This window comes from Pithys albifrons, chromosome 3 (assembly GCF_047495875.1).
Source record: "Pithys albifrons albifrons isolate INPA30051 chromosome 3, PitAlb_v1, whole genome shotgun sequence".
Lineage (NCBI taxonomy): Eukaryota > Metazoa > Chordata > Aves > Passeriformes > Thamnophilidae > Pithys > Pithys albifrons.
Genome location: NC_092460.1, coordinates 69,849,484 through 69,921,572, shown reverse-complemented (window position 1 = coordinate 69,921,572; position 72,089 = coordinate 69,849,484). Strand labels below are relative to the sequence as shown.

At 38.9% G+C, this 72,089-nt stretch overlaps 2 protein-coding genes across 3 annotated transcripts; both read right to left on the bottom strand.

The window, feature by feature from the left end:
- Nucleotides 1-13,406: 13,406 nt before the first annotated feature.
- Nucleotides 13,407-14,248, bottom strand: LOC139669585 (uncharacterized). Its single transcript, XM_071550087.1, has 2 exons — nucleotides 14,216-14,248; nucleotides 13,407-13,844 (listed from the first exon to the last, which is right to left on the bottom strand). Exons 1-2 carry the CDS (start codon nucleotides 14,246-14,248, stop codon nucleotides 13,407-13,409), a joined length of 471 nt encoding a protein of 156 aa, XP_071406188.1.
- A 7,864-nt stretch (nucleotides 14,249-22,112) lies between these two features.
- Nucleotides 22,113-62,963, bottom strand: LRIG3 (leucine rich repeats and immunoglobulin like domains 3). Of its 2 annotated transcripts, XM_071552333.1 has the most exons (19): nucleotides 62,504-62,953; nucleotides 55,814-55,885; nucleotides 55,471-55,545; nucleotides 41,681-41,815; nucleotides 40,905-41,048; nucleotides 38,653-38,796; nucleotides 38,197-38,340; nucleotides 37,637-37,780; nucleotides 36,231-36,311; nucleotides 35,508-35,579; nucleotides 35,096-35,167; nucleotides 32,397-32,560; nucleotides 29,214-29,534; nucleotides 28,398-28,679; nucleotides 27,496-27,948; nucleotides 27,141-27,299; nucleotides 25,880-26,023; nucleotides 25,524-25,799; nucleotides 22,113-23,063 (listed from the first exon to the last, which is right to left on the bottom strand). In XM_071552333.1, exons 1-19 carry the CDS (start codon nucleotides 62,686-62,688, stop codon nucleotides 22,819-22,821), a joined length of 3,312 nt encoding a protein of 1,103 aa, XP_071408434.1. In that variant the 5' UTR covers nucleotides 62,689-62,953; the 3' UTR covers nucleotides 22,113-22,818. The 2 variants fall into 2 exon arrangements, with proteins under 2 accessions (XP_071408434.1, XP_071408435.1); XM_071552334.1 differs by lacking the exon at nucleotides 35,508-35,579 and having other exon boundaries at nucleotides 62,504-62,963.
- Between the last annotated feature and the right edge of the window lie 9,126 nt (nucleotides 62,964-72,089).

Genomic DNA, 72,089 nt, shown 5'->3' with positions numbered 1-72,089 from the left:
ATCAAATTAAATCTGCTGGGTTTGATAGCAATATCTTACCAAAATTGTGTTTTCATCGATTTGTTTTGTTTTGTTTTCTATTGGAGAAGAAAGAAAGGAGAGGAAAAATACAAGGAAGATAAAGGTAATAATGCCATGACTGATTATGACCACTATAAATGATCGTGGTGAGAGAACAGAGACAAGAATCATGACTTACAGGAACCTGAAAGATAAGATTTTAAAGGGCACTAGAGGATGCTTAGGGTGAGAGGAAACCTTGAGAAATAATTAAAGTAGAAAAAAAACCCCATAGAGATAAAAAAAATAAGTCAAAATATAAAACCATATGAATGTTCTTTAGAAATTAGTTGGTGCCTATTATAAAGTCCAGGACTGAACAAGTAGTAGCAATGAACTTGTGAAGAAAGTGGAAAACAATGTGCTTAGACATTTTATGTGTGGTGAGTCAGAAGAATTTAGCAACAGTCAGAATGTGGGAATGCTTGACTCAATTACTGGCTTGAACAAACCTTGTACAATTGCTGGGGATTGCAGGATTGTACCCATAATCACAGGTTTCACCAACAGAATTACAGTCTATACACTGCTTCTCCAAATTAGTCCTCCATTTATGTGGTCATGTTTGTTTTGGCACTGCAATATGCAGACAGGGTGCTATATATTGCTTCCTTTAAGTCTTTATAACAAATACATTATTTGTGGCTTTTCTGAAACATTATTCTAATTGAGTTCAATTCTTTGTTAAACTGCACACATCTTTATTAGGAGCATATCCAGATCTGTGATTTATCCATGCTATAATTGTGGTGATGAGTTGCATATGAGAATTAAATCTCTTTGGTTTTATTTCTATTTTCATAGTTCATCCATTTCATATTGATATTCTGATATGGGTAAAAATGTAGCAGTTTAGAATTCTTACTCTTTCAAATTATATTTCTTGTTTTATTGTAACTTGCAATTAAAACCAAAAAGTATTCTACTTATAGCTAATGACAAAAAAAAATGCAAGTTAAAACTATAGGTTTAGTCCAAAACCTGGTGTTCATCTTTAGCCTAAGTTTAATCTGTAGTTAATAAATAATTGTATATGAGCTATTACAGAAGTAAAATATGTATGCAAAACTAGTTAGCATGTTCTTATTTTGTGGGTTGGGATTTTTTTTAACATCTAAACTACATATAACAGCTCATTCCCAAGTAGAATAGTTCTCATTTGTTCTGCTTTTCCATATCTTCACCTTTTCTCCTCCCTTCTTTGGAGACCCTTCTCCTTCCCTACGTTTGTTCATCACCTTGGAATCTTGTTCTGGTCAATGTTTTGCTCTGTGATTTAGCTGAATTGCCTGCAGTGAAACCAGGGGAAAAGCAAAAACAGCACATGGAACCAACTAATGAAATTCAACTAGAGAAAACTGGAGAAGGTGATAGTAACCATTTAGTCAAGGCGTAGCTAATTTTGCTTCAGCTGCAGTGTGAAACCATGGCCAGACTGCTTCCACCACCACCTTCTTCCTGGTTGCATAGTGAATATTCCTCATGATCTTCTGGGCCAATAATCAAATAGTTCAAAAACTGGGATATACATGGCCAAGGCACCATTTAGCCAGGGGCAATCTCATAAAACGTGGCTGGATTCAGACAGTGTTAACTCATGTATTTGGAATTACTTAGGTAAGCATTTACACTGAGAGACTGACAGCAGGGACTATAAATAATGCTAGAACCAGGAACTTAGGAGCCTTAGTTAGAAGTCTCCTCTTTTGTGCCATCCTAGCTAAATGTCTTAACCACAGATATATTTCTTTTTCAAATACGTCAGATATATTAAATAATAAAATATTATCAATGCCATCCAAATTAGTCATCTAGCAAATAGGTTTTGTCAAGCTAGCATGATTTCTTTTTCTGATGAGATTGCGAGTTGACAAATACAAAGTTAACACAGTGAACACTACATATATTATCCATTAACTAAGTGATGAATGTTAGAGAAATCATCAACCAACAGGTGTGCTTTTAATGTGATCCCATAGGTAATGTTGTCATAATATATTTTAATGAGTTTTTATCAAGGGCCTGGAAGATAACATAAGAATATCATTAACAAAGTTTGCAGATATAAGGAAGAATTAGAGACTGGCAAATAATAAAGAAGAAATGTTATTGGCAAAGGGCAATACGGATTGTTTGATAAGAAATAAGCTTGCAAACAGTATGTCTCCTGATTTGAAAAAGCAAAATCAGAGAGAAATACTGAAAGAATAAACAACATACATGATAGTAAGAGGAGAGGACATGCTAACACAGGAAAGAGTAATTCTGGGAAGATTCATGAGACTCTGTGATTTGAAAGGCAAACAACACCTTGAATTTAGTAAAAAGGTGGTACTGAGCAAGTGTAAAGAGTCAATAGCACTTATGTATTTCTCCCAGAGTAAACATTACTAGAATACTCAAGTGAATTCCTTTGCCTACAGTGCAAGAAGGATTGATATTTGGAAAGAGTTCAGAGAAGATTTGTGAGAATAGCTAGAATATAAGAAAACATGACTCATAGCAAAAAAATTTCCAGGAACTTTGTCTTCTGAAGTTATGAGCTGATTTTGGCCTACTTATACCGATGTGAGGAAAAAAAAACATTAAAAAGGGTTATTCCAAAGGTCATGGTCTATCTCCAGAAACATCTAAGTCAGGCTAGTCTGATGTCCTGTGTCACAGGTCAAGGTAGTTAACCACATTAGTCCATTTTTGAACATATAACCTATGACCCATACAATACTACTTATTTCAAGACAAGCAGAATTAAAAGTTGAATTTGAATAATTTGAAGTAAGGTTATATTTTTGAGACAGACTTCTGTAAGAGACCATATCTTAAAAGGTTTGCCTTGACTGGATAGGACCTATCTAAGAAGAATGAAAAACGTTTTGTTAGACTGTAAGAATAACAAGGCTTAGTTAGGGATGACATACCTCAAATATATAAAGAGCAAAGAACTAACTTCTTTTGGGGAAGCAGATTATCTGTGAAAAAGACAGTGTTGGGTTTTTTTTAAATTTTTAATCAAACTGACTTTTTTTCCAGTTCAGGTCCAATACTTAGTTCTTTGAGATAATTAGGAATGAGAAAAGGAGTTCAGTTAGAATATTAAATAAATCCTCTCTGTCCCAGATTCCATGGATGACCATGTGAAGAATAAGGTCAGGACAAAGGGTCACTTAGTCTAAAGAGAACAAGTAATTCATATTCTTAGCTTTCTTCTGAAAAAAAATGAAGTAAAAGTAGCAGTCACATCTGCTGTCTGAGCAACAAGTGCAGCTGCATGCAGATGCACATAGGCAGCTTCAGAGAGAAATGCAGTGCCATAACTGAAATAAGAGACAATTGGTTAGTCATATTATTCAACATGATGCAATTGTTAACCCAAAGAGGATACCTATTAATGTTCAAAATATTTCAGTGCACTAAAACGAGCACAGGAAGAAGGACAATATCACCATCAGTTATTGCTCAGTTATAGGACATTGATTGATAACTTGCTTGTCTTACCATGTTTTTCTTTATGGTTAGAAAATCAATTCTTTCAATTTTCTGACCTGTATGGGTGGAGAACCAATCAGAGATGTCTGCAGAAGGAAGTGACACATCCATGAAGAGTTGATGATTAGTCTGGGCTCCAGTTTAGGTGGGGAGAGGAAAAAGGAAGAAGTAACTGATAAACATTCAAACATTTGAATGTCTTATCCAAGCCTTACTGGTCTGGAAGCAAGACTGGAAATAACTCAAACAGAATTTCTTGAAGGATTTCCAGAAGCACTTGGTTTTGGCTGGGTTAGTAGTACAGCAAGAATAGAATTTCTGGGATATTTCAGTATTGCTGTTTCCCATCTCAGACACAAACAGAAAATCTGAGGATTTCTCCTCACCTCCCCTCTCATTCCTTTTCAGCCTTCTCTTTCCTCTCTCTCTTCCCACTTTTAAAATTTCCAAACCATTCAGGCTGTGGTTCAGCTAAAGGTTAGGACAAAATCTTTGCTTTGATTGAAACATGAGTAAGCAAATCATCTTCATGCTTTCCCAAGGAAGATTGATACATACCAAAGCCCAGGACTCTGCAGGGAAATAGGAATATTTGGAACAGAAAGGAAATGGGAAGCTAATTAATACTATCATTCAGGAAAATGTATTTCTCTTTCACCTTAAAACTATTGTATATACAGAATCACAAAAGTATACACAAAGAGCCAAATTCTATCCCCAGCTATGTGCACACTGTTCCCATTGAAACACAGAAGACACACATATTAATTTGAGGGCAAAATGGGGACCCAGCAGCTGGATATTTTAATGTAGATACATTAATTACAGAGCTCAATGACCACTGCATACAACTGAAACCCTGACCACACTGAGCAGATCAATCTTGTAGTGCCATTCTCAGCTCCTGGACAGCAGACAGTGATGCCTGAGGGAAGAGAAACAACACACTTTTGAAAATTCTCACCAGTTCATTTTCTCTGCTTGAACATTAGCATTGGTACCTATCCTTTCTTCACAAAGGGCTGATCATTACATACATGGCCACACACAAAGCTTGTCTGGCAGACAATAAGCCAAACACTGTAAGCCAAGCACTTTGCTGGCAGTCCTCAGTGCTATGGATGCAACTGGGATACTGGTGTTGCTGACTTGGAGAGAGTTTCTTTAGCTCCTTCTGTTAACATTTCAAGATTTGGCTGCCACAACCCTTCCCAGCTGCCTTCTTTCACTGGCTTGGTTCAAAGGCACAAGTGAATTGAGTGTATATAGACTGTTTTTACTTTGTTCTGGTATGTACATATACACACACAGCTGCACTTACTGGGTTGAAAGTGGTCTGCTATAGACAGTTGAGAAAATGAAAATAAATTTCAAACTTGTGATTAAAAAAATTAAAATTATAAAAATGTGATATTATTAAATATTGGGTAAAAAGGATTAAATTAAAAATCCATTACATAAAAATGAATAAATAGGAAGAACTCTCTATTTCTGTGTGTTGTACAAGACCTTAAGAAATGCTCACCTGTAAAAAATGGGATTCTAGCCTCATCTTTACTGCTTTTGATAAAAAAATATGCATTTTTGTCTGAAAGACTCATGGAATTGCAGCAGATTGAATTTTGCTCTTTGTGAGTCATTAACTTCTTGTTTACCTCTTCCTTTGTTTTAATGCAAAACAACAACAAAAAGGTTCATTCTTCAGAGGAATCTCTTTCTTAAACATAGAGGAAATGTGAATTTCTCTTTCCCAAGAACCTGCACAGCAGGAACAATACACAGTGCGATTAAAGTAACAAAAAAAAAAATAGAAGAATGGAGAATGATTATAAACCACTTGCAGCTGAGATATTTCCATTTGCTTGATGTAGACCTTGTATTCTAGACGCTCATTTAGTCCTCACCCTCAATCTGATCTTTTATGAGTGAGATTCATTCATTCATTTCGGGTTTGTTCTCTGTACTGTTAATGGAAGTGGCATCCTTTGAACTTGTATTTGTGTAACCAAGGTTCTGTATTTTCTTTTGCCCTCTTAATATAGCATTTAACCAGTGATGTGTACACTTAGATTTTTCATTTCTTCACACCACTCTAACTGCTCTTCAGACAGGGTATTTGAACTTATTGTTTTGAAAAGAGTATGAAAAGAAAAAAGAGAAAAAAAGGAACAGAATCTGCTGACCAAATGGATTTGTATATATTCATATATAAAAAACAGAGATTTGCTTAAATAATATTCCTTTTAAAGATACATTTTTTAAATGTTTTCTCAGGTATGTCACAGGATATATTCATCAAGTACACATTTCTCAAAATTATATTTTCGAAGATATGGGAACCTTTGTTATGAGGCTGTAATCTTGAGCATTAAACCCCCGATAATTAAGTAATGTTTGCTCCCTGACATAGGTCTGAAAAAAAAATCAGTTTCTGGCATTTTGGCAAAACATTTGTAAATAATTAAATGATAGCTTTTTAAAAGAAAATGGTATTTCTAAATAATAGACACAGATAAATTGAATGTACATAGAAATACTGAGAAAATTAATTTTAAAAAGAACATGATCAAGTTTTTTAATTTTGGCAAAGGAAGGCAGGTTAAAAATAGCCAAGTATTTAAATTCTTTTGCTTTTTCTTTTTTTTTTTTGCCTTAATTTTCTACATGGACTATGTTCCTGTTGCAGTGATTTCACATGTATGAAAACATCCTCTGCTGTGCTTGAGTAAATCTGCTGAAGACATGGCCATGTGTGAGGAGGGCAAAGCCATGTGGAAATACCCATGTTAACTTTAAATGAACTACCAAAGAGACTTGGGTCAAGAAAGTTTCTTTAGTCGGATTTAACACTGTGGGGAAAAAAATCTGCATCGCTGTCTTATAGTACACATTTTAGCTCATTTAGGACTGGTTCTTATAGCTTAGTTGTGCACTGCCTCCTCTGACTTTACATTTAGTGAGTTTACTGCTTCAATGGAGAACTCTTGAAGGATAATGTCCTATGGCTCAGTCCAAGTCTGCTCTGCTGAATTTCACTTCAGAATGTGTGAAGTTTGGACTGCATTAAATACTGATGCAGAAGACAGCACACATCACCTTTAACAGCACAAAAGGGAGGATATTGCCTGCCTTACAACCTGGTCGAGAAGCTGGAGAAGCAGATGGCAAAGAGATTTGCTGCGCTATCTGCTCTAATCTCACTCCCAAGCATTGATGGGCTCATATTATACTGCTTTATGATTTCACTACTTCTACCTCAACTTCTCCCTTTAACCAGAAATCCTGCAGCTAGACAGACGTTAGGAATTATCAGTTCAAGATTTTTAATATTGTTATTTAAAGTGAGTGATTTTTAATTCAGCCATTGAGATAGCAATAAGCAATGTAGCCAACTCCTTGATATTTTTGAGTAATTGCTAATGTTCTCACCACCTGATGAGTCACAGTTGCCAGTGTCTGTCTAAGATATATACACAAGCGTACATAGATACATTCACTAATAATTTTAAACTCAAAAAAAAGGTTTTTTTTCTTTTAAGCAATTTTTTGTGTACTGTGCTAACTTTATTCTTAATCATTATTGATCCACTTGCCTAATTATTTGATGACCATAGTCAAGCATATGATTAAATCTCATATGTATATTGAAGCATACTGGTCAATATTTGATTCTCATTCACTGTAGAATTGTCAAGGATCCTGAATACACAATATATAAACCACTTTCATCATGAGGTGTGCCATGTTTTGGAACAGAATTCTGTCTCAATATCAAAAAGTAGTTCAAGACTTCAAATTCTATGAAATTTTAAGTGGCATTCATCTCAGTGAATTTCTAAGCACTGATGGAGCAGCAGTACATCCGGATTACTCAGCCAGATTCTTTTTACTGTTGTTGGGGAGAAAATGGCACTACTAAATCTTACATTAATTATGACATTTTAAACCTGTTAATCAGGATGAGATGAGGTGCTTTCTAGGAATAGCTCTTTCTCAAAACAAACTACAAAAGGAGATTGGAATACCCTGTTTGCACAGATTTCTACAACACAGATACCTACACTAGAGACGCTGTGAAAGCTACCAGTGTTGTCTGGCTGTAAAAGCATCTGAAATACAGCCATTCAAGAAGAGCTATTCTGAGGTCTTTGTTTAGTTTAGTCACTGATTTACGCTGTGATTTCCTTCAATTTGCCAGGCCTACCTCTTGGTCATATTTTTTCCCTATGCATAACACAAATCATGTCCCTCTTTTCCTCTCCTCATGACCAAAAAAAACCCAAAACCCAAAACAAAACAAAACAAAAAAGCAACAGACAATGCAGCTGTATTTCTATATGCAAGAACTAAAGGAGGGAAAAGTAAATATAGTGAATTTTGCATAGCAGACATGCTCTATTAATATATGTAGGATAAATAGCAATATACACAGATGAATGAACATCTTGTATCCATTACCCTTCTCTGGTTGTAATATGTTGGTAATATAGCATGAACTTGTGATAAGAATGTCTTCTGGCCAACGTAAGACAGGACTTGAAAAAGAAAATAAATTAACATGATCTGTATTCTCAAAGCCAACTGCCAGCCTAAAATGTATTATGCCAATAGCCAATGGTATCTAAAATGACTCATGTTAATTCAACAGAAACTTAGTCCAAAGACCTTTGCCTGTATCTTTTCCAAGCTGCACTACTAAACCATTCAGAACAGAATAAATAGGAAAATAGATCATAAAGGAATTACAGTCCCAATGGTAGTTGACTGAGGCTCAGATGGTCTTGGCAGCACAACAAATTACGTGCATATGATCAGCAAAAGGCATGGAAAAGATGCAAAATATAATGACATATTTTGCCATTGTGTTTGTTTTTCTTCTATTTTGCTCATTATGTACAAAATTAGAGATAGAAGCCATAGCCAGAAAGCAACAGCTCAATGAAAAGTAAAACAGAAAGCCTATCCAAATAGCTGGCTTAAATAAACTGGAAAATATATGAGGAACAGCAACAACACAGAAGAGAGTTTGAGTCAGGAGAGAAAAAAAACAAACAGACCCAACAAAAACAGCAAATCAAAACAAAGAAAGCCCTCATCTTTACATCTTCTTAGTGATGAAAAGATTGAGAAAATAATAATAAACTAAAAATTAAATCATAGTTGTCGTTTAATTCTCTCATCCTCCCCAGGAGAAACTCCTATAAAAAATCTCTGTGAGAATACTGCAGCTTCCTTGGGGACCTTCACTTCTCTGCTTGGCCACCCTTGTTGTGTTGTCATTCTCATCACTACCTGCTGAACACAATGAAGCTGTCAGGGAAAAGGAATTTTCTTACTTAACCCAATATGTTTCCTACAAAATTCCTTTCTCTGTTTACAGGAAATGTATTTTTAAAAGTGGAAAAATATTAAAATGTCAGTGTTTCCGAGAAAAAATCTGATATTTGTTAAAAGATGTTCTACGCCAAATCAAATTTTAAATGAAAATATTCCACTATTTCCAGCTTATTATTTTCATGATCTTTTAGAATGATCTTTACAAGAACATTTTGCAGTCTTGAAATTCAACCCAACTTTTTCTGTGCTGTGCAGGAGAATTTAGTATGTACAGGATCTTCATGCAGATATGTTCATGTCAGTAAGCTTTTGTGTTTTGATTCCAAGGAGATATCTTGGTAGTTGTACTTGTGAGCAAGTGTCCCTGAAAACTGCCTTTTGCACAAATAAGCATTTAAAGTCAGCAGAAAAGGGTATCAGGTTAATGACCTCAGTTTAGCATCAGAGGCACCACAGATTAAAATTAAATATCTGGGGTTTTTTTGTTTGCAGCTTTTATAAACCCTTTGGGGTTTTACAGTCCCTTTGGGGCTTTCTGAAGTCAGCTGAACTGTTTATTTTTTTCTCATGCCTAGTGAGGAACAAATCTTGTTATAGCACAAGATTTACTGACCTACCCCTACCTAACCACAGGTTAGGCTTTAAATTAATCTGGTTGTCTGAGGTTGTCAGCAGAGGTGTGGGCAGCCTTGATCAGCAGTGCTGCTCTTCCTCAGATCAGCAGTGCTGATCTTCCATCAGCTAAAAGGAATCAGGAGGAAAGCAAGCCCTAACTACCACTTGTATCTACTTGCATGAGTTTAAAGCCCCCCCTGAAGTCACCAGACTGCAAAGTGTGGGCTTTTCATGGTGCCCCTGAAGATGTGTCTTTCAGGAGTGTGAGTTGAGTGATGCTAATACAAGACAGTGAAAGTATTTTTTGTAATGATCTCTGATAGAACAGACAGATTTAACTTAGTTCCAAATAGCTCAAAATGTGCAGAGCGTAACATCTTTGTGGCAGCAGGACAAATGTCCAACTTCCTCTGCTTCTTCCTCTCCACCCAACCTCCAGCCTACAGTGACAGCAGCAGGGAGGAGCCAGTCAGACCCTTTCAGCTAATTTGTTTGGACTTCCTTAGAGCTTTTATGTAGCTGATCATCCCTGTTCCTCCCAGTCCATGCATATCTATACGGTTAACTCCCTATATCCCTCCCATACATACTTCTTCCTAGTCACTCTCTCTCTCTCTTTCCCTGTATTTGTTTTCCCTAACCTCCCAAGAAAACCAACAAGCCACCCTACAATGTCACATTCATACGTTAGCCCTCGCCTTTTCTGTGAGACTTTGAGATCCAAGACAGGAGTCTCCCCACGTAGGATCTGGTCTTGTGTGGCTTCTCAGCACTGGCACAAAAAGAGGGACCAGGAACAGCAGCAGTAACAAGGAGCCACCAATTTACTGCTTAAGGGAAATTACACTATTTTTGATCACCTTTTGGATGATTTGGTTTTAAGTCATACAGGATCAAGCTTTTAGGTATACCATTTTGCAACATGTAGGGTAATAAAATTTTAAAACATAGGCAGATTTTGAAGTCTTTTGAGAATAGAATTATAAATTTTCCCTAAAATGAAATACTTTGATGGATGAGAGGACCTGGGTCTAAACATGCTCTTTTTGGGAAATGCTGGTATAAACATAAATGGGAAAAAATTAGAATACTTTTTGTTTAGTCCTTCAATTAATCTATCTGATTTATTTCACAAATTTTAAACTTTATTAATCTTTGTCTGTTGAAAATTCTGTTGCATTTAGTGCATTCTATCAGAAATATAAGAAGTGAAAAACCAATATACATACAGGAACAGATTTAGGAAATTGCTTGTTTCCAAGTAGCTAAAGACAGAAAGTACATGAAGACATTAAAAGGGCAAATACTCAGTTTTACTTTTAGAAACATCTGATTTTAAAGTCTGTAACTCTGAAAATAGACATTCTTTTAACACTAGTTTTGTGAGCAGCTTGTTAGTCACTGGACCTCCACTCTAAAAATATTATGTAGTGTAGGTTGGTATTAAAATTGTGTTTCTGTAGTGATGATGGAAAAAAAAGTTTAAGAAAGAGGTTTCTATGGTGAGCTTATTATTTGGTTGTTAAGCAGTTACACTTCTAAACACTCGTTGTAAGAAGTGGTGATATTTCTAAAGTCAGTGTTGTCGGATTTTCTTCCTGGTATTCCTCACAGGTAGTTCAGCAGAACCAACTCATTAAATTCTGATATTCCTCCAAATGTCTTGCCCTCAGCTACTGTGCAACAATTCATGAGTAGTCTTACACTCATGGATTCAAAGGCAACAGTCAGAAACTACTTATTTTTGGGGAAATGATGGTCTGACTCCTTGCCAGGCTCAGCATGTGTTCAGGCGAAAAGCTAGTTCCCACCAGGGAGGCAGCACAATTGGCACAGCCAGGCAGGCTGGATGGGGGCTATCTTGCTAGCATGGACAATTCGGAGGTATTCCTAAACATACACAAACATCTTGCCTCTCGGAATTGATCACACAAGGAAACAGAAAAGCAAAAGGTCACAGAATCAGAGAATCACAGAATATGCTGAGTTGGAAGAGATCCACAATGATCATTGAGTCCAACCCTTCACCCACCCCAAGAGTCACACCATGTGCCTGAGAATATCATCTGAATGCTTCTTGAACACTCAGACTTGGTGCAGAGACCACTCCCCTAGGGAGCCTGTTCCAGTGCCCAACCACCCTCTGCGGGAAGAACCTTTTTCTAATACCCAGCCTAAAGCTCCCCTGACACAACTTGAGGCCATCCACTTGTGTTCTGTCACTGTTTACCACAGAGAAGAGATCAGTGCCTGCCCTTCCACTTTCCCTCACAAGGAAGTTGTAACTGCAATGAGATCTTTCCTCAGTCTCTTCTTCTCCAGACTGAACAGACCAAGTGACCTCAGCTGTTCCCCATAGGGCTTCCTGTTGCCGACCACGCTCTAGTGAGATCGCACACACCAATATGATGTTCAAGCAAATCCTAAGTTTATTCAAAAACACAGGTATATATGACCTTAAGCTTGTGTTTGTGGGTCTTCATAAGCTCCTGATCCCATTAGCTGGTCTAAAGATGCTAATCTTAAGGGATGTCCAGTGTCTAATTGTATATTTTTTGCCTGTTCCTCCATTAGCTGCTCTTTCCATTTTTGTAGAAATAACATATAAGCAGTAGGAGGTACAATAAACTCCATTAAAGCCTTAGTGTCTGCTGGGATTAGGTTATTTTATTTTATAAAGGCTGTGATTTGGTTTTTTACCAAGGCATTGTCATAGCCGTATTGAAAGACTATACTGTGTATTTTTTGTGCAATTTTCCAATCAAGTGGCTCCCATTTTGAGCCTTGTGTAGTGTTAATCACAGGCGCAGAAACCAGGGGTTACAGGGAAGGTGAAGGTGTACCTACTTCAGCAGCTAAGGATACTAACTCTTTGTACCTTTGCTGGGTATTAAATGTGAGGTCGCGAGGTGGCGCTGCTGCATCGCGATTCCCAGCTTCCCCCACCCTGTTCCAAACAGAGGCTTCTTTGTCTTTCGGTGCCGTGACTTTAAACAGCTGTGATGTTGCTCTCCATTCTGGGATACAGCCGGTGGGTGTGGCTGTCGGTGATGAAGGCTGCAGGTACCAGGTTGCCGGTGCAAGGGAAGTCCCTACCGGCGCGGGGGGTTCCAGTGTCGGTGTTGGCAGCTGCGGGCAGCACGCGGCTATCGAGGAAGGAGTCCCCGCCAGCGCTGCAGAGCTTGTGTCTTGCGCGAACGGCGCTGTGGGAACTCATTCCCGGGACGCATGTGCTGTGCAGGGCGCACAGTGGAGGGGACGCCCAGGGGGAGCTCTGCTGGCTCTGCTCCACTGGGGAGGAGTCTCTCCCCTCTCCATGACGCAGTCGATGGGTGTTTCCATCCATGCAGGAGGTGGTGGAGGTGGCGCAGGAACTGATCCGCCCCAGAGGCGGGCAAATTCAGCGCCAATCCTGGCCCGTGAGGGCTGCGGGGAACCCGCGCCTGGCGCATGCGTCTTGATTGGCATGCAGTAGGGAGGGGGGTTGGGCGGTCCTTGCGCCTCATTGCTGTATGTGCGCGCAGCCTCTTTGTTTGGCTCAGCCGCGTGGTGACTTTTCGCGGGCTTTGTGATCACGTGGTCTCTTTGTTTTCCTGGCCACATGGTTTCTAGCCCTGCTGAAATGTCTCCCGCGGCAGTTTCCTGCCGCAACGGAGCGACTCCGGCGTACCCATGGGGCGGCGGGGAGCGTGGCGGAGGCACGACTCCAGCCCCGAGGTACCCGCAGGGCATTGGCGGCGGTGGCGGAGCCGAAGGTGGACCGACGGGGGAAAGCTGCCTTCCCTCATCTCTCTCTCAGCTGAGGGCACCCCTCATCGTGCCTTCTCAGATTCAGGACATAAATAAAAGTCACTCACGGTTTGGCATGGCGGGATGTTTTCTGCGGCGTGTCTCGTGGTGTTCCAGGGTTACTGTTGAGGTCTCGCCGCTTCTACAGCGGCAGCCGGTGGTCTCATTTGCTGTGCATAGGCTGTTTCTTGGTAGTTGTAAGGCGGTGCAAAGATGACTTCTTGGCTTTTTGCGGCGACGGACGGCATGGAAAAGCCTTGATTCCATGGTTGCTGTGATTCCGTCAGGTTTTCCAGAGCAGGAGCGGACGGTGCCGCGTGTGGGTACGGGAACGGCACAGCGCTGGCTCTGCGACTTGGCTCCGGGCTCTGCGCTTGTGGATAGGGTGGCGGCGATGACGAAGGGAATGGCAACGGGGGTCCAACGGACGGCACGGGCGATGCCGAAGGGTACCGCAGTGGGGGTTCTGTGAGCGGCACGGGCAGCAGCGGTATGGCAGAGAGGTACCGCAGCGGGGGTCCTGCGGGCGGCGGTGCCCACAGCGGTGCAGAAGGATGCTTAGGGGAAAAACCACTCTGCAGAAGCAGACTTTTTTCCTTTCTCTCGGGTAGTGTTCGAGGTTTTTACAGGCTCGTTCTACCTCTAACAGCATTTTCCTTATAGCTGTATATGACGGAATAAGCTGCAAAAATTCTTCGGGTGCAGTTTGCTCTAAATTCCACAAATCTGCCCCAATATTGTCACATAAGTCTATGGAAAACGTGGAATTGTCATCTGTTAAGTGCCCTCGATTAAAGCAGCAGTCCAAAATTTTTTGTAATGCTTGTCTTTCAATATTTTTTTTTGTAACTTGAGCTAATTTTTCAAATTTATCAAGCAATAAGTTCGTTTTAGTCGAGTTGGAATTTCCCATGTTTCTTTAACTCACCAGTTTGAAGGTTGTGGTTCCTTCAGTCCACATTCTTCCAGCAGCTCTGTAGGCCACTACAAAAAACTCCCAAGTTTACGGGAGACAGAAGCTCTCGGAGGCTTCTCCACAAAGAACCCAAAAAAAAATTGGGGCACAGCAGCTCTCGGGGGCCACCACTTAAGGTTCTAGGCAGGTCTGCAGATGGCTTCCATGTCCTCAAATCATGTCGAGGTTCACAATTGTTGCCAACCACGCTCTAGTGAGACTGCACACACCAATATGATGTTCAAGCAAATCCCAAATTTAATCAAAAACACAGGCAATATATGACCTTAAGTGACCCCGCCCTAGGTGCAGAGGTCTGGCTCCAATTGGTTGAGGCTGGAAACATGTCCTTTTAGGGTGAAAATGAAACTTGTAAGGTGGTCTTTTGGACCTACCTGAATTAGAGGCTGCAACACTTCCTCTCAAGGCCCTTCACCATTTTTGTTTCTCTCCTTTGGATGCTTTCTAAGAGCTTAATATTTTTCTTACACTGCAGTGCCCAAAAACTGCACACAATATCCAAGGTGAGGCTGCCCCAGTGCAGAGCAGAGCAGGACAATCCCCTCCTTTGACTGGCTGGTGATGCTTTGCCTGATGCCCCCCAGGACTTGACTGGCCTTCCTGGCTGCCAGGGCACTGCTGCCTCATAATCAACTTGCCATCAACCAGGACCCCCAGGTCCCTTTCCATGGCACTGCTTTCCAGCATCTCATTCCCCAGTCTGTATGAACATCCACGGTTGCCTCACCCCAGGTGCAGAATCTGGTATTTTCCTTTATTGAATTTCATATGGTTGGTGGTTGTGCAGTCCTCTGAATTGTTAGGGTCTCTAATTTGTCAAGATCCTGGGACAATGCACATTCCTGTCCCTGCCCAGCACCGTGAACTATCCGCACAGCGCTGGAGATCACTGCCAATTTCTCCTGAAGACAAAGAGCAGCTCAGCTCAGCCTTCTCAGAAACATAAGCTCATGGGAGGTTCCTGAAATGACTCTTTCATCATTTCCTGAGGGGCTGCTGTGAAGCTTGTCATGGCTTACTAGGGCTAGCTCCCACCTACAACCACCACAGCCGCCTTGCTTCAATTTGTGTGCACACATTCTCTCTCTCAAACTTTGTTAGTAAGTTTATTTTGATTTAAATGAGAGTATTTCTTTTAATTTGCTTCAAGTAGCTGAATTAAATCATGGAAGTGGTGAGCCACCTAGGGGACTCTATAGAAAGAATAAGTACATACGTCCCCACCTTCCATGCACACACATGCACATGCGTTATTTATGACTGTGTTTCCACCTGTGCTGACATGGATGGAAATTTACAACTGCATTGAGAAAGTTACAAGAAACACCTCAGAAATTCCACATTTTACTGAGCTGCATTATTATGGCACATTTGTCAGGCAGCCAGACGCTATGTCAGCGCCACAAGTGATTTAGAGCAACATCTGCAAGAATATTTGAGGAAGAAGAACAAACCAACACCCACTTTTGAATTCAGTGTTCCAAAGAAACTAATGCTGGTAGGAGATTCACAATAGAAAACACAGAAATAAACAGCATATTAAAAGGGTTATGTGCTAATTGTTACAAATGTTAAAAAAATTAAGAAACAAGTGCAGTACTTTTCAGATGGGAGAATAATCACAGCCTTTCCAGATGTGTTTTAAGTTAGCTACATAAAACACCTGGCCCTAAAAAAACCAAATCCTTTTTTTTTTCTTTTTCCTTTTTTTTTTTTTCTGAGGAATGTACGAAGTTTGACCAGGAAGACCACATATGCTTAAAACACCTTTGTGAAAGACCTCATTAAAAAAAAGAAAAAAATCCCACCAAATTTATATAATAGCTGCTTTGTAATTGCTATGAACTATATGAATAAATCTCCTCCATTTCAGAATGTTTTGTGAGGAGAAAAAAAGTCCAATACTACTGAAGAGCTGCAAAGGTTTGGCCAGAGGAAAGAGGTAGGAATGCCTTTGCCAGATCCCTCTGCTCAGCCTCTGTACCGACAATAACTTGCTTTGCTGTTAGCTTATCAAATATTTTCTCTTCAAGACAACAAGACATTGAAGAAAACAGGGAAGATAGCTGATTATATTTGGAAATGCTGAATATGACTTCCATTATCCTGCAACTGTGTTGTTTGTGGGTTTTTTTAAGTAAATGAAGTTGACAAACCATTATAGACTCTAAGAAGTTTATTTAGCTGCCTTGTTTGAGAGATAATTGTGTGATGTAGCCTTTTACTTGCACAGGAGAGATGATTTAGGCATTGCTCACACAGCTGCCTAATCTGAGCAAGGCATCCCTGGGGTGGGAGTCACCTGGAAAGCAGGGCTGCCACTGGAGCTCCCCCAACAGCATGCACAGCAGCAACACAGAGGCCACCCAGTGCTTGTTCAGAACCCACCTTGCATTACACAGAAAGTGCAGGGACCAGCTTCCTAAAGCTCTCAAAGTGTACAGAGAACAGAACATTTCTAATCATACTGAAAAATACAGAGCCTGACTCTTTATGATTATAGAAACTTGTTGAGTCAGTACTTCTAAGAAGAAATCAAGAAGAGAAACATGCTCTGGCAGCAGTGAGAATCGATCCTCAGAGACCTGCCAAACTCAGATCAAATGGATTTGGGAAGAGGGATATGCAGCAGGGAAAGAATAAGCAAAACAGTTCTACCCACTCCCACTCCAGCTGTGTGCCTGCTCCATATTGCCCTGATAACCTAAAGGGCTCTGCACTCTATATTCCAGTTCTGAACGGAAAATGGAAAATTCAAAAGGAAAAACAATTTTGAGACAAATAATTTCAAAGTGAAAATTCAAAGCATTTCTATTTTTCAGAATATTTTCATGTTCTGATTTAAGCCATTTAGTAAAGCAAGTTCAGCGACTCAGTGTTACAGAGTTGCCTGTTGATTTTATCTTCTCTTTCTTAAAAAAACCAACAAAAACCAAAAAAACGCCAAAAAAAACAAACCCTACTTTGAATGAAAATGCTGTTTTTGACAGAAATGCCAGTGTTGGTAGGTGAAATAACACAGTAGTTACAAGCTACAGAGCAATAAACAAACATATTTTTAAATAAGGCACTTAAGAACCTCTGTTTATGTTAAAGGATAATTTTATTCATTGTTAATGCAGCTTTCTTATTAGTCATATTTTCCATCATCACCACCAGTTTACTATTTTACCTACTGCATGGTCATAGTTATGTGAAATTTAATTCATTCTAAGTACATTTATAGACATAGGTATTTGTGCCCTTGCCAAAATCAGAGAGCAGATTAATTTTTCCCTGCTAACAGCAACTACCTGTGACACTGCTGTGAGCACCCCTGACACTTTCTATTCTTTAGCTTACATGGAAGGCTGTGTCAGCTAATTACAATGGAGGCCATGTTTCCCCTTTCCTAAGGGAAGGTTAATAGAGAAAGAACTTTACATTAATACAGAACCCAATCAGTCTGTGGCAGAAGCCAGGCTATGGGCAGCTGGCTGTTGTAGCACTGATGCTTTCTTAATGCTGCTGGCATACCAACCGGCAGCAGGTAGCAATACAAATACAGTTTAAGCTAGGAGGGTGGCTAGTTTCAGTTATAAGAGCTGGCTTGATTATACATGTCTTCTACCACTTTCAAATACCAGCTTCTTCATGGCTGTGCTAGTCAGCCACAGCTATTAAAAATCCATAAAACAAAAGCCTCATTTGGAGAAGTGTTAACAATTACTATATGGTACCAGTGGATCAAATATTTTTTTGTGTGAGTTCTCTGGTTAGTCAATAGTCTGAAAAATTTTTCTGTATGCTGCAATGCAAGTCACGAGGGACCTCCAGATGTCAAATGAAGGACCAAGTCTTTCTGGTTACTTCTAAGAGTCTAGAATCACAATGAGATTGAAAAGCAATTCAAAAACCCCCAATGTACTCTGCATCCTGCAGAAAATGCACAACTGTCCCATTCAAGGGCTAATAGCGTGGCAGCTCTACTTTGACAAGCTTATTGAACCATGTTATGAGGAGTAATGTTAAAACCTGCACAAGTTATTCCCTTGGAACAAGGGGATTATTCAAAACATCTCTATGATATTACAGGAACTCCAGTTTTTCTCCCTTGCCTTCACTCTCTGTAGCTCTTACAGTAGTTGTGCCTACTTCCCTAACATATGGTGTGCCAGCCTGTTAGCAGCAGGACAAAATTAGATATGGCTGTCCAGTGCTGGCTCATCTATGAAAATCAGGATAAACCTCCACCATTTGATGAATGGAGGCTGGAGCCCCAGATTCTCTGTTATAGCAAAGGAAAATGGAAGCATAACACAACACCCCCACCACCACCCCCAAGGACATTCCCTTCATTAGTCTTTTTTTTCAGTAATTTCTAAAATAAGTAGGCTGAATACCAGGAAGAGTGCTAAAGGTAGTTCCTTTAACTGGATAGTAATGAATGTGGGTTTGCATCATTTTGCCATGAAAAAAGCTGAAGCCTCACTGATAAAGACGTTAAGTCCAATGGCTTGATAATCAATACCTGAATTTTGATCCAGCAGCAGACTCAAACCATAAGTCATAGGTTCCCCATGCATATCTGTCTACTCAGTTATGCGTTTACTGCACGTTCATACCAAAATCTTCCTAAAGCTGTGGCTAGCCTGTCTCACAATTCCCCTCCTCTCTTCTAGCACCCAGCCACTGCTTACCACCTGCAATTGCACTGTGTTCTGTAAACAATCCATCTGTCCTAGCCTGACACCACAGTGACAGGGCAAGGAGAGAAACTGGAAGCAGAGTAGTGTATGTTACCAAAGAGGGTCCCCTGAGGACATGGCAGCAGTATTAAGCTTAGAAAAAGAGAAGCATGGGAAACAGGAGAGGCCACATGTGCCTTTTGCTAAGTTGTAGGGTGTGCACGTATGTTATTTCAGTGGAACTACTGACCCCTAAATATTTCAGCACAACCACAAAAAACAGCTTTTGCCACACATTAGTGAGCAAAGATACTATTGCTTTTAGTCCCTGCTGGAAAACTTCTCTGAAATATAATAAAGGAAGGTATCTGGTAAGTTTTTCATTGGAGTAAATGGGTTACATACAAGAACTGCATCTGCTCTCCTCTCCCTTTATTAATAATTTCACAAGGCTGGTAAACTGGCATCCAACTAGTCAGACACATTCTCTATGACAAAGTAATATGCGAAGTGAGAAAAACAAAAGGCAGAAGACCTGAGAAAGTGTAATTCCCTGAGATGTGTCTCATATGCAACAAGTCTTGCAGGTTGCTAGCAAAACTTCTGCTTATATTTATATTCAAAAAGCAACACAATCCCCAACTATGGTCCTGGCTTGTCACAACAAAAATGTTTGCAGTGCAAATCTGTCTCAGTTTTAAGCTTCTATGAAGCAGCTCAAGGAATAAGGCTGAAGATTAGTTCAAGAATCCCCAAGACTGAAGTAAGTAATATTTGGTGACACTAATTAGTCTTCAGTTGGAAAAGTGGCAATATTCCTCAGCGGAAACTTTGAGCCCAGCTCTTTGCCATTTGTCAAGATCCATTTCTAATTCAGTAAAGAACTCTAAATTAAAGCATTTGATGCTGAAATACTATAGCATTATGGAAGGTTTTTTGTGTTTCAAATACTAACAGCCTTCTGTATGCAGGTATCCCCTCAGTGTTAACTCATGCAGACAAATTTAGGTTACTCAGTTAGGAAATGCTTGCTCCAGAGAGATTCTGGTAAATTAGTTAACTCCATTTATCTGTCTAAAATTATTAGAAATATTATTCAAAGCTTGCAGAAACTACCTCAGCAATTGCTTGTATGAGTTCAATGGGCAAAATATTTTGTTGTGTAAAGCATTAAGAGGATACTGTCTTTAAAGAACATTCTACAAGATTTAAGCAAATACCTGACAAGATTCCAGTTGCTGCTGGTCATGAAACTGCAAAATGTGTTATTCGGCAAGACTTGTTTCTCATTCTAAGACTCTGAGAAGCCATGTAAGCTTTACTTAATGTTGGCTGCAATTTATTTTCCCACCACATCAACTTACAGTTTAGCTCTTAGCTGTGCAAATATCCAGCTTCCAGCTCCCTAACAGCTGCATCTTCAGAGGTGAAAAGGAAAGGAAGAAAGGGAAAAAAAAGAACAAAGGCAAGTGAACTTGCAAGCCTTTAAAACAGATGTTCGGTAACATCTGTGGTCTTTAGAACTACTAAGATATTGCAATAAACTTGAAATTTAGATTGTCACTGCATTTAATCACAATCACAAAAACTCACTCTGGCAAAAAAACCAGGACCTGGGAGTTTTCACTTCCATTTCTGGATCTTTAAGGCATCAAATAAAAGTTTAAGTCATTTGTATCTTTAATGCTAAATGAAACTTGATGGAAAGCATTTAAAATTCAGTCACTGACCCTGAACATTTATTTAGGTACAGAGAACCAAGCCTTTGGAAGATTAGGATCTTTGCAAGAAGATGAAAAAGGAGTATGACATTGCCACTGTTCTCAACCTTTCCCCACTACAGAAAATAAATTTAAATGTTGTTTTTTATGATGGACATTTGCCATGGAGCTTCTAAGGATGTACTTACGGTTTTAACTTTACTATTTTTTAGTATGTTAAAAGGTAATGTCTGGTTACAAACAGGAGCTATCACAGCCCCCGGCGCTCTGCTCTCTAAAGTAGGGGCCACTGGGAATGGGGGTGTGAGGGAGAAAAAGGAGAGCTACTGAGTGAATAAAATTTAAGATTTCTTCCCTTATTGACTTCAAGGTTTGTGCTTAACTCATGAAAAATTAATCTCTCTCAAATGTATTTAATTATAATCAAATACCCATATCAATGCCTGTCAGCACATCAGCACATCTGGTAACAATGAAGACAAATTAAAAATAAGTCAAAAACTTTGGCAATATGATCAACTAAAGAAAGCAAAATCCATTCTGTACAATTGGACCACCAGTGACTAGAGATGGATTAACTTCCTGTCTCTAATACTGGTGCCTAAATTAAAAGTGAAATTGCATTGCAATCTGGGTACCAGGTTTCTGCCTACAAACAACTAAAAGACCTTGGCTCAGCTACACTAGGCAACAAAATCTTTGCTCCAGCTTTAGCCACGATGCCTGCGATGGCCTACTCTAACAGCTGCTTTTAATTTAGTTTAAAAGAAGCTGTTTGGCAACAATGTAAGTTTTTACCTTCAAAGAAGGCAATTTAAAAAGCCAATGTCCTGTAGTACTAACCATTTTGGAATCTCACTGTTTTAATCCAATGATGACAACAGGATTCACAGCTTTTTAAAATAGTATGCAGCTGTACACAGAAAAACAGAGTCCTAATTACTACGTTATAAGCAACCAGTCCTCTTTCTCTGACGTCATATAGTTAATGATACTGTGTTCATTACTGCAAATATAATCCACCAAGAATTTACAATTGCTCAACTTGATTGAGCAATTAAATAAAGCACAGATCTCATCTATAACCAGAGAAGGGCAGCCAAGTAAGCACAAATTAAACCAAAGAAAACATTATCTTGCACTTGGATTATCTTCTCATGTTGGGCATGGAGTGGTAGCAGAAGTAAAAAAGAGGGAGAAAGGGTATGGGAAAGCAAAGACTCAGGCATGCGACTGCATATTTGGAAAACACAACACTAAGCAACTCAGAAAAGAGCAATGTTACCAGGCAGATATCCAGTGCCTTTCTTGATTCTACTGAATAGCTTGATACAAATTTATGCATCTACTGTGTATATCCTCCACCAGATGCAGGCACAGTACACAGTCATGGAGAAACAGTACTATAGCCTCGTGTGCCATGAAACCTGGGAGCGTAAAGGCACATATCTATGGCCGACAGTGGAAATCCAAAAAGTAGAAATTTGCATTCTTATTTTGTTTCAAGTAGCTTCAAACCACCTTTCTGGCAGCCAGAAAGACACCAGTTATTTGAACATGAACATATTTTACACAGTAAATCTAAAGGTAGAAGTTTAAGTACAACACAGAAGCAACATGCATCAGAAAGCACCTACATACGCAACGCAGTCTACAAACATAATTCACACGGTTTCATTCTTCATACACTAATGTGGGTCAGAGACCACACAGCAGCATATTTTATTAAAAGTAATGTGCAAATAAGATGCATGATACCTGCAAACAGCATGGTTTCCATTTGTAAAAAGGTACAAGTAACAGTACAAAATTAGAATGTTTAATACTCATTTCAATAAAATGAAGTTTGACATAAAAATACATATGCTGTATTATTTACACCATTAATTTACAAAATACATTTGCATTTAAAAAAGCTATTTAAAATATTTACAAATACAGTATTTTTATAAGGAATGCTTTCCCTGTACAACAAACATAGAGCTCTTTGGCAATTATGCTATATTGGAAAAAAAGACAATTTTTCTTCTGAATTCATAGCATCACGTGGTAATTTTTCTTTCTTTCTTCCCCTCCTTATTCCCTTTTTAAATAGAATTCCATACTGAGGTAGTAGTATGTCAAAGTTTTCTTTGGTTCCAGAAATCAATGGCAGGCTCAAAAGGAGCTATGTATCCAAATCACAGGATTGGAAAGTTAAAGTCCTAAAGTTTTCAAAGGATTGTTTGCAAGTATAAAAGCTATTTTCTTCTCTAGATACTCTCCTTTCCTTTCCCTCTTCGTCTGCCTCTATGTCCAAGTCCAGCGAGGCATGATGATTATTATGGGAGGTTTTTGGTTGGCAATTTGCTGGCTGTCTACAACTTGAAAAAGAGTCCAGATGAGGCCTCCATAAAGGCTTTCCAAATGTTCCTGAAAGACAATAAAAGAGTGAGTACAGAAATACTGATACTAACAGCTCTGTGTCTCAACAAGGGCTGCACATTGAAATGCAAGCCAAAGACTGAGAGAATAAAAGGTTCCCCAAAGCAAAATTTTACTTAACTGTTGCTTCAGACCTTAAAAGAAAACATCCATGTGATCACAAATGCAAGGCAAGATTCTGCCACCTGAGACATTAAAAACACTTTCAGAGTAGTTGTATAGCCACCCACAAGTTCTTTTGCTTCCATGACTACTTCCATACCCATTTTTATTTGGGGAGCAGGGTGAGGGGAGAGGTAGAAACACAGAACAAACTGCAAACACATCATAAGACACTTTCTAATGCAAATGTCACGGCAATCTCCCTGTTTTGTTCTTCAGTAAATGAACAGCACATGCAATCTGCCATGCCGTTGGGGAAAAAAAACCAAACAGAAATTAAAAAAAATTTAACTCTCTGACCTGTATCAGGATAAACAACATCATCCCACAGGACTAAAGAAATCTTTCTCTGGCCAGCATGTCTCAGTAATTAAGATCCAGCTAGCCACATGCTCCATTCACAACTGATTATCTAGCCAGTTGTGTGCAAAGATAAATCAGCCTTTCAGTTAAATCTTTAATAATAATTACCTGGATTCACTAGTCAGAAAATAATTAGTGTGTCTGTCACTCTTCACCACTCCAAAGTTGTTAGCATCAACAACTCTGCAAGAAGAGCCTTCTCTTTTTTCACTGACAATACACCCATTGCAAGTCAGTGTCTGTTAAGCATCACTCAAAGGACTTATTTTTAGAGGATAAGGTGCCACAGGCTGACTTGGAAAAACTCGAGTTTTTATTAATGACTTAACATTATAATCTTTATTAAAACTTTTAACCAAAAAAATGATACTTCTGCTTTTGCTTAGTTAATAGAAGCAGGGGTTTCAAGTAAAACAGTCATCTGAGAAGTTACCAAAAATGGAATTGGACAAGATCCGTATTTGCATCCATGATTTGTAGAGCAATTTTAACTTAACACAACATTGAAAGGATGTTCCTCATAGCACCAAAGCTACAAATGAATCCTATCTTAGAAACAAAAATTCAAGCTATGAACTTTCTGGCTCATGCATCAACAGTAATGTTAATGTCAGCTCTATTCTTCATTGTGATTGTACAGGCAAAAGGGGAGCTGACTTTGAAGACAACGCTGAAAAAAAAAAGGGAATCCACAACGAAGGACAAGAAATCTATCACAACTTCTTAAGATGACAGCCACCAAGATCTAGCCATAGGTTCCTTCAGGGAAGAGTGCTAATGATAAAAAAGTATCCAAAGCGATGATGCAACTTAAGTGAGGTAGGAGGCTAAGAGAACTGACAAAAAGAGTAGCTCTGCATAGGTTTTTAGGGTAGAAAGAGGACTATGTGCCCTTGAGAGCATGGTATACAAACAGACAGCTGAACTACTTGCTGCAGACCTGCTAAAGCCCTGTCTGCACAGTCCCAGCACAGTAACAGTGGCAGGCAGCCAAGAGGCTGGCCATGTGTAGTCCTGGGGCCTCTGCCAGATGTTCTGGAATCTGCAACATTTTACCATTCAAACATCTGGCTTTTGAAAGGGGAAAACTTCAGAGGTTGTGCCTCCCTCTCTACCCCCTGAGAACAAAGAGCCCAGTGATGCACATTCCCCCACGTCCCCTTGCAGAGCCATCAGAACCAGGCCTTCATCAGCCAATGCTCACACGCCAGCTGGGAGACAATCCACAGTACCAGGACTGTGCTTGGTGCTAAGATATCACAAGGATAAAAGCAGTATGTGGTTTTATATACACTTTAAACCAACTAGCGAAACCAACATTCAAAATTTAAGGAGCTTCAAAGGCAAAGCACTGATTTTTTCCGTCCCCCCCACTCCCTGCAATCTGGATTAAAACTGTAAACCCTGAACTAAGCTTCAGAAACTTTTTGTCATACAAACCATGAGGGAAGTACAAAGGAGGGTAGAGAGAGCATTTTTACATAGTGCCTTACTTTGAAGGGTAAATAGTTCTAGCTCACCATGTTATACAATATAAACTCATACAAGTTCAAGTCTCCCCACCTGCCCTGCGCCCTCCTGGAATCTTGCATACCTTTTGCCTGTCAGGCAAAACGTCTGGTATACCTGAAATGCGTTAAGGTATATTTAAGTTATGTATCCTAACATTTATGGAAATCTGCCAGCTATATTAAGACAGAAGATAAGAATCACATCACTGATGAGACTTGCATGTAAGCATGAGCTATTAAGACCGCCCGGTAATTGCAATATTTATCACACGGTTTTACTGTAATCACTTTTCTGTCCCTCAGCTTAAAACATTTGCAAAGAAAAAGCTCAGTTTTGCTTAGTGTTGTAAGTAGAAAACAAGACAGCAAGGATAACAGCAGCTCAAATGAATAAACAACAGCTAGAACATACCCATGAAAGTGCTGTTACTCATAAGAGATGAGGGTTCCAAACTACTGTTTAAATCAAATGTGTCTGAGTTCTGACTTTTGCTTTTTAGTCCAGTTCCTTCATTTTGGGTATAAATAGAATTTATAAATCTGCTACTTGTAGCCTGCGTCCCAGTAATGCCAACACACTGGTCAAAGGGGTCATCCAGTGGAGGTGAGCATTGATAGCATTCCTTTTTCCTTAAATATCCAGGCTCATAAGGGTCCAAGCATGCTATTCTTTGGTCAGGGCTGCAATCTGAAGAAAAGGAAAAATTATATAGATTCATCATAACACAACACTGAATTAGGACCAAAACTTCCCCCTCTCCAACTTACTTGCACTGTATGCTTCAAATGCATCAGAACCATATGCGTTTCCTTTTAAATACAATATCCCTGAAGCACCCAGATAGTGGCATAGGAATGGATCTGCAACACCCTCCAAGTCTGTTTCACTGCTGTTATCTAGATGGCAAGTGCCTTAAAAATAAAATTGACATGTCAGCATACAGTCTTTTCTGAATCTTCAGCTTAGTTTCTTAAGTTTTAAGAATGCCACGTGTTCAACTACATTTCACAGTGTATTTTAGAACTTGATTAGGTTTAACCTCACCTTTTGATGAGAATTCTAATTCTATCAAGTGTTCAATTAACTAGCTTGACAGAAAATGCGTCACATTTTGCTTCATGATATAACTCCTGAATAACAAAACAAACCCAATCACACAGGCATCAGAGCCAGGTACTTCCTTCTTCTAAAGCACTAAAAGACAGGTTTGTGCTCCGTCTCACAGCTACCTTTTGGAGCACAGATCGTCAATGCAAATGTCCTGGGTGGAAGAATCTGAATGAGTCACTGGCTACTTGAACAACAATACAGGTTTTCAGTTCAAATATTCCTGACAGCTGTGGACATGGTCCATGGTTCTTGATCCACAAAGTGGATCCTCACTATTCTACTCACACAGTGAGAACTGCTCCTCACTACCCTACAACTGCAGAATTATCTCACCACCACTCCATTCCCACCTGTCCCAACTCCTCATTGTATTTCAGTCCCAACCTCCTCCCAGAAAGGTGCCCTTTCCTCCCCTGTGCAAGTATGTACACTGGATTCTCAGCTTCCAGTATAAATATCAAGTACTGTAGCTTTTAACTTGCAGTCACCTTAAATCCTTTATTGACTTGGACCCTAATGGCTATTCTAACTGTAAAGTTTAAACAGTTATACTAAAGTAACACTGGTATTACTACACATGCCTGCATTTCATTAAAGGGTCTTTTTCAAGCTATAAGAAACGAAGACATGCTGCTGTTTAGGACACCCTTGTTTTGGAAATGTCACCATCAGTTTAAATTTACCCTAGAGACTAGAAACGAACTTAATGATTTAATAAAAGCTGTAATGTCATTTGGATGAACAGAAAAAAGTTCCTGTTATTATCCTCTTGAAGCAATCTCAGCAATAAATTCCACATCATCTATTAAACTTCAGTAAAGATGCTTTGTTAGTGTTATTTCTACTAGGCAGAAAGACAATAGCCAAACTGCGGCTACTCAAGCAACATGGAAAATCTGTTTAAGATTTTATACCTACCGTTACTGTCTCTTTGCTGCAAGAAATACCCTCCCACAGAAGACGTGAGGAACTGATGATGACTGCCATTTTCAGATGAACCATATCCATCCTGCCTTTCAGCCAGTGTCCCCTGGGATGACAGGTAACTTGGAATGTCAGCAGGCAAATTTGTTTCATCTGTGGGGATGCAATACACACACAAAACCCATCAGTATGCTTCAGTTTTAGAAGCATTTTTAAACTTGTCAGCAAAGCACTGAAAGTAACAAGTAATTCACTCTTTTGATTCAAAGCACACAAACATTCCTACAATAAAGTCACTGCAAAACAACTGTAAACACTCCTTTCAAAGGCAAACTCTCAGTTTACACACCTGTATTTGTGATGCTGCAATCTTCATTTCTTCTTCTGGTGTGGTAGATGATGACCACCCACACCAAGGAAGTGCCCACCACACAGCAAACCACAGCTATGATCACAATACCAACTGTGGCCCAGCCATCATCATCAAGTGATGGGCCAATGTTTTGAGGAGAATCACAGGTGGGAGTAGGAATTACATGAAGACGGATGTTGCCTCGTTCTGTTCCAAGCGTATTAGACATTTCACAGGTGTATTTCCCAGCATCTTCCACATCAGTGTCCACAATAATCAGTAACTGATTGCCTGCAGCAAAGAAATGTCTTTCTGTTACCACGAGAGGGCTGTCATCCTTAGTCCAGTTCAGTCGGGGTGGAGGGCTGCCACCAGCAATACACTGCAAGACTGCAGTTTCCCCTTTTGTTACAGTTCGATCCAGCAAAGGCCGCAAAAATGATGGTGTTTCTGAAAAGAAGGCACAAGACTTATATCCTAAATGACCTTACAAAGATAAGAATATGTTCCTTTCCTTCAGAGTTCAAGAGGAAAAGCTAAATTAATTGCATTAGTAAGGCCTAATGAAGCTTACTCTGATTCTCAGAAAAATCTCAAGGACTTTGAGTCTACAATTTAATTTACTTGTCAGTTGATCAGACCTATAGATGCTTGATTACCTCAGAAGGCAAAAAGGCCAAATCATATATGCTTAAGGCTGCAGAGAACTAGAATAAAAATGGCTAACCAAATGTCACAAGATCAAAAGTTAAACAAGATCTACTGTCTCTGAAAAAAATTAAAAGCCTCTTTTCCCCACCCCCCCACATATCACATGTGTACACACTGAGAAACACAGCTAACTTTTATTATTTTTCATCACAATAGTATTACACCATTAAGAACTGCCAATATCTTACCTAGTACTGTTAATGTTGCGTTAGCTGAAATACTTCCAGCAGTGTTTTGAGCTGTACAGCTATAAACACCTGTGTCCTCAACCTTTACATCAACAATAAAGAATACATCATCTTCAGGCATGACATGCATGCGCCTCTTGCGCGCTGCAGGAAAATCTGTTCCACCATCTTTCTGCCAAGCAATCTGTGGGACAGGATGCCCAACTGCAGCACATTCCAAACGTGCCATTGTCCCAGCTCGAATGCTTAAGTCCATGGGGATCTTTGTAAATGAAGGCAGCACTGAAGGAAAGTTAGTGATACCAAAATGAATACATGAAACATACTTTTTTTGCACAGCATTTTCTTAACACCCTTTGTCATCCTAAAAATGCCAGAGAAGCATAGAACCTAAATTTATCAGTCTCCAGCAGAGGGAAAGGGAGGAAACTGAATTATGTGAGACCCTCTAGATCAAAATCTCATTTCTGTGAACAGTCTCCTACATGACCTTACCATATAACCTTGAAACAAAGCTTACCTTTACCTCCTGTGAAAAGATTAATATTTTTTTCCATCTTGTAATACAGACCTTGTTAGTTTTACTATGAATCGGGTATGTTACTGTTTTGACCTATACTACACCTCAGGACAATGGAACCGGAAGTAAAACTGAATGGTCTGATCTTGGAAGTAGATGTATCTTTAAGAAATAACCTCAGTATATTAAGGGATCTTTTAAAACATGCAGATGATGAGAATGGAAAAACTATGTTTACATATCTTGATTAAAATCACTTTACTTTTCAGTCCACAAGCAAAAAGCAACATACTTACTGTTTACTGTAAGTTTGGCTTTGACAGAGTAGGATGAGCCAAAATGATTTGAAATAACACACTGGTATTTCCCTTCATTACTGAATTCCACATTGCGCAGTCGAAGGATGGTAGTGTACTCCATCACTTCACCTCCCTGTGCCCGGAGGTGTGCATAATTCTCCATTTCAGCATCTTGCAGTAATTCATTGTCTTTCTTCCATGCAAAAGTCATTGGGGAATCACTGCTGCTGGCTGCCGAACACACAAAACTCAAATTGGAGCCTTTGATTGCTGACTGGGTTTCTGGCTGGACAGTGATCTGTGGCTTAGGAAAATCATCTGCACAGAAGGGAGAAAAAGTAACAGAGGGGAAAAAAAAAGAAAAAAAAAAAGGTGAGACCTGAGGACTTTTCAGAAAGAGTTAGTAAGCCTTACTTTATAGGTTTGAGAGAAAAGTCAGGTAAGTATTTATAAAATGAATACACAATGCTTTCCTTTTAAATTTCACTAGCCTTAGGGCATTTAAAGATGCTGCATTTATGAGTTTATTGTGCCAAGTCATCTCTTATTGAAGAAAAGCACATTTAAAAGCAGACTGTGTGTATAGTTTAACAGCAGCACCAAAGATGGAAGAACTAGCCCCTGAAATCTGTAAGAACTATTCTGAATGTCAATCACGAAGCCTACCCTTCATCTTTACAACACCTGAGGCTGCTGTGAGTTTTTCTTTATTGAAAGCACAGTTCTTCTGCCATCCGAAACTTTAAGTTATAGTGGACGGTTTTACCCAAACCCACAAACAAAAAATAGCGCACAGAAGTCAGTGTTGCAGTGATCTGTGGCTGTTTGGTCCAAAGGGGATGAAGATCACTTAAGCAGGGCAGCACAAAAGAACTTCAAGAGATTAGTTTCTGAAGGTCCCTTTACTATTGGAAAGTTACCTTCACAGTGCCATGTTGTGGGTTTACAGAATTAGTTGCCTTCTGAATTATTTACTCCATTGCACATACAAAAGGAGTGGGTAATTAAATGCCTGGTCTCCCAAAAGCAAAAGCCTTAGCATATTCCCAACTTTCCCAATGTTTCCAATCTCCTGAAAAACTTCACAGGAACTGCTGGAAAAGCGCCGTGGCCCAAATATTCCTCCCTGCACAGAGTCCATTTTTATCTAGCCCCTTTGTCTCCTTACATCTCACTTGTGCAGGAAAAACGTATCACAGTCAAAAGTGTCATTTCCTTGAGGAACCTTCATGCAATGTGTTATAAAAAAAGCAAGATGGACAGATAGCCTCACCCTGAGCTGCCAGCAGAAAAAATTGCAGGTCTGAAGCTGTGCTACAGTTATGGGGCAGCATGGATCTGGGACTCTAAGTATGGGCCTTAAGAATCTTCCAGGTCATTAATTTTTCATGCCTCATACCTGTACCTCAAGTCTATTTGCAAATTAAGTTGATATTTTCATTGACTTTGCACAGTGACAAGCAGGGAAACCACTGTAAATACTTAAATTAGCCTTGTGAAAGGAGAGGAGAACACATTTCAATCTTAATTATTTCACAGGAAGGGGGGAAAAAGGTCACTCGAGCATATAGTAGAGAATACTGAAAAAGACACTGGGATAAGACTATCATTGTGTTTTGCCAGAACAAAACAATTTGAGAGCATATTTGAATGAATGTATCACAGAGACACACATATATAAAAATATTATGATTTAGACAAGAGACAACACACTTTTCTTAAAAATTCTATAAATGCAAAAGCAGCCATTGTAAACTCATATGGCAAGGTGTGTACCTCCAAATGTCTAGTGATAACACACTAAAGATTTAAGTGAAACACTCAGCTGATTGTACTAAGAGATTTTAATTACTTCTGCATGACAATTACATTAAGTATTAAACATAAAAACTGACACTTAGTACATTCCTTTTTCCTAATACATCTTAAGGAGTTTGAAATGAGTTAATTAAAAACAACATTCAGCAGCTAAAAGAAAGATCACAATTTGTTAAACCCAAGGACATATACTTCATATATACTGCTTTGGCCATCAAGTAATTGTTAATTTCCTGCACTGTCAACCTCTCCTTTTCAGCAGTAGCTAGTATCTACTCATTATTTATTAAATGGTTGACTACTGAGACAAGGGAGAAAGCAACACTTCTGTACACTATTTTATACTCTGTACCTGCTTTCCCACTGAAAATAGGATATGAGTAGCAACGGTAAAAATTAGGCAGTTATGTCTCCTATGAGAGGAAAATTATTGAGAAGACAGTTACTGTTTTGTCTCCAAAGAATACAAAGTTTGAATTTTCTTTAGTAAGAAAAATAAAATGTGTTCAACAAAAATACATGAAATCCAGTTAGCTTTTAATTTCCTGGTAATTTTGAAGTTCCCACTTTATGTACCAGAGTACTCACACACCCTTTATTCTGAAACCTTAGGTTCACTTTGCTTTAAATAGAGAACGTAACATATAGGTGATAATAAATGCTACTAAACACACATAGAGAAATTTCATTAAGGCAGATGCTATCACCTCAATTTCTCAGGTCCTAAAGTAAAAATATTTTATTAGCATATCTCACGAACTGAAATACAAAATAATCAGAAGTGTAACTGCTAATCAGATATTTTTAAATATCTATTTACATACAGGCAGTAACTCACTTAGTCCAAACAATTCTTAAAGTAGACAACAAGTATACATAAAGAAGGTCAGAGGTGAGGTCCATATGGCTTTTTTACCTTCAAATATTCTCAGCTCTGGGATAACGTCAAGACTAATGGAGTATGAAAATAGTTTACAAATAACCAAACCAAAAAATTGCAACTTAATTTTGCCAAAATATGGCTCTCTTAAAGATCACAGTTATCTAAACAGTATCTGTCTTTTAAATCTAGGAACACATACATTTACCACCACAAGTACCGAGCTTTCACTTGAATGCTTATGTGAAGTACTATGTAAGCAAGCTGTACATGAAATAAAAGCCAAAAGACCATCACTCCCTGTCTTGTACAAAGTCACAAGCTTTACAAATCTACATCACAGTTTGGGACTGAAAATGCTAATAAATATCAAATCCTCTCCATTTTATTACAGAAATCAAAATATATAAAAAAAACAACAACAAAAACTAAGTATACAGTAAAATTTGTTCTATGGAATGAGAAATAGAGGCTATACTCACCACAGACAAACCCATTCAGGCTGACAGCAAAAATACTTCTCCCTTTTAGCAGCTGAGGATGTGCGCAAGTGGCATTTACAAAACTCTGGAAGCTGTTCTCTGACATCCACTGTGGTAGCCATTTTAACTGGCAGTCACACAAGAGACTTGATGTGTTGAGGTGCCTAGGAAAAAGCAATTACATTTAAAGCCAGCTTGCTTGTTTTTTTTTATTTTTAACAGAGATCTGTATGAGCACACGTTAGTAACAAAACTAAATTCTTTGAGAAAGACAGCATTATTGTTTGGCTCAGATGTAGTGATGCCATTGTCATGAGTCCTACATTCTACAAAGCAGGTATGTCACCTGCTGAACTCCCAGCTTCTGTTACGAGTTCAGGCAAACAGGCATGTTTGTAGTGTCACAGGTACAAAACTACAGCCAGCAATAGGACACACAGAACAGGCACGGCAGAGAAGAGTTCTGAAGGCAAGCACTCTGGAAATCAACATTTCAGACAGTTTCATTCCCTCATTTACCTTGGGGAAGATATTTAAAAAGGGGAGTGGGGAGACAAAGAATAGTAATGTGTTGAAATAACAAGTGCAGAACTTGTTAGCAGTTTACCTAACCTATGGAAATAGCTACACTCACAGAGAAAAAAAAAACAGAAAAGGAATATTCTAGTAAGCATCTAGAATCAGGAGTTTAAGCAAAGGAAGTTCTCAGTTTTGGCTGAAAACTCAAAATCACCCTTAAAAAAACATACTAAAAACCCACATTCAGTAATAAAATACCTCTCTTCAAATCTCACCTATTCTTGAAAGAAAAGCAAAAATAATTTATGGATCCAGAGAGATAAACAGCTTTAAAGATAAATGAAGACATAGTCATTCTTGATTTTTTTTTTAAGAAAGAGAAGAGTGTCTCTGTTCTCTTTTCTAACACTAGCACTGCATAAAAATCCAGGGATGCCAGCTTACCAGTTTACATTGAGATGAAACATGCCATCTTTCACTTAAGTTCTAGGATCACTCTGGTTCTTCTTACGAGGCAGAGAAATCACACTTCTCTACTCTGATATAGTGGGCATCTGTCATATTTTCATATTTACTCTCTAGGGGCCTCAGAAAAAATTACTACATAGGAATTTATACTAAACAATCTTACTTTCAGGAAAGTACTTTCTATCATCTGTCTGTATCTTCCTCAGACATAATGGATGTCTACAGGTGTCTGAAGAGAAGTACAGGAAAAGCAATGACAACAACTCTTGAATAGTTACTTCTTTGAAGTGTTCAGAGTCTAGCACCTTGTACCATCTTACACCTTCTGGAGCAGTGTTAGCCTGTCTTTCTACCACATTTGATCACTTTTAAAATAATCTGTATCAATTCCTCATTGTCACCACTGCATTTCCAATTCTCTTGTGCCAAACCAGCAACTGCCCTGAAGCTGGCTGAGCGAGTTCAGCAAAGAAACCAAGCAATATATCCAGAAACAACTTTAGGAAGAGGAAAGGCAAAAAAACCCTGGTTATGGGTAGAAGCATGGCTGCTGTTTTCTAGAGCAGCTGAAGCTACACCACAATACAGCTAACTTCAAATTGAACTTCAAATGGACTAAATATTGTCTAGATACAATAAAGAAATATTTTACAGTTCAAACAATCATACACTGCAACCAACATGTGGCATGGTGGAGTGTCCAGACTGGAGACTTTCAAGACACAACTGGACATGGTGCTAGATAACCTCATTTAGCCTCTCTTTTCAAGGAAAGGCTGGACCAGATGACCTTTTGAGGTATCTTCCAATGTGGGCTGTTCTCTGAGTCTATGGTATATGTGAGGTTCTTTGCTACTTTCTCTACAACACTCAGCATGGAGTAATTCTGGAAGATGAAACAGAGAGCCAGCTGCTAGAGTGAGACTTGAGTCTGAAGAACACAAATGAAAAACTCCAGACAAGCTTCAAGCAGTTTCTACTCATAGAAAGCAGCACCATTTTGTTCTCCAGCTTGTTGACAGATTATCTGGAGAGCAGCTCAAGGCAACAGGTTTGACTAGCAAAGGCTTATAATAATAGACAAAACACCAGATACATGCAAGAGGAAGAATTAGCTGTGCTCAAAACAAAAGGAACAGTGACAGTGTTGTTCTGCATCAATCAATGGAAAAAAGGGTAAGAGGACAAAAAGAAAATTCTCACTAGAAGAATACATTTTTCCCAATGATCACTTCACAGCTTCTCTGAAGATCTGCCCTTTGCTACTACAGGACAGAAGGATCCAATTACAAGCACTGACAAGGAGGTCTTTCCCAAAAATTACTGCATTTCACTGGTACAGTAAAGCTTAGCTGAGTGATAGCACTGCTGATCTTACACCATATTACATCAAAGTCTTCCTTATTTAAAACCTATCAGAGATTAGTTAATTTAGAAGAGGGACTTTATAGACACCATATGTAGCAGAAAATGCCACCTATCCTACAGTCTCTTATTTAAATACACCCATCCTTTTAAGAATAAAAAAAAACCAAAACAGAACAAACCACTGACATAACCTTTATATGTGACTTCACAGAGATTACAGGACTTTATCACTGTATCAGACAACATCTTACAAGACTATTATTTATATATAAATCATATATAAGTAATATGTGTATCTGGATATATATGTTTAAGTGAGGTGATGCCTTTTGATACAAACTTACAATTCTTTGAGTTTCTTCATTTGTGAAAATGCATTTCCTTGAACTGACATAATTGCATTGTTACTTAGATCTCTAAGGAAAAAAAAGAAAAATAACATTAGAGGAAAATACTAATTTATTAAATCAAATATATTTAAAACTCAAGGAATAGTTTGCTATTTTAGTGATATGCAAAGGATCTTCAAGCTCAAAAATGAACAAGACACAAAGAGTTTTATAGCATGCTTAATACGTAACACTTTCTAAATTCATTCCAAAATACTCAGTGTTACTCCAAAACTGAAGAACCTCCTGTAGCAAGTGAATTTCATTGAAAGTCACAAGTAAGGCTTGTTAGTTCCACTTCTATTTCAACTAGTATCAAAATTTATTTTTTCCAGTTTTTGGTTAAATGTGAATTTCTACCACTTACAAGTGCTCAAGCGCATCCAAACCAGTAAATGCTTTCTTCGTAATGGATCTAATCCTGTTTCCTTGGAGCATCCTGAGAAATTTAAGCACATGATGCAAAAAAGATGCAATTAAATCAGTGCATTTCTGAACTTAGTAATTGCATTTTAGGCATTTGTTTCTAAACTGTGACTAATATTCAGCTTAGAGCCTTCTCCAAGGCACCAAAATGCCTCACATCTGAAGGATTAATTTATTCCTTTGAATCAATATCTAGATTTTACAATTATTTTAGAATACATTTAAGGTGTACAGTTAACTGATATGGATTATTCTAAAAGTATACACTTAAACATCTTTTTATTTCATAGATCTGCATTTGAAAATTTCAATGCAATGAAGCCACTTCCACTGGATGCTGCATTACTTCATTAAAGACCATCCCTGCCACTATGCTGTTGACATAAGATACACTTATTTTTTACTATGAGAAAACCTCATTCTTTGATAAATATTTCTGTAAGTAGTAATAACATTTCAGATTAGTTTGAATTGAAAAATCTGGAATTTCTTTTAGAGAAAAAGGAACATCTTATAGAAAACAAAATGGTAAGTAAGAAAAAAAAATCATCTCAGCCATGGAAAATATAGGATCATTAAGTGTTGGGCTTGTCCCTTGAAACACACATAGTCTAAGTTAATTTTTTAAGGAATGATGAGATATAAATATTGTAGCAATACTCACAGCTTCCTAAGTTTATCTAGTCCAGAGAAAGCACCATTCATATCTTCAATAGTCCATGATATTTCGTTGTTTTTCAGATCCCTGTTTAAGAGGGGAGGGCAAATCAAACCACAAAGCTATTAAAAAGAACAAGGTATATACTTTTCAGCAGCACATTTTATTTGAAAAAAGGATTCTAAAATAGCTTTCTGGTAGGTTAGTTTTTTGTTAAGTTGGTTTCTGTGACTTTTTTAAGAGAAACTTTTCATGATCAATTGTATCATTTCAGTTTTTACTGAGAGACTGAGTCTTAGTACTTTTGCAACTGATAATTAAGAAGATCACAAACTCAACAATTTTCAGAACCATCAGCAAACAAACCCACATTCCCTACAAGGCCATTCAGATAAAGGACTATCATAAGAGAAGGAACATCCCAGGAAGGGAAGGGATCAACTGTCATCCCTTTGACAGAAAACACACTCATGTCTTTTTAAGTTCATAATATTATCACATACAGAACACCCACAGAATCATTTTTACATCTCAAAACATCCACAAGACTCACTATCTGTGAAGCATAAAGAGATTAGTCTACAGAGTGGTGTGCCAGCAAAGAATCAACCACACAGGACCAGAGAAGAAAAGAAAAATCTAGGAGGAAAAGCCTAATACTTAATTCCTAGATGACTCCCAATTCTCTGACTTCACTCTTTATGATCTACAACTGTTTGTGTTCTTAAGAAAAACACAGTATACACCCCTCTGAACTGAATCTGTGCTAGATGCCCAAAGTGTGAGTATGTGAGCAAACCCCTGAAAGTAAAGTGTTCGCATCCTTTTCAAAACCTAGAGGAAAAGGCAATCCTTTCACTCATCTGGCCAACAGATGGGTCAATGGTATGCAATGGGACAATTTTAATGAAGCAGAATATGTTTTGATTAGTTTAGTTTACTTTGTTCTTCCCCTTCCTTTAAGAAAAGCCATTTCAAAACATGATCAAATACATATAGCAATTGTCCAGTCCAGTCATCTCCATCAGCATTCACATTAATACACAGTTTTAAGTTTCGTCTTATTTCTACCAAGAGGGAAAACGTTGATTCAGTTAAGACGCAACCATGTTCCAGATCCCTATCCTCCTGTGGATAGCTGCCTTTGAATGGAGACATGCCTTTCCCATAATAATGTTACTGAAAGTTTGTATAATAATTACCACCATCCATCGTGCACAGCATTAACAAAAGAGGAACTCCTCACTTTCCCAACTATTCTGAAGAGAAATCTTACTGTAAGAAAAACATATGCTAATCAGGGGAAGGTAACAAAAGGTTCTTGTATATTTCATAAGGAAAAGAACTAAACTATAAACACTGAGGGTTTTTCTTAAGTTTTTTGACCTTACAAATTGAGTTTGTCAACTTACAAAATCTGTAGACTGGAAAGTCCCCTGAAGGCACAATCAGCAATGTAATTTACTTTGTTGTTTCCAATATACAATCCAACCAACACGCTTAAACCAATGAAGCTTGAATCATCTAATCTTGCTAATTGATTGAATGTCAAATCTCTGCAAATTTAATAGGGAAAAAAGCATTTTAATGTTCATGCTGCAGTGCTTACTTAACTCAGTTCAACCATGGTGATTTTTTTGGGGGGAGTACATTTTTCCCCTTACAATTATCACAAAATCTGCTATACTATTTCTGACCACACAGCTTGTGCATTGTTTCAAACAATTCACAAATTGCTGTAGAATGTATTTCTTTCATTTGAAAATGACTGTTACAGCTTTAGTACAACTAGCACAGTGAAATGAAGCAGTCACAGCTGACTTCAGCTTCTTTCAACAAAATTTAACTCCCTCATACAGAAAAGTTGTCACCTTGGAAACTTTGTTATGAAAAATTCACAGATCAGTGGTAAGAAGCTCATGCTTTAGCATGTACCTGGCTTTCAAAACTGGAACATAATAAAGCTACTCACAGCTCACTGAGTTTTTGGCAAAATTCCCAGGCATCAGGACTGATCCTGCTGATGGCATTCTGACTGAGATGCAGTTGCTGCAGCATCAGCAGGCCATAAAGCCAGCCTTTGGTTACCTCTGTTAAGTTGTTATGGTCCAGCTGCCTACAAACACACACAAACAGAAAAAGGACAGAAGGTTCATAAACTCAGCAGTGTGCTTTGCCACATGTCCACATCTGACTTCACGACACTGGCTAGATAGCTGCAGCCTTTATTTACACCTAGAATTGTACACATGCATTCAGAACGTGCTGCCCTACACATTCGATACAGACTGCTTGCTGCTTTTTAAACCACACCAGAACAATTGAATTCAAAAACATCTGTAAATTTTACCATGCAATTCTATTAATTCTGTGCCGTTCTACTTAATATGTTATCAGCAGAACCTCCCAGCAAAAGTTTGATACTTACAAGACTTCCATGTTGGTCAAACCCCAGAAAGCACCATCCATGAGCCTTGTAACTCCATTTCTCTGCAGCTTCAGTGATTTCAAAGCTGGAAGTCCTTGGAAAGTAAGGCCATCTATTTTTTTGATTTTGTTGCGATTCAGCTCCCTGCATCAATAAAATTTACTGTTACAGCACAGTAATTTTACCTGCATGTCAACAACCTTTCTTCCCTCTCTGGAAACAGACCTTTTTTAAATATTTTTCTTGCACATAAAACAGAGACAAGAAGGAATAAAAATCAAACATTTTATTGTAGTATGTCCTGTTGTACCATGTTAATATTGTTCTGCCTTTCTGCTACTTAGGACAAGTACTTGGTAGTTCCTTGATTTTCAGACTTCAAGAATCCCTGTAGACCTAGAATGTCACAGTTAAGCCTGTTCACAAATTCAAAAGTGAAAGCAAGTCCTTTGCATTTATTCAGCAATAGAGTTGTTAAAGTTAGCTTGTAATTACAAGAAATAATTGGTCAGAAAGAAAAAGTTAATATTTTTGTTGTGATAACTAGGCAAAACTCAGTATCCTGGGAGACGCCTCTCTCTTAATCCGGAGCCAAGCACTGATTACACATTTCTCCCTCCTTCTTCACAACTAGTTACACAAAACACCTTTCCTCCTTCTCAAGCGGTCTTGACACTCACTCTTCTGCCACTACACACACCCTTTGCAGGTCAGAAACTGGGACCACTCCTGTGATGGTGATATGAGGAACAACTAGCTGGAGGGCGGGCTGCAGTGGCAGTAGTATCCAATGCTTAACTCCAAACCCCACATACACCTCCAAGCAGCTTTCTGACTTACGTGAAAACGGAACTCTAGCCTCACGCAAGCACAAAGAACTATGTTAACTGTTTTTGTAACAGGAAATTGTGGAATAGCCATCATTTGCTAAACTAACAGTTTATCTATTAGTAACAACTGATACATAGTACAAAGAGTCAGAATTAGACATTGCTAAGAAAAGGCCCTCATATAACGCATGATCATTTGCTCCCTCAAGAAAGTCTTAGATCTACCAAACCAAGAAGAATCCTCTCCTGACAAAACTTACTTCCTCATGCAAAGTAAAGCCTAAATAATTCTCTTTCCATAGTTACACCACCACTGTTTTTCAGAGTCTCAGCCCTGTAAGATTTCAGCTCTCCTCTATGGCACCCTGATACAAAACTGACCTGGTAACACAGACCTGATAGAGAACCCTACTCCTCCTCCTGTTTATAAATATGTATAAGCAGTGAAAAACCTCCAGTAAGAAGAGGCTTCAGTTCCTTCTCATTCCTCTTCGAATACAAGTTTATAGTCTTCATTGTAGATAGCTGCCTAGTATAACTAGGTCAGCATACCAATTGTGGATGAGTTGAGTGTTTTTAGGCAGGAATATTACCAACATTCAAAATTTCAGTTGACTCTGAAGATCAGAAAGTCTACCAAGATCATCAAAAAAGCTTGACCTTTGCAGGGCTGTTCTCATACTCTTCTACTGAGACTTGAGTCAAATTCTTCCTGCACTTGTATACCAAAGATACACTGTTTCCAGATGTGTCAAGCATCCTAACACTTCAGTGTTCTTATGACTTTCACTTTCAAAGTTAACCTAAGACAGTTGCCATTTTTAATCCTTGACTATCTGATATGGAAAATAATTATCTAGAATTTGACAAAGTGTTGCCCACCCCCATGTCCATTTCCTGGACACCTTGTAAGTTTTATAATAAAAAATATTTCCCAATCTCATATTAAATAACATTATTCAGTAAAGCATTTATAAACAGCACTGTACCAGTGAAGCTGAAGGTCTATTTACTCAAGTATATTGCTTATTGTCATACCTTCTAAAAGCAAATTAATTTCCTTCATTTCACCATGAAAGCATAAAATAAGTAAATGACTGCTGCAGAGAACTATGTAAGTTTATTTCACTTACTATTTTCCCCATGCTTTTTTACAGGAATATTGCTAGTAGCCCTTCTCCAGTCTTTTTTTTTTTTGTTTTGTTTTAATAGGCAAACAATTTTAAACATAAAGGCTATTCAGATCTCACCAACATATAAGACTATTTTGTTCAGTACAACACCGCAGTTAGTAAGGGTTGTAGTAACATATTTTCTGTGCCTGTCCCACTCTGTCTCTGGTTAAATTAAAGGTTAAAGTTCAAGCACTGCCAGTGCTTTGGAAAACCTGAAAACAATTAGTTAATTGTACGTTGCACTTACAGGTGCTGCAGATAGGAAAGTTTAAACATCTTTTGAGGAATTGCTGAAATTTTGTTCCTGTTCAGTTTCAATACTTGAAGTGTGGTAGACAAATTGTCAAAGGTACCAGGATCCATGGAGGTTATTCGATTATTGTTAATATACCTGTTGAAACAATGTAGAGGAGGTTAAATTTACAGTTACTTTAAAAATTAATACCAAGTAGTCGGAAACAAAGCTCTTCCCGTTCTTACTCATTTATAAATGGAAGTTAGTTTATCACATCAATTAGAGCTCTTGACAGCTTATTCTATAAAACACTATTTTACCACCAACATTTTGCTCCAGTTCAGAGGAATATGATAATAGAGGAAGATAATATGATACAATCCCATTACTTTATTCTCACTTAGTATAGCTCTGGCATTGCAATATTCCTGAGGAAGGAATCAAAGTAGATTCACAAAATGTCTATCAAACTCCATGTAACTTCAAACTAGCCTATACATGGGGAACTTAAATTCATTTTGTTACATAATTATTTCCTCTTGAGATACACCTATTTGTTTCATCGAAAGATGATAGCATTTTTTATGAACTAGAACATCTCACTATAACAACCCATATTCAAGTTAGCAGCTTATGTTGAACTGCAAAGGTGAAAGTAGAAATATTTAATGTTGGTTTAATTAAAACAAGATTTCAGTACCTTAACAAACAGCTGCCAACCTAAGTTTTCCAACAAGTTTTTGGAAGGTAACCAGCAAGAGAAAAAGAAAATACGAAGTTTTACTTACAGATACTTGAGCTGTAATGATGGAAATGATGACATTTTTAGCTCTGATATGTTGTTGTTGCTCAAGTCCAAAGTTTCTAGATTCTGAAATGGCTTCAGATGTTCAGACAAAATGTTGGCAATCTTGTTACTGGTCCTGAAATTTAAGAGCAGTACACGAAAGACAGTAATTTCCAGAGCAAACACCTGTTAACTATACAACTCTGACAAGAGTTAGTTCTTAATTCCTCTACTTGAAAATAATTTCTCATTATAGAAAACTATAATAAAGTATGTTCTCTATACATAACACTAAGTCACAAATTGGAATACTCCAAATAACTACTCATTAATATTTCTTAAAACATAAATTCCATGAAACAATAAAAAAAATGCAATATAATCCAATAACTGCAATTCACTGCTTTTAAAACAAAATGTAAAACTCTATAATAATCTGTTTCTGAACAGCAGAACAGTAGTAGTGCCTGGTATTTGCATGGAACAGTACATCACAGTACTGCAAAGAAATGAGATTAGATTTGTTTTCTATTTTAAGCAAATTAATATCCTAGAAGCTAGACATAGTGCTTCAGGCTTTTTGAAAACTCCCTTGGCATGAAAGCCAGACAATTTCCAAAAAAAAAAAAAAGAGCTAGATTAAAAAAGATGGACCCCTTCTGCAAAACATTCTATAATTGTGCAATTAGACCTAGTATTTCATCCTATAGATATTTCTCATGAGTTGGCAAACAACCAAATTTCCACTTATTAGAGTTCATTACAGGGGTTTTGGACTTCATGTCAGGTCAAACTTCAGCTAAGCAACCCACCCAATTCAACAGCAAGTAGTCTGCAACTGTTTAAAGGCATGGGTACCTAGTCTGCCTTAAGGAACAGCCCTTTCTTCACTTCCAATGGCATGTGCTTTTTCCAGCAATCATATTTCCTGTTCATACCCAGCAACCTACCAGTTTGTCCATCTCAGTTGCATAATGCACAGAATCATACACGCTTATCAGCAACAGTAACAGGGTTTGGGCCTAACTGCACATACGTAAAGGCAGATCCATGACCAAGTAAACAAACGTAACCTGAAATGATCCTTTACCTTGGGAAGTTCAAGCCAGCTCTAGCTATGGTATATCCTGTACCTTTTATGATCAACTATCAAAATTTAGGAGCCTTCCCTAGTTCCTAGAGATTGCAGGCAAAAGCACTTTCAGTAAAAATATCAGCAAGAATGTTGATTCTGGGAGGTATTCGCCTTTACTGGAAATACGTGCTCTGGATCAAATAGTAAGCTACACATTAGGGTAGCATGGACAACCCTCATGTATTCAAGGGGTGCGGGGGAACAACTGCTCAAGACAAGAAGTCTGAACTCAGAAACTGAATCAGAAGTTAGATTAATGGGCTTTCTGAACACACGTGGGAACGGATAAGTGATCTTGCAGCCACTCCACCACTGAGCCTGTATCGTGTTTCATTCCTCAGGCTGTCTGCAGAGGTACACTGCATTTTTTAACTCTTAGCTGAAAGTATTTATAATAAATGGAAACAAATTACTTTAATAAAAAACAACAAACACCACCACCATGTGTCAGTTCCACTGGTCAAATAAGACTGTGAGTTAGATAACAGGTCATAGAGCCTTGCCTTTATGCATTAGTTTGTTTATAAGGTAATTACTATCAAGGTATTAAAACTGCCAATTACTTGAGCGACGAATAAAATTTTCCTTGCAGTAAAAGTCTGCTCCAGCAGAAGCCAGCAATTTCCTGAACTGCACGCCTCCCTAAATTGCAGTGTGAAAGTGTTCAGTTATAAGACAGCTTGCACAGTGCTGTCTTTGTGTCAGCACTGCTCCATAAAACAGAAATTCCTCACAACTGGCAGGATAATAGCTCCTGTATTACAAAGTTTAGTTGGACCTAATGGAACCGAATAAAACAGCCTTCAGATTAGCACTTTACACTAACTGGCAAATTACCTGACACAGACCAGGTTACAACAAAAACAACCAAACAAAAAGAACCCCAGCTTGTTTGTTTCAGGGAACTTTTTTTTTTTTTAATCAGAGATGGTAAGGTCATATTGTGCAGACAAAAGAAACTTCTTTTGTTCATTAAAACTGCACTACACATGAAAGGCCTAGTCCATTTCACAACAAAAATCAAACCAGCCTTCACTGCACCTCCCCACTTACTCATCTTTGTAGAAGTTACTCAATTGCAAAATAGCTCAGTGGTTCACTCCCTATTGCTCCGACAGCTTCATCCAGTTTCTCTTCAAAAAAATTTAAGTGTGATAATTCACACCTGGAAGGAGGTTAATCAGCACTGAAGATACCAAAGTAGTTCTACTTTAAGGCAAAACTTTAGTTAAAATGAGAAACTTCAACTCTAATTTGATTTTTCTTCATAATCATAACTTAAGGAAATCAAATAAAAACAACCTATCTTCCTTGTAACTGACAAATCACCATCAAAATCAGTCAAGAAGAGTATGTTTGACACTCCAAGTTTATCTAATTGTCAGAGCAGAAACAAACAGTATGTTGACACAATGATATATAAGTTTGTTCACTTAGGGGAGGCTGGGGGGAAGAAACCCTAAAAGAAAACCTCTTCAGAGAAATGCTGTTATTGCTGTGCCCAGACAAAAGGAGCTGCACACACCCCACTGGCTTAATTTCACAATTAATTTTAAAGGGGAAATCAGAGGAACAGAGATCCTCTGCAACATGAGAACCTGCACATCAAGTTCTCCCAGAAGCAGACCTGCAGCAATTTGATAACTATTTCTTCACGTGCAAGAACAGCAACATGCTGCAGCTTCCTTACAACTTCTCTTACAGTTGAAGTAGAAGGAACACCAAGCAACGCAGATAAACCTACCAAAAATATCTGCATGAATTTGAACATGCCTTTTGCTATTTGAGTGTCTATACCTTGACTTGCAGCAAAAAAACCCCCCACAACCAATGCTCCATGATTGCATACAGCCTGATTTAATTACTCCTACATAAAAGCCTGTGTGAATGCCAGCTTAACACAGAGTATCAGTTTTTCATTACGAGTATGAGAAATCTTAGATTTCCCTCTCAGCATTCATGACTTTAACCACACTACTGAGCCAAAACATTTCTAAGAACCCTATCAATCATGATCTCAAGATTCATTCTATATAAACAACAGCTATAACATATCTGACATATTGACTTGTACTTTCCTTGTCTCTGGGGAAATACAAAGCAGGACAGAAACTGTTGTATCCATATTCTAGTTAGTACAGTTTTTAAAGATCTAAGATAGTATGACTGAGGATCCCTTGATCAGTATGTAATGTTTCCTATCTAAGAGAAATATCCATGCAAGCTTCATGACTCTGATTCCGTAACATGGAAAACCCAATTCATTAACAGATTAAGACCTAAAGCCCTATCTTTTGCTTCTATTTCAAATCTCAGTATAAAAAACACTGGCACTTTCACCTCAAGCGTAACTCTTTCTTCTAGATAGATACTGATCTGATGTGTTTTGAAAACCTCTTAGTAGTATCTTACCCTATTACAACGACAAGGAGCACGTGCAAGAGCTGTGAGGTGGAGCAATCTGGCAAAAATCAAGTTGTCTAGAAAGGCAAATTTGGAGAACTGTGTTCATTGCAGCCTCTTCTCCAAAACTGTTAGATGTAAAATAAGTGTTTTAACATCTATGTGATTCCGGACTAATATGGTACCTCCTGTCCCTTAACTAAGCTTTGAGAGGCAGAATATATTAAACCTGAATGACAAAGAAATGAAATCACAGTAGTCTCTTGCTGCTAAGAGGCTATGTAAAGAGAAAAAAAACCCCACCCTGTTAGGGCTAGATGTATCTTTCTGAGCAGTGCTGAAGCCAAGACACTGGGGTTCACAGAAGTTAAGTTTGACCATCTTGTGTTTGCATGGCATCCAGATCAGAGCTGTTTTGGAGGCAGCCTTACAAGAGCACAGGCAAAGCAGACATGACTGTCCACATCCAAGCATGTTTCGGGGGGTCTCCATTACATGCCACTACAACTCATGGCCTGCCTTAAATTTTTGCAGTTGTTTCACCTATTCTTCCCTCCACTCACCCACTGACATCATATGCCTCCTGGAATATCATCTATTGTTTCTTGTACTCCCACTCCTATCCTCTCAAACTACTTTGGACTTTTGGCACTCTTGTAAGGAACAATGATGTCAACACAGTGAGTGGAAGTAAACTTAAGCAAAAAGAAAAAAATTGGTACCAAGGGTGAAAGATCAAGACTGTAACTGAAAGTACTGGAAGATATATGCTATGTGCCTTTTAGCACAAGAATGGACAACTTTAAGGAATACATATCAGAAGAGTCTATAAGTACTGTAAAAATAAAGATCAAAAAGGTTTTTTCTTCAATTTCTACTCATTTGACTACCAGAATTAGCCAGATTGTAATGAACAACTACATCATTTAAAATACTGAAAATATGGTTTTAAACTGACCACTATTCTTACCAAAACAGTCCCTGATACCAGAGAATATTCTGAGTTGGAAGGGACCCACAACAATCATGGACTCCAACTCTTAAGTGAATGACCCATACTGGGGATTGAACCCATGGCCTAGATGTTATTAGCACTGAGTTTTAACCAACTGAGCTAATCTCAAATACGGAACAGACTACATTCTCTTCTCACCACTAAGACACCTAACTGCAATGAATTAAGAAAATCTGCAGAGTTTTCTAATTTTTGTAACTATTAGACATAGAAATATTTCAAGTGGTACTGTTTTTCTCCAAGACAAAGTCATCAGAAATAGAGCCAGGATTCTACTGGTAGGTCTAGAAGTCTGATGTCTCTTTCACACACAAGCTTCTTGCGTTCCTTCCAGCAAGCAATTGTTCTTCCTTTTGAAAGTCTCCTTAATTCCATGATCCATGCCTCTCTTTGTTCTTTCAAGCCAGTTGTCAACAAGTCTCTGCTTTTATATTTCATGAGTTTTATGGTATACAGGCATGAAGTAGAAAACGAAAACTCAGAACTCTGTAGGCTGATACCTTGTCCAAAACATGAAACCAAAGGTTTATTGATTCCCAAATAAAACATAAACTGGGAAAAGGGAAAGAAAAAGATGCAGACTAAACCAGCTCTCTGATAAGAGGTATTTTTATAATAAAAAATAAGACAGAGGCAAATCCAAACTTTCAAACACATGATACTTCCACAGCAATTCTCTTCTGATTCCACAACATGCAACTAATTAAGCTTTCTTTCCAAACTCTCTTAATACCCTGAAGTCTGTTTTCCATTCAGTTTTCTGGGTTTTCCAAAATAATCAAAATTTACTTAGCATGGTATAGGCAAACAAGTGTGTAAGTTCATCCCTTTATTTTAACAACTCTAAGTCAGAGCAATGCAGGCATAATTATTTTGGCGTGAGCCAACAGTAGGAATAATGGCCCATTGCAGACTTGGTGTGTTCTGTGACTGTTAGTTAATGATAAAATCTTGAACAATTTTAAGTATGACCTAGATTAAACCCAGCATAGGGTCTCCAGTAGTATAAATCATCTTTCTAACCTGCTGTATAGAGTCACTAAGTAAAAACACCTACCCTTTATTGCTACAAAGCTAACCCTCCCTTTTGTAGGGTGCAGACCAAATTTTAGGCACTTTAGACTGCACACTCTTCTTGATTTACCACTAACTTCAACTGTTCACAAAAGCTGAGGAATGTTCTATCCACTTCTCTTTCACTTCAGGCACAAGTCATTTCACTGGTCTATTGTAATCACCACATACCAGTTCTCTAAAATATAATCCAAATACTTATGTCTGACCTCTTAGCTTCATTCTCACTTTCCTCATTTTCCATAGTGTATGCCCTACAACTTGTACTGCCTCCTTGCTAGAATTCCTACCACTCTTCCATTTTATCACACTGGTGTTCTCTATATTCTGGTTCATCATTATACTTTTTAATTCATCTTTTTTTTAACACTGTGATCAGAAAATCATGGCAGATTTTTCCACTGCAAATAGCTAGTAAAATTTGCATTTTTTTCATTCTAATTGCAAAAGCATTTATCAGGACTCTCACTACTTTATATTTTTTGCTATAACAGACTCTGGGTTTCTACATACTTCCTCCCTTTTCCATCATTTGGCCTACATTGCTGCCATAAAAATCGAGTTTCCATATCTGTAAGTCTGACTAAGACAGGTTCCTTTTCAAATTCTTTCATTTACTTCCTCTTAAGTCTCCACACCAAATATCCAAGACTGTAAGAACTAATTCCAGTAAATTTCTTTGCTCTAGCTTTTTGCTTACAACTTCAGCCTAAGTCACACATGGTTTACCACCACTCTTATTTTTGGGACATTCTCCAAGTAGCCTTATGCCTGAAGCCCATTCTGGCATGCCTCTATCCTTTCTTTCAATCCTTCTTCAAAACAAGCTCTTCCAGGCAGCATCCAAATCTTAATCCTTCCCATAATAAAGTGGTAGCTGAAGAGATGGCAAGGATGTAAAATATTTGACCAACGTTTTCTTAATATTGGGAGCCAGACTTAAGCTTAGTATGCTAGTTTTATAAACACACAATACCACTTTCTCTGGCAAGCATAGAAGGGAAAGGCATTCACTTCTACTGAATGTAAGCTTTCATTTTCAGGAGTTTCATCTAAACATCTTTCTTGTGACTGCAGCTTTCTAAACGCAAACTGAGAGTGTTCTGGATTTTACACACAGCTTCCACTCCCAGACTACTGCGAGATGACAATGAGGCAGACTTCTCATGACTACCCTCCTATTCCAAACAACTTTGCATATGTGGATCATGAAAAAAACCTTGTCTTTACAGAAGGCCCTTAACAGGAGTTTGAATTACTGCCACACAGTGCAAACTATTACTCATATTTCCAAATTGCTAGCTAGAACAAAAGTATAATCTTTTTTATATGTTTGCTTCAATTAGTTGAATTTTACTTCTCAAAATGACTGTCTGAAACCTGATCTATGATGCCCATTATCACATAACATACCTAAATGCATTTTCTGCATTTAAACAGAAATGTATGCACAACACTAAAAAATAAAAATCCTTTCTAAATAGAATAATGGATTAATTGCCACTTTTCTTTAGTAACTAGGTTTGTGCATAAAATTGGGTAAGTAATCAGACTAATCTTGTAGTGGCTGATCAGAAAGCTAAAGCTGAAACAATTTTGTTAACTATGAAAATTTGTGAGCCCTGCAGTCATCTAGCACTGGCTACTTTACAGTCCTTTTGTCCTATTTTTATCTCCTCACCTATCTTTCTTGTTAATAGGTTTTGTTCATTTACCTTTTTAAACATCCAGGACACAAGACATGTCTTCAGATGATGAATTTTAACTCGGCACATACCAATAGAAAGACATTGCAAAACAAAGGCTGTAGAAAACCTTCAGCAAAGTGATTTGTGGATTCAGTTCATCACCTAACAAACATGTAGACACATTTCAAAAAATTGCCTCAATTTTGGCAGCACTTTTCAGTATCTCAGAACTCAAAAGTGAATGGCCACTGCCTTAAAGGCTTCCTGTACAGATGGGATTAGAGGATTCCCTCAGCATAGCAGACAAAAACCTCTACCACATTGCATATCCTCTACTTCTCGTATGAACAGAAGATTTCACATTCTGAAAAAGAAGTGAAGTGGGAACCCATACAAATCACACATTAATGTAAAACCTGAAAAGCATTCCTGAACTGTGAATCATCCACGCTCCCTTTAACTTCTCCACCATGAATTTTGCATTTTCCACTCTGGCTTTACTAACCAAATTCATGTTTGTGTTCTAGACTAACATGATTGGTCTTTACTACATAAGCCACAAGAGTATTTTCCTTTCTATCACCTGCACTGTTATGTACTAATGCCTTTAAATAAAATATTTTCTACGCAATAAAATGCCAAATCACAAGTTTATTTAGGACACGTTATTGCTGAAAACTAGTTTAATGTTAGAATTTCACTATGCACACTAAAGACTTGGCTAAGTATAGCTTTCTTAGACCTCACAGACGGCAAGATGATTATTAAATAACATATCCTGAACATGGGTAGTAAGAAACACGGGTTCTTTTAATATTAGTTCTACACATACATTTTGAGTAGAACAATAAAATCTACTTGCACAGGCAGGATACTTTAATACTCAAAGCTGTTCTGCCTCTTCAAAGTCACTGCTGCCTTCCATTTCCCACAATACTTAAGGATACAGTGCACTGATGATGTTGGATAGTACCTACAATTACATATTTTTAAAGATTCTGCAAGTTAAAGTAGCAGGGGTTTCTTATTTAAACCATACATCCTTTAAATATAAAACTTTAAATAGCATTGCAGCATTTGCAAATCAGTGTCTACCTCCTTACAAAGCAGTAGTAACACTAAAAGTTGTTAATGTTTGCAGCAGAAATTTAAAGCAAAACCCCTGTTAGAGGCGAACCAGCAGGGGAGATGAACTCACCACGAGAGAGATTGTAAGTCAGAGCTAAAATTTAATAATAATATTACAATAAACACACTGGCACTAAACGGAAATTGCTTTCAACTCACAAAAACCCAGCAGTATAACCCAGTATCCTGGGGCACAAACCCAAGGGGGTTTGTTTGCTCTTGTGCTGAGAACCCCTGTGGCTCCCCCAAGTCCAGAGCAAAAGGAAATGAAAAACTTGGTGGTGCAGGCGAGAGCGGTGATCTCCTCCTGTCGAGGTCCTGCTGCTTCTCTGGATCCGACGAGAAGTTCCTGAGGTCTTCTTACCCACTACTTATGTACCCTCAGGGAGCACCCAGTCCCTCCCCCTGGGCGGGGACTCACACAATGGGTGATTAAGTCTCGGAGCCAGGGGGTATTGTTGAACTGTTGATGGCCCATTAGCAGCTCCGCCCCCTCAGGCTGGGTGTGAAGGTGATAATGGCTCCCTGGGCAGCTGCTGCTAATGGCCCATTGTCCTTGGGGAATGAATAGAGGGGGTAGAATATACAGCTTTGATCACCCCACACACAGTGTTAACTGGTCCCTCCTGCTGAACTAGGACAACCCCTAAGCAAATGGTAGTTGTTAGTTAAACACAAAACAGGACTTCTACACAAGGCTATTTTATTTATATTACTTGGTTTCAATCTATTTCTGTATTCAACCTAGGCACAAAACTACAACTGGGATAGATCTAAAAGACCATACTAGTTTTCTTCTCATGCATCAACATCACCAATTCAGGCAGATTTTCAGGATAATAGGACAGGACTGATGTATCTTGGGTATGGAATGCCATTACAACGGAAACCAAATTCAGAACCTTTGCTTATTCTCCTGCAATGAGAGCATTAATGCCCATTTTTATTCCTGACAAAAAAGCTATCCACCTATCTTGAAATAGTAAAAAGTAATTTCTTTTTTCTCCCAAAAATGAAGAATTTTCTAGTACAATCATTTAAAGTAATTCTACATTAATTTAATTGTATTTACATGCACTTCACAAATGCAAATTAGAAAACATCTAACATATTTTACTTTTAGGGATAGATAAATACACCTACATTATTGTGCATGGTGTCTGCAAATCTGTGGTTATCAGTTGTTATATCCATTCTTCTCCCCAAAAACTTATGTTGTCCAGCACTTGGATGCCCTGGCCTTCTGGTCAGAGCTACTGTGCTGACTGGAGAAAGGACAATCTCTGGCAAATAGCTGAACTTCCCTCTTTCTGCCTTAATATACTGCTCTCTTCCTCTCTTCTCTCAAGGACACTATGCAAAAAGGCTCAGTGGCTGAGCAAAAAGAACATCCTGCTATTTCCTTTCCAAATAACTGACTTAAAGGGCTAAACATGCTGCATGTAACATCACCGTAAGTCACACATGCGCAAGTAAATTGGCTAGACATTTAAAAAATAATCTAAATTTAGACACCTAAAAGTTAGTTTAAAACCTAGATGGGATTCAGTAGCAAAGTCATCTGAACTACCTCAGGAAAGAAAAAAAATCACTTCAGAGAAAGCCTTTTCTTCTCCATTTATCCTTAAGAGGATTTACAGTTATTAATTCATACTTATGATGCCAAACTTTCAAGAAATTAGGGTAGGAAATATGAATCCTACTCTTTGCTCTGTCTGGAACATTTTGTATCTGTTCATGTCAGGCAGGCCAACACAGCTTCACAACCTAAGGCCTCATGATGAGATTTAGCCCCAGGTAGATGCTATATAGCTCACAGTTGTTACCAGATTCCCAGGAGGCTCATAGACTGTCCTATGCCATGTGACAAGACACATACTCATCATATTAATAAAATCATAGATGCACCTGCAGTCACGTAATGAGAGTGTGCCTGGATATGCTTGTATACTCCCTCGCACTGACTTAAGGTCTTCCCAGGGTCATACGGGGGTGTGTGCCTGCCTGATACTTTTCTCTCCCATGATGTTCAACCCTCAACTGGCATCCATAAAAACAAAATGCTGGCAGTGTTGTTCCTTGTTCCAGACAGACTGGGACCATGAGACTGGGAACATCTGCTGCTCTGGGTATGTTAATCCTGAATAATTCATTAGTATGTAAATATCTCCATTAGATAAATATGAATTAGATAACTAGAAATGAGGTAGCTCTAGAAATGGAAACTACACCAACATGATAATCCACCCATGCTTGTTTATATTGCTCCAAGAATTTAGACATACACTTCTGTGTGGAGATACCTGCACTATAATGTAGACGTACCAGCAGTGTAATAAATTCCTCTGCAAGGCAAGAATATTCTTGCAGAACAGGTAAAATTCTAAGGCTCCACAGCTGAGTGACAATTACTAAGGAGTGAGAAAAAAACTCTTGCAAGAAAGCTTCTTCAACAATAAAGATACTGGAAAGAAAAGAGGGCACAACTTCCACAGTGTTTCTTGAAGGCTCCTTGGAAAAAAACAACTGGCTTTTCAACGGACAGTAATGAACCAACATATATGTATCTCATAAGAAATGTAATCAAATCAAGTTTCAAAAGACTAGCACCCTCTTTTCTGCTATTATTTGAAAATCAGAACAAATACACAACAAGGAAGCAGTGGTTTGCCTGGGGAAGGCTCCACAAGCTCCTTTCATATAGAATTTTAAAATCCTGGAGAAAAGTCATTAGATGTTTCTTTGAAGAGTGGTTCTAAAAATTATAGTCTAATTGTTCCATACATGTTCTCTTTATATGACTTAAATATATTAACTCAGCTTGATTCAACCCCCTTCAAATAACATCCATCACAGAAAAATGAAATGAATGTATTTTTTCACTTCTAAAAAAAAAGGTTTGTCCATCTATACTACCATTATTTTCTGTGAAATTATATTTAACATTTTTACATAAATAACATCCAACCAGTAAGAAAAGGAGGCTCATGAGAGATCTCACCACTCTCTACAACTACCTGAAAGGAGGTCGTAGCGCAGTAGGGGTCAATCTCTTCTCTGAAGTAACAAGTGATAAGACCAGAGGAAGTGGCCTCAAATTGTGCCAAGGGAGGTTTAGTTTGATATTAGGAAAAATTTCATCACGGTAAGGATGAAAGCATTGTAAAAGGCTGTCTAAGGAAGGGAGCCTAAGGAAGTCACCATCCCTAAAGGTATTTGAGGGATGTGCAGATGTAGCATTCATGGACATGGTTTAGTGGTGGACTCGGCAGCACTGGGTTAATAGTTGAACTCAATGATCTTCAAGATCTTTGTCAACTTAAATGATTCTGTGATTCTACTCCATGTTTTAAAAATAACCTTTTAAAAAGAAACAAGGTGCTTTTTATTTGAACAATACCTCCCTAATTTTATGGTTTATGTTCATCTGCTTTGGTACAGAAATAATTACCTTAATTATTATACACTGACATTCATAAGTTTAAACACTTAAATAATTATTTCTACCACATGAATCTCAAGGAATCTCTGATGTAGTCATAGAACAGTCATAGAACAGCTGTAGCACAGCTATATTCAGCAATATCTTTCTCCACACACAGAACAAGGACAAGCTAAAACCCAACCAGACTGACTTTGACTGCAATGGTAGTATGGCAACACTTTTAAAAATAGAGGTTTTTTCCTTTTAAGAGTCAGCATATACCGTACAGAGCAGATCTAACTAAGATTTCTCCATATTTGACCACCTGAGTAAATGAACCAAGCCTAAGGATATGAAACAACCAGTGCCCAATCATCATTTATTCTGTCAAAGGAATATAAAAAACATTTTGCACAGCTGCAGAACGATCATTTTAGGTTCATCTAAACTTGTTAAGTTTCCATGAGAAGGATTAAAGGAGATGTTTAGACAAATTCTCAATATTGTATTCAGCAGAAGTAAAGCAGGAGAATATAAATTACTTTGTCATGTTAATATTCCTAGCGTGATATAAAGAACCATAGGAAGGTGGCAAACAAAAAAGTATATATTCTTAGGTCAAATAGATGCTTAAACTACAGAATTCTATGTCAGGGTAAAAATAACATCAATGGTACTGCAAAATAAAACATGTGCTTATATGTAACAGTTATTTGTCAGACACCATCTGCTTTTTCTTTTACTCTTTTCTGAGTTTGATCTGTAAGAAGTGACATCAGTATCAAATGTCACTTAGTTCTTATTCAAACAGAGCAGTGCAGACACAGCGGCTGCACCAGCTGACTTAGCTGACCTGGTCCTAGAGTAAAAACAAACCCCTATAAATCACCAGATGTAAGCAATTGAATAGTGATCAATTTAATTAACTGAACAGCTTTCCAAAATTTACTGTATTGTTTTAACCCTTCAAGCTTCAAGAAAGGTAACTTACAATTTGTATTCAAGGGCATGATTTGGCCAGAGGCTACATATTAATAGCTTTAGACACTTTAGATTCCCATTGATAAAACGCAAATCATACACATAAAAAGCACGTCTTTTCTTTTTTTCCAGTTAACAGTCTGATAGTAACTATTTTTCTACAAGTTCATTCAACAGTTTATTGAAACTAGACCATAGAGGAAAAAAAACCAACTGATTTCAAGTGAAAACTTAAGGATTAAGGTTTCCTTTAAAATCAACTTTTTTTATTATGCCTTTATGCCTTTTGCAACTTTATACTCATACTACAAATGTTACTACGTTGAGTAACCTATTCATTTAATTTCTTTCAAACAAAACAATGAACATGGACACAATCGTGTGTTGCAATTACATGTATTAACTGCAGCCACAACAACATATGCCACACATTAGAATGGGCTCAGAAAGATATTTTCAAGACATTGGCACAACATCTTCTAACCTAGATACTCATCCTGAAGCTGTGTCTTGAGGGGACTTACCCATGTTGCCCACTGAAATTAATGGAATTCCACCACAATTTAACACATCAGGATCTCAGCCAAGATGCACAATGATAGAGCGCAACTCTTGTTTTAAAGACTGCATTGTACAAGTTTGTATAACGATTACTGATGTTTGTACAGTGCCTAGCACAACAGGACTGAGGCTTCTGGGCACTACCACAACATAAATTAATTCTAATGCAGTCTTTGTATCCAAGGGAAGCACAAAAACGAAAAGGATTAAGCTCAATTATACACATTTTAAATAACCTGCTATATAATATGACATAATCAACTTTCTAACCACAACCTGCTCTATTTCCAATTATTTCACTTTAATCTCTGTAATGCATGCATTTCCATGAACCCTGCCGAGTCAGTTCCACTAACTAGGGACAAGAGTAAGATCTACTTACAAAGACAGAAGAGTTATATTCGCAGAGACTGGTCCCAGATCTGGAATGATCTCCAGTTCATTGTTGTTCAACTTCCTATTAATATTACAAAAGGGAGAGTTAGCTTTGATGTTAATCAGAAGTATGTACATTGGACTTGCTAAATTGTTGAACTGTGTCAAATCAAAACTAAAAATAATTCCAGTTTCACTTAGTGTAAAATATCAGAAGAGTAAACATCTTTGTTGTTCAACCAACTAGCCCTAGAGAAATAACTATGCAATTAGCATACACAAACACAGGTTTGGTATTTTTGGTTGATTTTTGTTTTAGTTTGGTCTTTAATTAAGACGAATTAACTTACACTTCCTGAAGACTATGAAGCTGATCCAAGAGACTGGTCTCGATTGAAGATAATTTGTTGTGACTTAAGTCCCTATGAGGTTACAAAAATAAACAACCTGTCAGTTTTGCCATACAGTATTGGGGAAAGAAGTACAATTTAAACTCAAATTATCACTTACCTCCAAGTATGTGAGAAGATTTTTTTATATTAGTAAAATTAGAATAGAAACTTGTTTGCGTATATATGGTATAAGTGCAAATACCCTGATCACTGCCAGCAGTGTCACCAAAATTTCTCTCTCTGAAAAATTTAGAACTGTTCACTGGAACATGTGTAAGACCCATGAAAAAGGATTGTAAGATTTTGATTCATATACACCAACAACCTCTGTTCTGTACCTCTTCACAACAAGAGACCCGGATAAAAACCCTCTTGGTTGTTTTAGCAAGGAAAATTCATAGAACCATAGCCATTGTAGTCTCATTTCTTGGGTTAATCATAACAACATTTGTACCATTTACTCTTCTCAGTCCCTTCTCTACAGCAATGGACAGATACATAATGAGGACTGTCCATAAATCTAAATTGTATTTTCAGGTTTTCACACAATTCAGGGCACCATTCCTACATAACCAAATTCAATGGAGATCTTCAGTAGTATCAGAAGAAAATAGACATAGGAAGGGCTAATTCTATTACAAGTTTAAAAATGTCTGTATACTAGTGATATTAATACCACACTTAACTACACTTGAAGAACTAGCTCAGTCACTAAGCTTGGACCATTTTGTATTGAAGATTCCACATATGCAGTTTATAAAAAATCCTGTTAGCACCTTTGCAGTATTTGCTACAAAACAGATCAGGTACTAAAAATGCTATACACTTTGTTGACCACTATCAAGAAATGCTTTTCCTTACGTTACTACGCATCTTTTAGCCGTATGCCCTCTCAAACATTTGATACCATACAACAGAGACCTAAAAAATTTTTGCTGTAGCCTCAGAAGTACTGGAAAATCAAAGAAATAAGAGTGATCATACAGTAAAAGGCAGAGAAGGTAACTACAGAAACTCAAACTTGCACATCTAAACACCTGCACTAGTGGTACAGATTGACAACTTATCTTATAACCATGACCAGGTCTGTTGAAGGCCTCCCCCCTCCCAGTCACTAATCCACCAAAATGTACACTTTCCTGCTTCCCTACTATGGCCTGTCACTACCTCACCTCCATCAATCCAACCATCTGTAAGCATTTTGCTGCATGTTAAAACAATGCATTTATCCAAGCTGGCAAACAAAAACTACATTGTTTTTAATAAGTTCTTAAACTTGCTTCAGTAAGTATTGTAATGCAGACATATAAATAAATGAATCAGCACACCTCAGCAGTAAGCAGCTGTAGTGTCAGGTTAAAGGTGCTTTAAAAAGCATCGTTTTTCAAAAGAAAATTCTCACACTTTATGACACTTTTCCCCGTGCTAATTAAGTACTAAACAGTCATCCAACATGCCTGGGGTCCTCATCAAGCTACACAGGCATGAACATATTTCAATTTCAACCTATGAGTAAACTACAGAATTCCTTGCTTTTTCTGGGTAAGATGACTCAGTACAGTCATCCATACTGAGCATGCCAAACACAGGCCCGACTGCTATGGACGTGTCTAGTCTCCATCTACAGTTCTGCAAATAAAACCTGATGAACATCCTATCTTTGCTGCACACACACTTGGCCTTAAATGAAGCACTGTCTGTGCTAGGTGTTCTGCTCTGTGACTAAGCCCTGAACAACTGCACACCCAGAGAACCCCTGGACACAGGTGTGACACAACCCAGCCACGCACCGAGGTTTCCTCAACAGCACACATGGATGGTAAGCCTGTGTTTTAGTCTCCCCCAGCTGACAGTTTCATCACTTTTGTCCTCTCCTGACAGCTGGTGGTTAAAAAAAAAAAACAGTAACAAAATTCAAATACAAATAATAATCCCAGGCAGGTATGGGTATTACAATGGGTACCATCAGTACTCAGTTACAAGGTGTGCTCTGAGCCAGCCAATGGGACCAGGCCCAGTGGGCTGCTCAGCTGTGGCAGCAGCACCTGACTCAGGGCCATGGGCAGAGGAGAAAAATGTGCTGCATTTCGCAAGCCGGGGCTGCCCAGCCGTGCGCACAGGGCAGACCCAGGGCTGTGAATGGCACTTTCCAGCACAAAAAAAAGGGGGTTGAGGGCTGGGGGAGAGCCATCTAGAGAAGAACACCCTCCATCACCTTCAGGTGACCACAAAGGGGATGTTTTTTGAGACTCAGCTCTGAACTCAAGCATCTAATATAAAATTCATGCTTGCTTTCAGGTGTCTAAACGCCTACAGAATTTCCTCTTAATGATGGAAAACCAATACACTGTCAACATTTGCAAAAACCCACAAACGTTAGCTTCACCATTATGATTTTGAGTTCTCCCATAAATTAGGTTAACCTCACTTAAGTTAGAGGACTGCATTTTTCGCTGCTTAAAAATCTAGTGTAAACATTTTCCTGGCCATAGACTGGAGAAAAACCCCTTTGTTTAACATCTGAAGGCATTAGCTACACCTATTTGAAACTCTCATACTTCACTGTTTATTGCAAATACTGGGGAAATATGCTGTTACAGAGATCTAGATGGGACTCTCACTTGGTCTTTTAAAGCAGAGTAGAGACAATTTTTACCCTTAAACTTAATTCAATATTTGGCTTTAATCTGTAGGGATTATAAAAGCTATGCAAATAAACAGCCAAAATTCAGTTAAGTTATGGCTGTTAGTGCCTAATATGTTACTGGTCTTCATGTTTCAAACAAGACTTAGGAATCAGTAATTATTTCAACAACGAGCTTTCAACATTAGTGCTAAAAACCTGCATTTCTTCATTTCATCTAAAAACCCTGCAGAAGCTTTATTTAAAGCATGTTTGCCTAAATGACCTACCAGACAGTAACAGACATGAGTAGATTTGCTCTGCTGGAGTTATAACATGTTAAAAAAAAATCTGGCAGAGTCCTTAAACTATAAAAATCCTGCAATTACAACCACTGCTGTGCATGATCACCACACTGGAGCCAGACACTTTCACTCACAGCTTAAGCTCACATCCATCTGGAGTCTATCAAGGCAACCATGACCATAACTTACACCAAGTTTCAAACTACTTTTTTGGTGTTTGTCTTTTAACACTAAAGATACATTCACATTTTCCAAGTAACGCCTACTTTAAAAAATACATACATACAAATTCCTCACACCTGGTTTACTTACACAGGTTGTCAAACACAAGTTGCCAAACGCAAGTTGCAAGAAAAACAAAACAAAGCAAAAGAACAACAACAACAAAAAGTCCTCCAGACAATACTGAATTGCCTGTTTCATACAGCTATATACATGCTTGTCTACCAATAGTGGCATAGAATATGAATTATAAATATTTTATTAAACATTACTTCAGTACTACTGGCACAAGACACTTCAGAAAAAAAGCCTTGCAAGTTACATTTTAAGTTAAATGAGAGACGTTGGAAGTGAACCAAGAGTTAAAATATTTGCCTTTTACTAACATTCTAAGTAAAGCTTAGGCCTCTAGAAGGCTCTCAAAAACTTAGAAGCACTGGATTAGACACATTATTTAAATATAAAAATCTCTCATCTCTGTTGCAAAACTACATTTCAATCCAATGCATTTCTCAACATATCTTAAAACAAACAAAGAAAAAGTAGGAAAATTAAACAGTATTTTTCCTCCACAGAAACAGAACTGACAATGTTGAAACGTTATTACTATGTGTTTTCCATTTCTGAATTTTCCTTGTCTGTTAAAACCACATTATAAGTGGGGAGAAAATTTCCTCCGTCATTACTTCTACTAAAAGAATTTCAAAAGTTATTAAAGATATAACAGAATGCACTATGAAACTTTAGAAAACAGATTTAGATTAAGAAATTCTTTTTAACATAGTAAGCACATATACCTATTCTTCACTTCGGATTTCTAATAAAAGTGATTGGGCATTTAAGTAAAATTGCCTCTACTTGAAAAGCAGAGCCATAGTTTTTCAGGCCCTTTAAGAACCTGTTCTATGAAAGAAACTATTCTCTGTGTTCCATTACGTTTGTATGACCATTTTTCGTAACTCGCAAGTCTCAGCATTAGCTGAAATGTAACTGTGAACCACAATGTTGGTGCGATGAAAAACTGAAAGGCGTAATGCAAAAAGGGAGAGAAAGCAAGTGCTTCTTCACACATTTTATAGATATAACTTTTAGACTCTAACTTAATTTACAACACTTAGTCACAATTATCATTTTCTTCCTTAGAGAACTCAGAAACCTGAGACCCAAGTCAAATTTTAAAATGCAAATCCAGCAACAGCCCCTTAATCAGTCCCACTGGGGCCTATAGAGGTGCTAATTCAGCAGAAATCAGCAGAGCTGAAAAACAAAAAGCCAGGCTGTAGCTGTTTTAAGACACTGATCCAAAGTGACTCATAAATCAGCCTGCTATGTTCAAGTTTTGGTCTGGAAAATACTGAAAAACAGCTGTAAAAACCATACGGCCTTTTTCTGGCAATTCTGGTAGAGAACTAAAGGATTTATAAAATGTAAATACTAAAAATGTAATACAAACCCAAGTGAAAACCATCTTTGAGACTTTACCTCCTGCCCCACCAATAGTTTTAGCATTCCAGTGAACCTGGTGAAGGGTGAACACGAAAGGCATAAAAGTATGAAACACCAGTTTCAAAAAACCGGTCACCATCTGGGCAAGCAGACAGATGGGGATAGGAAGGTGTAAAGCCTAACACAGGCCTAGACCTCTTCTCATGCAGAAGAGGTTTCACTCTACTGCTTGGGAGATCTCGCCTGCATATGTTGAGAGCATGGGGTAATAGTTGGTGTTTTCTCAGGAGTACTGGAAAGCCTGCAATTAAACTACTAGCCTTTGGCTATACCCACTATGGACTTCCATGGAAAATGCACTAAACATTACAGCAATAAAATTCATAAACAGTCTTTTACAATTTGTATTGTGCAGTTTGTTACAATAATAATCCAGACTAGTCACACCATTTTTGCGTATGTAAAGCTGAACACATGAATAACCTTATAGATTGCACAATCCCAGCTCGAAGTACTGGAGTAGCTGGAGGCAACAAGACTACGCCACACTCTTCCTTGTTGTCTTAAGAGGGGAAGGAGGAAAGAGCTGGGCACTTCTAACGCATTTGACACAAACAAAAGAAATATTTACACTAAAGCGGTCAGACCACATGGTTTGGTGACACCTACAAAGATGTACTCCTGTGAGTTTAAAAGCGAGTGACACAGCTGTCCAATGAGTAATCACAGCAGGGTTTCTTACAACAGACCAAAGCTTATTTATACAAGCGGAACTTATTCTCTCACACTTTTAAAGGAATGTGAACTTACATGAGGACAATTTACACTACCAAGGGAATTCTAATTAGAAAAATCTCCCTTATGCTAACAAAAAAGCCCTGCAATGTGTTTTATTCTCTCTCGGGAACATAAGTAGAAAAGACAAATTTGGATTACTTGCTAATGCAAAATGTTTTTTAAGGCAATTCTAAAAAATGAAAGTTCTGTGTTTTTCCCCCCTTTTTTTGTTTACCACACTTGAATTTTAACTTAATAGCACTAAAGTAAGCTAAGCAACGAAACTCAACTATGAAGTTTAGCTTAGTATCAAAGAAAGCCTTAGGCTTTATCAGAAAACTTGTGAGCATACTGAAATAGTTCAAAAGAACAGGAGGGATGAAATAGGAAGCAGTTGTTGAATGTAAAGCAGATCTAGTGTTTGATCCACATATTTCAATCACACAAGAAAAAAAGTTTCTTTCCCCTCACACTTTCCTATACCAGTCCTGGAAGTATTCAACTCCCAGAGCCATGCCTGTGTTCAGTTCCATATGGTGTCAATACAGCCATCCACATTTCATGAGTAAAGCAGCATGACCTCCAGACGAGGCAATTGAACAGAATTAGCCACAACTAATTGAAAGTCTTCCTGTTTACTTTAAAGCCCTTATCGCAATCTGCTTTGAAAATGTAATCGAAAATTAATAAGACTGATACAGAAGATCTTTCAGTGACAAGCGATTAAAAACAAATGTGAGAAGTCCGCCAGATATTTTCAGGCTTTTAGAAAGCTGACATAATTTTTTTTTTCCATAAAAGTTTTACACCGAAGTAGATTTTCCGCAGCTGCCACTCGGGTTCGCGCTGCCGCTGTTCGGGCACCGTCACTGGAGCCAGAACCACCAGGGAACGAAGAGGGGCACGAAGAAACACGACAGCGGCTTTGCCGACACCCAAGCCAGTGTTAGCCTGATGATTACTGAACGTTCTCCAACAAAGTCAACAGAACTTTTTCCTCGCCCTCTCCGACTCCGAACAGCGCTCCCGGGTCCGATTTCACCCGGGCGCTTATCGCCACCGCCTGCCGGGGCCGCAGCCGCCCCGGGGCCGCTGTCCCGCTGCGGCCGCCGCCGCCCTCGCCGCGCCGCTGACAGCTCGGCCCGCGGCCGCGGCCCCTCCCGCCCCCACGACACCCGCGCTGCCCCCAGGGCGGGCCCGCGGCCCCGAGGGCAGGAGATGGCGGGTGCGGGCCGGCGCCTCCAGCCCCTGAGTGCCCGCCGCCCCGATACTTACAGCTGCACCGCCCCCCGCGGCAACCGCTCGGGCAGGCGGCTCAGCTCCAGGCGGCTGCAAGCGACGAGGTGCCCGGCGCAACGGCAGGGCGCGGGGCAGCGGCCGGCGGCGCGGCCGCCCAGCAGCAGTGGCAGAAGCAGCAGCGCCGGGAGGGCGGCGGGCGCCCCGAGGGGCCGGCGGGCCATGGCGGGCTCGGAGCCGCTGCCCGCGCTCCCGTCCCTAGCGTTCCCCCACTGACAGAGCCGGGCGTGGCGCGACCTCCTGCTTCTCAGCACGGGTGGCGGCTCCCGTTCATACCCCGGAGCGGCCACCGAGGGGGGAAGGCGGTGGGAAGTGGGGGTGGGATGTAGAAAAAAGTAAAGACAGAGAGCGGAGGGGACCGCAGCGCCGCCACCGCCGCCAGCCACTCCGCAAACTTTCCACGGCCTCAGCCCGCCTCCGCCCGGCCCGGGAGCCCCGAGCGCGGCCCGCCCCGCCGTAGCCCCCTCCCCTTGCCATGTGACAGCCGCGGCCCCCGCCCGGCCCACCGCGCCCGGGCTGCGCGGGGCCGGGGTCGGGGCAGGGGGTGTCGGGGGTTCTGGCTTGGGGCGGGCGTCGCGCCCGGCTCCTCCAGGCCACGGCAGCGGCGCCCCCGGCCCGCCCCTGGCGGCAGCACAAGGCCGGCCTCGCAGCGCCGCCGTGGGACTCTCCGTGGGCGGGCGGGAGCGGGCAGCGGGCCCTGCGTGTCCAGAGGGGCTCCAACCGCGCGGGCCGAGGTGGGAAGGCACAGGCACTGTGGCCTTTGCTCGTGCGGTATTTTCCGTTTGCCGTCGCACCGGTTAGCACATGCTACGGTAATCCAGAAGATGCTCCAGAGGCCCCAAAGGGTTCCCAGCCAAGCGTGGGGTCACTGGCATGTAAAAGGTGAGATGAGGTTAACTCGTGCCTTCCGGGTCCTACATGGCTGGTCCAGACACCGTAATTAAGCCCATTATGTTCCCCACAGGATCCCAGCTCCAAAGGTTCAGGGGAGTGGGCAGGGCATACAGATTCCACATCTCTGAGGTAATCTATGTAATTTAAGTAAATACCTATTGTTGAAGTTCCATATGTAAACCCAGACCCTGCAATGGATTCAGTTACTGTAGGCTTCACGCAGCCCTGCTCCCTAACAGCAGCCATCAAACTCCTCACAAACACACTGCTCTCCCTTCCATCTGAATGTTTCATCTGGAAGATGGTAGACGTTATAGGCACTGAACCTGGAGCCTCCAAAGCCTGACAGCTCCAGTATCAAGATTTGTAAGACTGAAACTTTACCCCTATTTTTATTGTTTCCTTGTCTATCTCAGAACACAGGGATTTTGTTACACAAAACTGCGTTTTAGTCAAGAATCATGAATTTGCAAGCCAAGCAGACAAGTCCTGAGTAACTGAACATTCACATGCCCCTGTCAACACGACTGTTCAGGTGCATAGGGTGTGCAGAGCTGTGCAGTGTTTTGTCCGCTTGTGCTGCATTCACCACTGGTGCTCCTGAAGGAAATTACTGTGGGAAAACAAACACTACAGGAGCACACTTTTTTTCCCCCATAAAAGCAAGCATAGAAAGAAAGAAAGTATAGAACAAAAACTAATTAGTATGTGTTTACAAATTGCTCTCATATTTTTGTTGTGAATGAAAACTGTCCTGGCAGCATTCATATGTCAATATTGCAGTTTCTGTTGTAGCCTTCTTCCTTTGGAAAATGTTAGGGTAACATTAAGTCAACAAAGCCTGTGAAACACTGAACTGTTCTAAAGAGCCAGTGTGACATTGTACCTGTTACTATCAAAGACGGTGGGAAAGGTTTCTTCTCTTTCTAAAGTGCCAGCATTTGTTCTGACTGTACAGTTGTTTCATACCTTCAGACCAATGTACAGAGGCACTTGAACATGTGTTCATATTTAGTCATGATATACTTGCTATGTTTGCAAAGCAATCGAAAATTCAGGAGGAATATCTTTGTGTTTATGTTGCTCCAGGTAATTATTGAACAAACCACTAAAATTAAAATGGATCTGAAGTAATTAAGCCTTGGACTACGGTTCCCAGAGTGCACAGCAAAGGGCTTCAATTATCTGGGAAAAGTGAGCTTGTCTTATCTTGAGTGTTGGCAAGAACGGTGATTCACTAGTAGGTGGCAACAGAGTCATTAAGCTGCCAGTTTAAACATCTAAGGAAAAGAAAAGTTAGAAACAAAACATTTTGAACCTATTTTATCATAGCAGTCAATAACACGTCCAATGCAAAAGTGAACTATGAAACAAGAGAGAATCTGAGAAACAAAGGCAGGAAAAAAAAGATGAAACAGCAGGAACTTCTCATTTTGTAATTTTGAAAACCACTTATGCAGTCAGGGAATACTGTGCCCTTAGAAAAATGTAATGCATGTTTAGTCCTAGTAGTATATGAAGCTGTTCTAAATAAAGCAAGGTAGATCAGTTCAGAAAATTAATCCATTTGTCTTCGCAGCTTCTTTTCTCAAAATACTCAATAAAAAATTTTAAGATTGATTATATTATGAATCCTAAAATGTTTATATTCTACACTTCAGAGTCCATGACAGAAAGCCTTTCTTCCCACAGGGAGATTTGCTCTCTTCAGAAGTCTCAGGGACTGATTCTGTATCTCATATGAACACTGCAAGCGCTGTCAGGCCCTCATCCCAGTGGTCTCTTCATCATTAGTTTTAGGTTGAGAGGGCACTGTGACTGTTCATAAGAAAATGCAAATCCCTCCTTCACAGGTTTGGCTAGACTTTATCTGTCCTAAGTATACTTAGATCAAAATGACGGGTATCCCATTCTTCTACACTGGTGTCTCCACATGTAGCGAGGGACTTCTGAACACCGTTGTTTGGCATTGGCATTAGTGTAAATGCACATTCAGCAAGATTAGGGAACTGGACTGAAACCCTTTAAAAAAGAATAACACTACACAAACACTTTAATTTTGAGTTGGAATAATTTCCTTGTCCAGTTTTCCATGTGACTGCACAAGGAAGGAGATTATGCAAAGGCAGGCACTTTCCCTGGCAGCTTGAATATGGGTCAGCTTGAGGGAATGGTGTTGAGGGGGAAGCATGGCTGCAGAGAAAAATTCTTGTAAAACTAGACCCTCAAGCTCTCTCTTTGGCTAATGAGATTAGTTTCCTCAACAAGACTACCAAGCATAGTAGTCTGGGTGAGTTGGGAGTGGAGGAAAGGAGGTTGTGTAGAGATCTGTAGACGATTCTTTGGGATGTTATGGTTTGATTCTAATGGTGTCATTTTCAATCTCTTGATTATTTTAAATCAGATACACACAGGTTTACAGATCAAGTCCAAACATATGTTGTTTAAAATATGTATTCACTTCAGGCAAAAGACACTCCCAGAAGCTTATGATTTTTTTGCATATTATTAATGCACTGAAATCTGGCACTGCTTTCAAGTGACTTTCCAAAAAAGGTCAACCCTAAATCAGACTGGGTTTAGTAGATAATTACAAATCATTTACCTATTGCTAAGTTCAGCAAAACAAAATTAAGATAGTATTTATCTTCTGAGTTTGAATTAAAATATCTTTTATAACATAAGAGTTTGATTAAATACAGTTTTTTATTCAATTTTCAAAGGAATCTCAAGTCACTACATCAGGCAATTACATATAGTTGTATGTAGTTACATATAGTTAAATCTGTCAAATTTATGTCAGAAGGTCAAAAGGAGTGAACAGTTAACATTTACTAAATTATTTCATCCATTAAGGTCACCCCAGGTATTAAAATCCCCTTGTACTCCTGAATCACCCTGCAATCCATATCTGTGTCTACTATTCATTTCGGATTTTCCACTTTCCATGGGTAACTAAAGTTATTTGGGTGGTATTCAGCAGCGAAAAGCAAAAGCAAAGGAGAATGACATTGCTTATACTCTGACACATCTCAGTTCTGATAGAGTGATACAGAAACTATTGGCCCATCTATTTACTTTCCTATCAGTAAATGACCCTGTAGGAGTATTGGCAGAATTAATATAGTGTCTATTTACTCCTAAACTTTCACGGTTCCATTTTATTTCTAGTTGAAGAAGATGCTTAGGGCTGTCTGGAAGAAGGAAATGAAGAGTGCATCTTCTCAAGATCATCACTCACTATTGCAAGTTCTCCAATTTATCCCTTTTTTTTTTTTTGGAAGCTAACAATACTTCTTACTAAAGCCGCAGCTGGAGGGAGAGATAAGCTAGTGAGAGACCCATCCTGCTTAATAAACAAAAGTGGAACAGGATGTGCTTTTTGTGGAGGTTTCTTGCATATGTGAAATAACTCGAAATAGGCAAGAGCAAGTTTTGCCTCAGGCACCTTTCTGGAAGTTACTAGAGTCCCACAAAAGCTCCCTTTTGGATGCAGAAGACCCTTTTCACTTCTTTGCTTTGCGTGTAAACAAGAATCCCATCCAATATCGTGGAATACTTTTCCTGGAAATTACTCTAAATGCAGAACTTCCCCACCCTCCTTCTGCCCATTTGGTATAGCAATGGATGTTTAGTTTATAGTAGCATTGAGACTTGATGACCATTTATTTCAATCCCTGTTATTAACCATTGCAATTTCACTTGCATTTGAGGAAAATAATTAATTGTGAATCTCCTACCAGTGTGTCATAAGTCCACAGTGAATATTCCAAGGTGCATACAGAAATTTATTTTTGGTAGTAATTATACTTGACTTTATGAGATCCAACAGTGAAACCATGAAAACCAAATTATACATAATTGAATGCACTGATTGCAACCAGAAAAACCATATGAACTCTTTCTGAAAACTTTGCCTAGGGCAGAGAATGTTGAGCTTTTATAGAATTCATCCAAACAGTGAGCGTTTGCCTCCATTACAAATAAACTTAAAACATCCTAAGGCAATCCACATTAGTGACGATTGTTAATGTCTTCAAGTCATGTCCTGCATGGGGCTAAGTGGGAAGTTAAGTGCATGATTGGAAGGACAATTAAACAATCAACATCTACAATGCTGTAACTTCAAAGAGGAAAAAAGAAAACTTAGTTTTATGTCATTAAGGAACACTCAAGGTGAAATGCTGTCAATTTGAATAAAAATAGGTAGATGTAATTTCAGGACGGTGCTACTGTAATAAAACACCTGCCAGGTCTGTAATACCCATTTGTTTTAGTTTGTTGAGGTTTTTTAAATAAGTAAACGTTTTGTGATAAGAAAGATCAAGAAGTGGCCTAAAAGGGAATCTGAAAGAGGTGCTCTATCGAACCTAGTTGTGGCTCTCCTAGACAGTAATTTCTTCAGCTTTTCCCTGCTCCCTTTCCTTGGGGTGGGCAGTTATGGTACTTGAAAATCAAACATATATTGCTTTTTGCAACAGGGAATAAGAAAAATTTCTCCCAGAAGAGAAAGGGCTTGAAGGCTGTTATCTGTATAAACACTCAGAGGCCAATTTGGTAAGATTTTTGTCAATGTTGTGCAGCCCCCATGTTACGTATTCACCGCGTTTAGGTGTGTAACTCTCATTGAAGTCAACTTCTTAAGGAATCTGACAGTGAGAAATCAATGGGAGTTAGGCCCTAAGTCTTTGAAGAATTTGTGTCTGATTGTTCCAGGGGCAGAACAAGCTGCACCTGGGACTCATCTTGTGTAATTTTAGCAATTTGGAAGTTTGCTATCTGTTCTAAAGCAGTTGGCTTCTTCTGTAGCCAGTGGGGAAAGACATATCCAGGGAGTGATTACTACCTTTCTGAGATAGACAATCAAAGCATTTAGAATGAATCAATCTCTGATTTTCTCATTCTCCATTGACTAGAAAAAGCCTTATGACTAGTTTAGGCTAGACCCTGGCTTTTCAGATGATTCACAATCTGAGGCTTCAAACACACACACTAAATAACTAAATAGAAAAATATAGAAGCATATTTCTCAAACGTTTTTGTTATAGGTGCCTTAAATACCATTATAAATTTTATCACAAATATGAATTGTAGTTTTTATTATAGCCCTGTTATAGTTTGCTTTGTTTTCTGCTAATGTAACAAGTTCTACTGAGGATTTATTAAGAGGTTAAATCTTACAAAATTTAGTAAAACAAAGAGGAAATATGAGTGCTATGCATAAGTAAAGTACCATGTACAAATACAAAATGAGGACTGTGTGGAGAAAAATCTAGTAATGCATCAACAGTGTCAACAATGAATCATCATAGAAGGCATTTTGGGGTATACCAGTTGGAGTTTTCTATGTGAGAGAAAAATAATATTCTGGTGAGGGCTGAGATGAAGTATTACATCCCGTTTTTTTAGGGGTCAGATATAATAGGAGAGGACTAGAGAAGCCTACAGAAAGCTGGTAACAAGCTCAGGAAGACGGAGTTTCCAGCTCTCTCAAAATCAAGACCCAGTGTCGCAGCACTTGAGATTGTGCACAAAGTTATCCCATTGCCATCATTGGGAGACCAGTGAGTCATAGCAGACCATAGTGTTGTCTGGACTTGCTCCCCCTCTTCAGGCTCTCTGCTGCCTCTTGCTTTCCCAATCATTCTATAAAACAAAATAAGCAAGCACTATCCCAGTAAGAAGTTGGCCAAACACACGTTGCACCACTTCCATAGTTGCTCAAGTGGTTACTTGCAATAGCTGTGTTTGCCAATAAAGTCTAAGCTGGAGCATCAAAGAGCAGGCTGGATCCAACAGCAGCAAACATAGCCTGCAGATCTGGATGGGCTGGGTGCCAGCTACAGCCCAGCAGGAGTTGCAACCAACACCAGCCCTGTGCACCAGCTGACCAGATTGGCGAACAGCGGTCTGCAACATGCTCCTTGCTTTGATTTTGTTAATATAGGATCAAGAGAAACTGCAAGGCATACTTGGTATGAATCCTGTTTATGGCTCTGACGCTTTTGGAGAACCTTATACAAGCACAACTCTGTGGCCTGTTTTACACCTCTGACATGCAGGTAACATGGTATGGAAAGCCTCCTGAACACATATGTTACCATCCAAATAGCCCCATTAGCTGCCAGTGAACCCTTGGAAGCTGCGGTTTATCCATTTCCGAATGATCATGGCACTTCTTTTGACTCTCGGTAACTTTGTCAAGTGCATTTTCTGCTAAGGTTAGCTAAGAGAACCATCAGCAGACATTTCCACAATGTTGTCAGTTGTGAAATTTCTCCTAGGTTTGAAGCCTAGTCTTCTCCTCTTAGTAGTTTCTCCCTTTGACTGGCCTCTCTGATCTAACAAAAGGAAATAGTTAGCAGTGCAGAGAGTTGAACATGTTGACCGTTGAAATATTTTCCTGGCTGTGTGCTGTCATCTCCAAACAAGAAGTTCAGGGGTTCTCCTTGCAGTTGCATTCTCTATTGATGCTCAGCTTATAGAGATGAAATAACAAGGACAAAAGGGTGCAATGCATTAACATTGCTACAAAGCAAATAGCTTACTGTACAGTTCTCTTCCAGCTGTACTGACCTCCACATTAGAAAAAGCAACCTTCTAGAGAGACATCAATAACAGTGTCAGCATCCTTGCACATCCTCAGTGGATAAGAAGACACATTGCCACAGTGTGGGGTATTACATATCTTAGCCCACATGTACAGTGTCAAAAGCAAAGCAGTACTACTGCAGGCATGATCAGGCTGGGCACAAGTATGGCAGTGGTGATTAAGAAACCATGCCTTTCACTGATTTGCAGATACTCAGTAACTAAGTTATCTTTTGAATGATTTATAATCAACAAATTCTCCATAAGGTTGGCCAAGCTACTGCTACAGTATGAATTTCCCAATTTTGTCTCAGGAGGAAAAAAAAAGAAGCTAGAAACCAAAGTAAACAGGAAGTTTTGCTGATCATTTTAAAGTTTGGGAAAATTACACCTTATTTTAATTGTAATGAAAAAAAATCCACCACAAATACCCCGCATTATCCACACTAATATTTTTTGTTCTGATCTTTTGTTAGGAAAAAACTGCTAATGATAAACACAAAATTACTTTTCTAGAATTTTGATAAAATCATACATGCCATTACTGAGTACCACATGTGAGTAATATTTCAGTTATCCTGCTGATGTCACTGAGATGGAATTAAAAGTGCTGAAATTTTCAGTGATGGATATTTCACTGCAGCTGTGAGCAATGTGTGCCTCAGAGACTGTAATTCTTCTGGGGCAATGTTAAACCCTTGGACTTGCGTCTTATTAGTAAAATAATACTATTTAAAAATGGTATCAAAAGAGATCTAGCCAAAATAATTTGCCTTGTGTATATTTCAGTTCATATATAATCTCATAAATTATAAATAAATGTCCTTTTTACCCATATATTGACTGCATGTCATATAAAATAATTCATAAAGTATGTTAAAATAAGATCAACAAGAAGAGAGCAGAGTTAAAACTAAAACCATAATCTCTTACATGACTTTGAAAATATGGCACTGTCTAAAAATGGGAACAGTTAAATATAAAGTAGTAGATTTTTTTAAAGTATAGCTGTCTGTTGTAGTTTGGGATTATTATGTAAATTCTCTCCCCTGCCACTTAACTGCCCAGGCCAGCGGTTAACAAAAGAAGCAGTTAACTGTGATCGCTGGGGTGGGGGCAGGTTTGTCTCTTTTGGTTTTTTTTTTTTTTTTTTTTTTTTTTTTGGATATTCTCCTCAGTCTTGGCTCGGCGGAAGGGGGGAGTGGGGACTCCAAGGAGGCAGGCTGCCCTGCTGGTTACTGCTGGGGTTTTTCCCTGGCTGTCTTGCCGCTGCCTACTTCGGACCACCTTTTCCTGCCGTGCTGCTGCCTGCCTTGGATTTGCTGCTGGTTGCTCGTACCTTTCGGCTTCTTGGACGGGGAACACAGGGGGAAGAGACTGAGTCCATCTGAAAGCCCACTGCTCGTCTGTTTCGCTGGAGAGGGACTGAAACTCACTCTGCAGCCAGCCAGGCTGTGACACGGACACTTAAGTATAACCTTTTCTCCCGGAGGAAAACCTGCTGGGTTTTGTTGTTGTTTTTTTTTTTTTTCTCTTATGGTGTTGGGGAAGTGGGTTGCACTAGTCTGTTTACATATATATATATATATATATATCAGTTATCCTTCTTGTATTAAAATTCCTTTTCTTAAATTTGATAAAGAGTGGTGTGATTATTGTGGAGGAGGCCCCTCCCCTGCTTGTGGGTAAAACATTTTGGTTTTTCCCCTCAAACCGAGACATTTCTTGGCGCCCAACGTGGGGCTTGTAAACAAAGAAGGATAACTGCTATTTTGTGGCACCATGTGGGTCTTGAGCTTAGGGTTCATCAGGACCATCCTGTATAATATATTGGCTTTTTGTTGGTATAAATTCATGCCAAAAGGAGCGGCAGGTTTAAGTCTTATCAACAAATCAATGAGCAAAACTCAAATAGCCGCAATTATTATTGAGTTCTTACTCTGGATTTATGGTGCCATGAATTCGATGCCTTTGGATGTCATGTGGGTGGTGCTCTCCAGGCTGTTTTCCTGCCGCAACCTAAGCTGCTACCTCTGGGGATTCAGTGATAATAGTACGGACCCTTGGGAAGGAACAAAGG

Excerpts from the sequence above, each read along its gene's own strand:
- LOC139669585 (XM_071550087.1), bottom strand. The coding sequence starts at position 14,248 with ATGTGGACTGAAGGAACCACAACCTTCAAACTG. Across the intron at positions 13,845-14,215 it reads GAACCACAACCTTCAAACTG|CATCCTTCTGCACCGCTGTG; the intron begins GTGAGTTAAAGA and ends TTTTCCCCTAAG.
- LRIG3 (XM_071552333.1), bottom strand. The coding sequence starts at position 62,688 with ATGGCCCGCCGGCCCCTCGGGGCGCCCGCCGCCCTCCCGGCGCTGCTG. Across the intron at positions 38,341-38,652 it reads TTGACCAACATGGAAGTCTT|GCAGCTGGACCATAACAACT; the intron begins GTAAGTATCAAA and ends GTGTGTTTGTAG. Across the intron at positions 32,561-35,095 it reads ATGAAGAAACTCAAAGAATT|GCACCTCAACACATCAAGTC; the intron begins GTAAGTTTGTAT and ends GCTTTTTCCTAG.